This window comes from Lactuca serriola, chromosome 8 (genome assembly GCF_051521515.1).
Source record: "Lactuca serriola cultivar US96UC23 chromosome 8, Lser_US96UC23_V15, whole genome shotgun sequence".
In the NCBI taxonomy this organism is placed as follows: domain Eukaryota; kingdom Viridiplantae; phylum Streptophyta; class Magnoliopsida; order Asterales; family Asteraceae; genus Lactuca; species Lactuca serriola.
The window spans coordinates 170346444-170418532 of NC_136415.1; the positions used below are offsets into that span (position 1 = coordinate 170346444).

The window sequence follows — 72089 nt, forward strand, 5'->3', positions numbered from 1 at the left end:
TGCCAAAACACCTCACGAGATGTGGATAGGGAAGGTTCCCTCATTCGCACATATCAAGTTTTGGGGTTGTTAAGCTTTCGTTAGACGAGAGACTGACGACAAGCTTAAACCTTGAAGTGAGCGATGTATTTTCATCGGCTACCTATAGAATTCCTTTGGATACTTGTTCTACAGACCTAATGAGAATGTGGTCTTCGTAGCATGAAGGGGAGTTTTTCTTGAGAGGGAACTCATGTGCAAAGAGGACAGTGGGAGTATAATTAATCTTGAAGAAATTCAAGAGTCAAGCGATGAGGGAACCTCTAACACTAGTGCTAAACATGAGGAAGAAATTCTTGTTGAACCAATTGACAAGTCGTTACCTCTTAGGCGTTCCACTCGAGTTAGAATGACACCGGAGTTTTATGGTTTTCATATTACTACAGATGGTGATACATTTATCAGTGGTAGTACACTGATAAATTTGGATGAGCCTTTTAGCTACAAGGATGCCATGGCAGGCCCTGAGTCTCCTAAATGGAAAGACGAAATGGACAGCAAGATCCAGTCCATGTATGAAAATCATGTTTGGAACTTGGTTGACAATGTACCGGGTTGTTAGACAGTTGGGCTGTACATTGCTAGTCCGAAACTTTGAAAAATCATAACTTCTTCATACGAAGTCAGATTTGGGTGTTCTTTTTATCGATGTTCTTATTTTAACATATTCTACGACTTTCGTTTAGATCGCTAAGGCTAAATCTTGCTCTATCGTAAATTCACTATTTACGCTTCCCGGTGTCGTGCCGGTTCCGACGCGAAACTTCGACTGGTCATAACTTCTTCGTTATAACTCGGATTTCGGTGTTCTTTATATGTACGGAAACCTTGTTGCATATTCTACAACTTGGTTAAGATTATTTATTCTAAATAATCTTTTGTCGAAAAGTTGTTTTCGACCCCTATTGCCTCTAAATTGACTAGCCCGGATCTACGGGCGTTACAATTATCTCCCCCTTAGGATGATTACGTCCCGGAATCATCAACGAAACAGGGCTCATATAACAACTCCATACGTCATCTCTTCCTCCTAGGTAATAATTATAACTTCTATATTCCTTCAAGTCTATCTCTTAGACTTATTGACTATAAGCAGTACTTGATCGTGCACCTGCTCTCTACCTCAGGTTAGACTCCAAATTATGACCTATCATTGTGTGATGCACGTTTAGACTCAGGTCTCTTAGAGCTAAATTCTAAAAAAGACTATGCCTTCCTTCATGGTCTAATGTGATGTAATCACACGTAGCATTTCTAGCTACCAACTTCTTTAACAACGAGCGCGATACTTTTATTGATCGCTTTGATTTCAATTGTTTGGTTTAAATCGGACGCTACATCAAACATGGTTCTCTAAACCACGTAACCTACTCATCGTAGTCGGACTTGATTCGATATGACCACTAGGTTCGGAATATCAACAATCTTCTTAGTCATTACCGAAACAATGGTAACGACATACTTGAATAAAACGAAATCATTTACTAGCTTCTTGGTAACCTTGTGACTTTCCCTGATCCAAGCGTGAGTCATGTGCTTCCGATAGTATATGCATCTACTACCTTTCACACCTACTCATACTCGTCCCAAGTATTCTCTCGCAGTTTTCCAAGTCACCGTTCAAGAAAATCACATAACAGCTTAACACATCAAATATCAAAACGAAGGTTTTTATTATTCCTTGAAACTATTACATAGGTGTTCAAGTTCACCCTAGACTACGCCTCTAACAGGCTACATCATATGATTCTATGGCTACTTCATAACTCGACCTTCGGATGTCAAGCCTTCACTCCTGAATCCTTGCATTGTCATCTGCTTCATCAAGGATCATTTGAAATGCTCTCGCCTTTGGCTTTGGCAGCACATTTGGCTTTGTAGCCCCCTCTCTCTTTGGGCAGTCTTGCTTGAAGTGCCCTTCCTCATTACATTCGTAACACACCCTTTTGTTGAATTTACACTCGTTGGCATAATGCCCATGCCTCCCACACTTGAAACAAGTCACCTCCTCACCGCATTTTCCAGAGTGTTTCTTTTTGCACTTCTTGCACCATCTTTCTTCACTCCCTCCTCCTTTAAACATTCTTGTATTTGAATTGCTTCTCTCATCGGGCTTCGTAGACCCCTCAAACTTCCTCTTTTCGCCAACCTCGGTCTTGTTGGCGGTTCTTCCCTTGATCGTCTCCTCAACTGACTTGGTAGCCCAGATAGCTGCCTCCAAAGTAAGTGCCTAACGCACTGGCACCGCGTACTCCCATGGAAGTCCTTTTGCATACTTGTCGACTTTCGTCAGCTCATCCGGAACAAGACGTAAGGCGAACTCCATCTTCTCTGTGAAGTTGTTGGTGTATTCATCAATAGACATGCTTCCTTTCTTCAAGGTAAGGAATTGGTTTTCTAGATCGAGCAAATTTTGGGTTGAGCAGTACCTACGTTTGAACTGCACCAGAAATTCTGCCCATGTTAGTTGCAGGGGCTCATTGGGGCCCATAGTCTTTCCCAAGGTATTCCACCAACGTACAGAGCCTCCTCGAAACTGACGCACTGCAAATGTGGTCTGTTGTTTTCCTCTGCAACCGCACGTCATGAAAGCTAACTCCATCTCCGAGATCCAATCCATGACCCCGATCGGATCCTCCTTTCCAGTGAAAGTCGATGGCTTGCAAGTCAGAAAATCCTTGTACTTGCATCCATTCCTCTCGACTTCGTCATCTTGGTTGTTTTGTTGAACTATTGGTGGGTTAACTTGACCACCGATTCCACTGTTGTTCCCCTCCTCAGTCTGCCCTTCGTTCAACTCGGGTTGTTCGATCTGAATAGTCGCTTCCTCTTGATTTTGCTGGAGCAAACGTCTGGTTTCCTCCATTTGACGATCCAACATCGCTTGCATCATCGCTTGCACTCCGGCCATCGTTATTGGCTCAGCAGCGGCTACCACAACCGGTATTTGCTCAATCACTGGGGGTTGATCTCGGTTTCCATTTGCATTCACGTTTCCGCTACGGGTTCTTGCCATCTTGATCTATACACCGAATAAGCTGAATCTAGATCTTTATTTAGGATTGACGTTTAAATCATCCTCATCACTCCAAAACTTTTATATGCTAGTTCTAATATCGTAGTTATACGCTTAGAATCCTAAACACATAAGGTTTCCAGATCCGGTCGGCAATAGACCATAGATCCGAACAAATAACAGCATATCATGCATAAAGCATTTAGCACATAAAAGCATTTTAGGCATAATTCCTATAATAAGCTATTGCTCACACCTCACAATCATCGCTTAGCATTCTAAGTTTAAGTCTAGAAATAAATCCATATTTCTAGTTCGCTTAAACTAATGCTCTGATACCAACTGTAACATCCCCATTTTTACGGCCAGAAAAGACCGATTTTGTTTATGCTTTATAAAAATCAGAGTACTTCATTTCATAAAAATGTTGCGGAATTTGTTCCCAGAAAAACACGATAAATACGTTATTAAAACATTTTCGAAGAAACATATTTTATTCATTTAAAAATGTTTGGGATGTCATCGTTAATACAGAAACATAAGCATAAACATAACTTACATTTATTTACACTAGTGATCTACATCTCTTTAAATCTCTCAGTGTAATGTGACTTCATATCAACACCTGTGATATAAATAAACTGAGTGGGTCAGGTTGGGAAACCTGGTGAGTACATAGGGTTTTCAACCCACAATAATATAATTATTATGTTTAATCATCAAACAGTTAACCCAATAACCCATCCCCATTATCTTCTTTATTCTTAAGGATCTACCCTAAGAATCAGTTATTTCTTGTTCATTCATTCCTAAGGAGTATCCTAAGGAATATGTATGAATTCCATCGTTGTAAATGACACATCTTTCAAGCACAATCTGCTAGTTTTGTCACTAGGGCGCGACTACCAAAATTGTGACATTCTCTATGGGGCGCATCTGTCGAAATAGTCCTTCAGGCGCATCTGCCGAGGTTATGAGGTTCTCTATTAGGCGCTTTTGCCGGGTTTTATTGACAGTATCATTTTCGAGAGTCCACTCGCAATATATATCAATGGGTTTTTAGAGTACACCAGTGAACACGTCGTTCACAACACCTACAGGTTGCGAGCCTGCTAGTGTTCCACTGGACTGTCTAGAATAGTCTGTGGTTGTCATCCATACTCTGCTGAATGACGGGGCCATCATTTGGGAAAAAGGCTTCTCACATCGTCCACCTCTCACCCTCACCTCACGGTCTATTTTACCTTTCAACTCATCATCCAACTCATATTTCATCTATTACATCTACCCATGTCTTACCCAACATTTTCGTAGATATAAAATATATATACATTTTAAATCATTTAAAACATGTATAAAATCGTTCACCGAGCATAGACAACAAGTAAACAGACAATATGCACACATAGCACGTAGTAAATACTTCATATCTATGTGTAAGTTGAAGGGGACCATGCACTCACCTGAAAGGTGATGACTCAGCACTCGGACAGCGCTTCGATACTCTCAAAACGATTTTCCTTCGATAAAACCTAGTACCAATACCACTAGGGTTTAGTCTAACGATAACCGCGACAAATTAATTAGTCTGACTATTATTAAGCGTTAATAACACTCAATATAACTCATAATAATAGCCCAAATAATTATTTTAAGGACCTAATAACATTCCTATAATTATTTGAAAGCTATATTAAAAATTACGTAAGCGTAGCACACTTACAACGAATTTTATCGAAAACCGGAACTTAATTGGAGCAGCGTTTCGAAACCAAAAGGCTCTTTTTCTCGGGACTCCGGAAGCCTCGGGGCTTCCCTCGGGAGCTAAGGGGTTTAACTAGGGCTTAAGGGGGGGGGGGGTTGGAACTCTAGAGAGAGAAAGAAACTAGAGAGAGAGAGAGGTTATTTTTGGTGTGAAAATCTGGCCAACCTCGGCCTCTTTTTATAGCCTGGTCCTCGGACGTACGCTGGGCGTACAGGTCCTCGGACGCGGGGCGTAGTTCGCATCGTACAACACATGGCAAGGTTTCAGTGGTGAAATCGTGGCTTGTCTCGGAACCGTGCAATTGATCAGAACGCTGGGCGTACCGAGCTGCGGACGCTGGGCATATGCGAAGGACGTGTCATCATCTGAAGCGAGGACCGTGGGCCGCAAGCGACGGTCAGGATTAAGCCACGTCATCAGTCTCCCACAGATTTTGCAATTTCCACTCCCGACTTCTAAAATTCATAACTTTCGCATACGACCTCCGTTTTCGACGTTCTTTATATCCACGCGAAGGTGGGAGCGTACTCTACAACTTTCGTTTAGACTTCATTGGCTAATTTTGACTCGATTTTAAATTTTATATTATTAAAAGGCCGGGACAGGATTGGTCCGTTAAATCCTCATAACTTCTTCATCCGACGTCCGTTTTCTTCCATCTTTTTCTCGTTACGCTACTCTTAACGAGATCTTCGATTCTTGTTCAGGCCGTGTTGGCTAAAAACCGCTCGATTTAATATTCGAATTTCGGACTGTACACTGCTAGTCCGAAACTTTGAAAAATCATAACTTCTTCATACGAAGTCAGATTTGGGTGTTCTTTTTATCGATGTTCTTAGTTTAACATATTCTACGACTTTCGTTTAGATCGCTAAGGCTAAATCTCGCTCTATCTTAAATTCACTATTTACGCTTCCCAGTGCCGTGCCGGTTCCGACGCGAAACTTCGACGGGTCATAACTTCTTCGTTATAACTCGGATTTCGGCGTTCTTTATATGTACCGAAACCTTGTGAAATATTCTACAACTTGGTTAAGATTATTTATTCTAAATAATCTTTTGTCAAAAAGCCGTTTTCGACCCCTATTGTCTCTAAATTGACTAGCCCAGATCTACGGGCATTGCATTAGCTTTCTAGTACTGTATGTTGACAACATACTGCTCATAGGAAACGACGATCCAACCTTGTAAGAACTTAAAACCTGGCTTGGAAAGTGTTTCGCTATGAAGGATCTAGGAGAGGCTTCTTATATTCTAGGAATAAGGATTGTGAGAAATAGGATTAGAAAACTAATTGAACTTAGCCAAAGTAATGACTTGGATAAAGTGTTGAATCGTTTTAGCATGGAGAAGTTTAAGAAAATAGAATTACCTATCCAGAGAAACACCAAGATGAGTAAGACTCAAAGTCCGAGTATCGATGACGAGATAACAGAAACGAGTCGAGTTCCATATGCTTCCACGGTTGGCTCAATCATGTATGTTATGACATGTACTCGCCCTAATGTGGCTTTTGCTTTGAGCATGGTCAATCGATATCAAGGGAACCCATGTAAAGCTCACTGGATAGCGGTTAAGAACATTCTTAAGTATCTGCGAAGAACCAAGGACTGGGTCCTTGTACTTGGAGGCAGTGATGACTTGAGAGTTACTAGTTATAGTGATGCCAGTTTTCAGACAGATCGAGACAACTTCCCTTCTCAGTCTGGTTGGGTGTTAATATTCAATGGCTGAGCAGTGACTTGGAAAAGTTCCAAGCAAGAAACGTGGCTAATTCAACATGTGAGTCAGAATATATAGTTATGAGCGAAGCGTCAAAGGAGGCTATATGGTTGAAGAACTTCATTGGAGACCTTGGAGTTGTACCAGCCATAAAGGAAGCCATGGAGATTTTCTACGATAATGAAAGCAGATGCCTTGACCAAGGAACCAATGGATCATGGCAGATCCAGGCATATCGATAGAAAATATCATTTCATCAGACATCGGGTAGAAGAAGGACTCCTCGTGGTCAAGAGGTATTGTCAGAAGAGAATCTTGTAGATCCCCTCACAAAGGGTCTAAGTAGGATTAAGCACGTTCAACATGCGAGGAGCATTGGTCAGAAGGATGATATTAATTTTAGTGATTAGATAGACATTTAGAAACTTGTAACAATATAAATGTAATTGACTTTTGAGGATTAAGTAATGGAGATTTATTTATGAGTATTGTTTACTATCTTTTTTCAATAGTTTATCTTGTGTTTCAACTTTGCATGTTTTACTTCCAGAATAATTGGATTATTCAGGTTATCCACAATCGATCATACTTTGGAAGTAAGTAGTGAATTAAGACAGTCATGAATTAGCTTATAGATTGTCTAAGTGTTTAGACATAGAAATGGTTTGTTGTAACGTTCATGAGTACTGCTGAAAATGGGGATTTGAGTATTGGATTAAACCCACGCTCATAAAATTACTTCACTGAATTTATCACGAGTAATTATGAGATGATAATATCGATAGTCATTGAACTAAGATATATGAGTTGTTGTTTACGAGTTGGTTGTGCATTGATAATGCGTAAATGCATCAGTAACTTGATGTTATAAAACGGATTGTTGTGTATGATTTGATAAGTAAATAGTACAAGCATATAAGTCAAAGTTTATTTTTTCCTTTTACCCTAAAAGGATAAAAGCGATATCTTGGGCCCCTCGATAATTTTGTGTTGACTTATATGTCGGGCCCAATCAGGACTGAATTGATGTGTTCAATTAAGTTGTTTGTCATACAAATAAAAAATCAAAAAACAAACTGTTGGACAATGAGAATGATTCTGTTTCATGTCTTTGTATACATGATATCTTGCAGAACGGAGGATTATATGATCCCTTATCTTAAGACTTGTAACTGAATAGGTCAGATTTCAACAGTGACTTTTGAAAGCTACGATTGCTGGTCAAATTTTGAAGTCATACTTGCAATTATAGTTATTAGACTTATCCAAGTAGGAGACTGTTGGATTAGGTGTCTAAGCCCATAACTATAATTTGTATATATTTGATTTTATAGTAGCATGGTCCTTTTAGGTTGCCTTCACCCTAGCAACTTGAAAAGATGACTTTTGGAGAAAGAGGTTGAATTTGTTATTTGGAATAATAAATTGATTTATTAATGTATTATGAAAATAATATATTAATTAGAAATCAAGTTATTTAATTAGTTTTTAATTAGAAATTAATTTGGAATTAATTTTAGGATTAAAGGATCTAATTAAAAGAACAGGGGCTGTTTTGCAAATCATTGATAGTTATGAAACTAGGCTACTAGACTCCTTAGAATGGAGGGGACGAAAACTATAGGGAAGCCCTATAGAATTCTTCTAAGGCTCATTATAAGGGTACATGGGTTGCTTAAGCCTTAAGCAGGAAATTAGGATTTCCTCCAGCAAACCCTAGCAGCCTACAACTATATAAAGACCCCATCACTCAGGGATTTCAGCCAATGCTTGCATCAATAGAACCCTAGCCAAAATCCTAAATGTATTCCTCCTCTCTCCTCTCATCCTTTTGCTAGTGGTGTTTGTGAACCATTAGAGGTGCAACATTTGAGTCACTAAGCTTTCAAGAGTCAAAGGATCTACAAGGAATGCTTGTTATTACTACATAACAAGCAAGGTAAACATCAAAACCCTTTTATTATGTGATTTTCAAATTATATATGCCAGATCTAGGGTTTTGCTTTGGTATTGTAACGCCCTATTTTGAATTGACTCCTAGTCTGAGGCTGTGACCCAAAGGCCGGTCGTCATAAGGATTATGGCTTTTGAAAGGGTTAGATTTAGACCATTTTGGGTGCGAGTGATGTATTAGAAGCGATCCGAATGTTCGATTTGTGTTTTGGAGCCTAGGGGTATTTCGGTAAAGTTTCAGTTTGTGCTTTTGTGGAAAATGAACTTTTGTTCGGAAGGTCTTAAGGAAGATATGAGTTGATAGAAGCGTAGGGCTTCTCGTTACCTTTTCGTGGATATAAGGATCGTCGAAAACGGATTTATAACGAAGAAGTTATAGCCTTCGGAAATTTAGTAGTTTCAGGCTTAGCCGAGTACACTGGGCGTACTCAAGGAGTACATTGGGCGTACTAGTAAAGAAGGTAGTACGATGGGCATACTTTTGGAGTATGTTGGGCGTACTGACCAGGAGGATCGTGAATGTTCCCTGGAGTACGATGGGCGTACTCCAGTCAGATCAGAACCCTATTTTAGGGTCTTGGACCCTATTTAAACTCCTTATCTCATAACCTAACCCTAACATCTTCAGCCTCCACCCCTCTAAACCCTAGAAATTGTCATATATCATCCATGATGGCATTTTAATCTTATGGAGTCCATTTTTGGGGTGTTTGAACCATTTTCAAGAAGATGAAGTTTGATGCAAAGATGGGAATCAAGAAGGAGCTTATGGATCTGGCTTTTAGGACTCATTCTCAGCTTGATGAAGGTATAAAGCTTTGAACTTGACCATTGAATGCTTAGATTTATTCTGTTGAGTTTTTGAATCTTTTGGTCCCAAGAATGGAGCTTTACGTTAAGTATAGCTCAGATCTGTGATTTGGACTTACTGGATCAAGTATTAAGCACTTAATGGATGTTGTGCATGATCCGTTTGTATGTTGGGCATACAATGTTGTACGCTGCGCGTACAACCCTTTTTCCAAGTACGCTAAGCGTACAGAAGAGGTACGATGGGTGTACGCTCTCAGGAGGTCTTGGGCTTTAGTGAACTTCAGACCTTTTGGGCCCTAATGGTTTTGGGCCTAGACTTACGGTATGTCGAATGTTGGATTGGACTAAATGGTTGGGCCTTATGGTAAGACCTTATAAAGTTTTGGGCCAAATTTAGGAAATTGGGCCATGTGTTGGGCTTTGATTTCCTAGTTAACTTTGGGCCTATGGACTGGGCCTTGGGCTTGCATAAAGCCAAGTTTGGGGTAATGTAGTAATTATCCAAAGTAGGTACTCATGGTTATGTAGTGGAACCCAATTATTAATTGGGTGTTATTTTGGTGTTGAAAGTTCAGGAATCTGTCATCCAGCAGCTGGGGTTGAGTATGCGGGACTTCAGCAGTGTGGGATTGAGTATGCGGGACTTCAACAATGTGAGGTGAGTTACCTTCTAGTAGCGGTGGGTCTAAGGCCATAATTTCGGCCCACCAGTAGGAGTTGTACGTTAGATGATTGTCTTTGTGATATTCATCTAGGTGTGATGCTACCTGAAATGTTTATGTGCTACTTTGGTATGCTTTATGCGGTAGTAGTAGTAAGAGGGGAATAGTCCCCAAGTTCGGTTGTTAGGGCCGAGAGGTAGGTTAGACACCCCGGTATGTCTGACAGGGGTAGGTTAAGCACCCAAGTATGCTTAGCGGGGTTAGGTCGGACACCCCAGTATGTCTGACAGGGGTAGGTTGAGCACCCCGGGCTCAGTGTGGTAGGTCGGGCACCCTAGTTTGCCTGGCATGGGGTAGGTCAGGCACCCCGGTATGCCTAATAATATGTGTGGTATGATGGGGGAACTCACTAAGCTTCGTGCTTACGGTTTTCAGTTTTGGTTTTAGGTACCTTGTTTTCAAAGGAAAGGAGGCGACTCGATCGCAGCGCATCACACTATGTTTTCCGCACGCGAGATCCTTGGGATTAAACTCTGATATGGTTTTATGATATTATATTTTGATTAATAACACTTTGGTTTTGACATGACATGATATTATGGATGTTTTATTATATTGTTGGTTTTGTAATAACTTAATTACAACGAAATTTTTGGCTTGTATTTTTGGGATGTTACAGGTATTCAATTTACATATTCAACTAGTGAAAAACTTAGATCCAAATAAATTAGGGTTGCATGATCACATAGGATGTAGTTATGCTCAAAACCCATCAGGATCTACCCTAGAGAATACACTTTCTTGCACCAAATCCTCATTCTTTAATAGGAACTTCAAACTCACTCAAGAACACTCACAAGGGTTAGGGTTTTCATTTTTGGGGAAATGGAGTCTGTGAAATAACGAACCCTAGGGGTTAGTGTCTATATATGAGTCCCAAGGCTCGAGATTAAGGTTTAGGATGATTGCCGCCACATGTCCGTGGCCAATAGATAATCGCATCGCGACACAATGATGTGACACGAGCCACAATAACCAAGTTGTTGCAATGCGATCCTCCCAGAACCCTTCTAAATGTAACTTAAGGGAGAACGACTTGATAAACAACATATTGGAAAACAGGTGTTACATGATTTCATGGATGTAATCCCTAATTCTATTCCATGGATTCTAATGAATTAAGCTCCATGAATTAATTAAGCACATACGAATGATTTTTTGATGGATTTATGGATTTAATAAGAGTGTAGATAATTCATTTTTTGTGATTTGATCATTAGGAATTAATAAGACCCTTGTTGGTATTATTAATGTTCATATAAGCATCCCTAAAGCTTGTGTGACCTCAAAAGGTCTTAATGATCAAGCCACGATAAGGAGAGGACTTGATTGAGTTTATATGATATCAATGACCCTTGTTTAGTCCATATGAGTCATTTGGTGAAGTTTGAAAACCATCCTAGGCCATTTATATAAAGTACAATGCCTAAATGAGAAAAACAACATAATTTTAATATATATATATAGATTCCAAATGCCCCGTGTGGAATCCCAAGGCAATTTCACATGCCCCCTTGTGAAATCTTTACTGAAGATTTTGCAACTTTTTGAGAAATGATGCATTCGACCTCCGATTGCTTTCAAATTTTAGATATAAGCTTATAGGATGGAAATAATCTATTGGAAGGTGTTTAATGTTTCAATAGCCCTCTATGGGTATTTTATTCATTTTATAATAATTTGTTATTAATGACAATAAGTAGTGTTTACGAAGTGTATGAAGCTTACGAAGAAAATAATGGTTTGGATTTCATCAAAGGTGCATAATATCGAATACATGTTACATATCAATAAAAAATTTGATGCTTCTATATTAAGATTGAGTTAAAGAGTTTTCACGATTACCTGTTATGTGTTGTGTGCTTATTTACTTGTACATTGCATGACGTGATATTTTTAAAAGAGTTTGATGAAGAGAAAAGAGTTAAAATGTTTTGAAAAGAGCTTTGGCATGAATACTTGCATTCATGTGAGATGAGAAATGAATTGTGTGTTCATGCAAAGTCCATGACAAAATATGACTTAAGACCACCAAAGATGTAGTGTGGTATTCTAGATGTAGTATGATATTCTAGATATTTCCAATTGTACTAGACACTAGCTACCTCTTGTACATGATTGGAGAATTGATAGCTCACTCATACCTATTAAGAGACTAAGACGAAAGATTAGAAGCTCTGATATATGGTGCTATGTGCTAAACACGTCAGACTGTAATGCTATGATTTTCACACAAAAAAAATCTTTATTTTTAGAACATCATTTAACGGAAATTAAAAAAGAAGAATTTAAAAAAACATTTTAAAAACAATCACCAACATTACATTTAAATACTAACACAGCCCAACCAAAAACCATTTAAGTATGATAATTCAAAACACTGTATCAACATAACTAAAATCATAACTACCCAATATGAAGTTCCCCAACTCACCAAGTCACACTCTTAAACATCCTTAATCAACGCAAGTCAATCACAACAAACAAAAAACAAGTTTCCGCAACCATTAACCCAATCATAAATACAATGTTAAAAAAAAACATACAAGGGATCAACCATTGACATTATGTTCATAAAAGATGGTTTCTACATCACACATTATATTCCTTTTGACATTGTGATCATAAAACATGGTTTCTACATCACACATTATATTCCTTTACACACAAACACATATCATCACTATAATGTATTGTATATATTCATCTTGGCTTAAATATCGCTTTTTTGTTCTCATTTTCAGTAATTACCTTATATTATTTTTCGCTGTATTCATCAGACTTATTAATCGCTAATGATAGATAAAGATGCATAAATCGAAAGCATATTATTTTTTCCTTTAAAAAAAATTCATTTTCTATTTCAAAATATTATTTATTAGTCTATTCATAATTAATGAAATACTCCTAGGGAGGCCTAGGTTGTATAACATGTAGGGTTTAGAATTGTAAATCTAAGTGTATTACTTTCGTTTATTTTAATATTCTAACAAATTATTTTATATATATAATCAATTTATAAATAGTACATCGATTGGCATAGAATATAGTTTTGGTATGAAAGTAGTAATAATTAAATTTAAAGTGACTTTAAAACATTACCAATTTTTATGGAGGAAAGCGAATAGACATATAATTATCAATCACTATACATTTTAATTTTTCCTTTGCTTTTCAAGAGGGGGAGGGTCTGTGTGTGTGTGTAACAACTTACAACCCCTCTGTTCTCTTCCTCCTCGCCGGAGTTTGAACACAACAATGGTGAAGGATAAAGATGCAATTGAAAACCCTAATCTTAAAGACAAGAAGATGTTCATCGGAGTTGTATGGAACTGTGCGCCGGAGCTCAAACTTGTGCTCTCAGCCCTCCTATTCTTCTGCTCCCTCGTCACCCTTTTCCAATTCTTCCCTTCACATCTATCCTTTTCTGTACAAGATCTCCGCAACTGCGCCTCCCTCCCACCACCGTCTTCCGCCCTCAAACTCGTCACCGCTTCCTCACCTCCACCGGTGGAAATCCAAATCCAACACCGACATGTTAAGCAGGAGGATGTTGTGCTTCAGAATGGTGTCGTTAAGAGAAATTTCAACACCTATGGAACCGCCGCCTACAATTTCATCCTCATGTCGGCTTACAGAGGCGGAGTCGACACCTTCGCCGTCATTGGCCTTTCCTCGAAACCCCTTCATGTTTTCTCTAAACCCACTTATCTCTGCCAGTGGCTTCCTCACAACGCCACCCAAAATCAAAACCAGAACATCACCGTTCCCGGCTCTAAGATCCTCCCTGACTGGGGTTACGGCCGTGTATACACCGTCGTCGTTGTCAACTGCACTTTTCCGTTCCCTGTAGGTGCGGATGGAGGCGGTGGACAGTTGCTAATCCACGCCTCCACTGGAGGCGGTGGCGACTCCAACTTCAACCTCACCGACACCATTGAAGCTTTGTCCGAAACCCCAGGAAGCTTAAACCCGTTGCAATTCACAGCTCCTCCGAAGTACGACTACTTATACTGTGGCTCCTCGCTCTACGGAAACCTAAGCCCTCAGAGGATTCGTGAATGGATAGCTTACCATGTGAAAATGTTCGGAGAGAAGTCACATTTCGTGATACACGACGCCGGCGGAGTACATCCGGAAGTTATGGAGGTTTTACGGCCGTGGGTCGAGAAGGGTTACGTGACTGTTCAGGACATACGGGAGCAAGAGAGATTCGATGGGTATTATCATAATCAGTTCTTAATCGTGAACGATTGCTTGCATCGATACAGATTCACAACGAAATGGATGTTTTTCTTCGATGTGGACGAATTCATCTTCGTTCCAAAGAAAAGCACCATTAACACAGTTATGGATTCGCTTTCGGACTACACCCAGTTCACCATTGAACAAAGAACAATGTCTAACAAGCTCTGTTACCTCGATGATCACGCTGGTAAAATCTACAGGTATTGTTTCTTAATTCAAAATTAGATACTGAATCTACTGATTCATTGACATCAAATTACAACCCTAGATCTGATTTTAATTGAATTTGCATAAACATTTAGCTGTAAAAATTTGTCGTCTTTTTCATAATCAAATCACACCAACAGTTCCATGCGCCCATGCCATTGATGATTGAACATGACAAATGAGTTGTTTCATTTGTTCTTGGATCCCATTGGTGGGTGAATGTGACCGTTTGGGATGGGTGGGTGTTGAAAGTGTCGAGCTTGTGGACCTGACTTTTTTTAATCATTTGGCCTTTTCTTTTGGGTTAAATGTAACGAATAGCAACATTTTTATTTATTGATTTGTTAATTTAGGATCTTATCTTCATTTTCTTACTATTATGGCAAATATTTCGAATAATGTTTGCAATTATAACAATTTTACGTAAATACAAAGCGAAATTTTGTAATTATAACAATGTTTGGTGTTAAACTCCATTTTTGGTGCAAAGTTACTCCATCCACAAAATACCATTTCTTATTCCAAATATGGTGTTGTGAATAGTTGTCATACTAGATGTGGGGTGTGATACTATTTATTAACAATAAATTTGCTGTAAAAGTTACATGTGTGCAAATTTATCTAGTTAATTTACGATTATAGTCATAACTCATAATTTAAATGTAATAATTGTTTCCAAATTATTTAAAGAAATTGAATATCTTTTTATTACTTTATAACATGATAACATATTTAATAATTTTATTGTGTACTCATAATCTGTTTTGTTTTTACTATCACAATTATTTTGAAATGATTATATACGAATAATTTATTTGGTTATATTTGTTAATAATATAGTTTATAAAGTAAATGTAATAAAAAGATTTAGGGCAAATTTGTAAAAACTAATAAAAATAAGGGGTATTTTTGAAAATATAAGTCAGAAACCATTTTGGATATAGAAAATGATAGTGGGTGGAGATGGTCTAAGAAAAAAATATAAAGTGCACTGTTATAATTGGATAAAATTAAAATTACAATGTTATTTTTGAGCAAAATTTTCAAAGTGTAATGCTTTAATAAAAGAAAAATAGAAAGTACAATAGGACAATAGAAAGAGATAAGTAAAAGTACTTTCCTGTAGTGTTCGTTACTTACTCTTTTGTCTTTTTTATTAAAACATTATATTTTAATTAATCTTCCCATTTGTTTACTATTGTATGTTACATTGTTACATTCATTTCTTCATAAGTATATTATAATAACTCTATCCAATAGTAGCAATACCATTGGAATACAAATACGAAATACGAAATAGTTGAAGTAACAATACTATAATTTAATAAAAAGGATTAGAAGTGAAATTACAATTAGATGTTGTAAAGCATAAATTAATAAATGTATGTTGCTATTTCTTGTTGTCAGGAAATGGGGGATTGAGAAATTGGTGTATCGTGACACGGTGAAAGGGATAAGAAGAGACCGAAAATACGCAGTGCAACCACGAAATGTGTTTGCAACGGGTGTACACATGTCTGAAAACACCATAGGGAAGACAACACATAAAACGGAGGGGAAAATAATGTATTATCATTACCATGGGACAATATCCGAGAGAAGAGAGCCATGTAGACAATTGGTCAACAAAACCGAGATGAAAGTCGGAGGAACGCCGTACATTGTGGACAAGACGATGCGTGAAGCTGCATTGGCGGTTAAGCGGTTTGAGCTACGGATGATTGGGTCGGTCCTGATAAGAACGCGTCAATAACAGTGACAATGATAGTGACAGTGAAGACTGTATCGTGTCTAGTTGTTTGGTTTAATGTATAGATGGATCTCAAGTGCATTTGTTTTTGGTATTTAACAAGTTATAAGTGAAATTTGTTTGTAAACTATTTGTCCTCCCACTTCATTTGTTTATTTTAATTAGGGTTATATATGAAATATGTATTTTTTTTCTTGTTTATTGTAGAGTTTTATTTTTTGTTTTTATTATTGATGTATCTTATTTTAAAGTTTTTTTACTTAATTAGGTAGATCTTTAAAGTATGCGATGGCCTACTAAAATAAAAGTATGATGAAGTATTATTTTTGAAGTGTAATAATGTTCCGAGAAGAGAAGCTAGGGCTGTAATATCTAATAAAAGAATATAACAATAAAATGTTACAGCAATCAAATAAAAAAAAGTAGATTGTTATTTTTACTTTTAACCTTAAGTCAACTATTGAATATTATGACCACAAGAGTTGTACCCTACCGGCCCACCACTTTCAATTGGATAAAACCAATGATTCTTTTTGGTGAAAAAGATGCAATGACTTCGACATAATCATGATTTACCAACGGTTTACGTGTTCGTTTTTGGATTATTTGTTAAAATGATCACATTCACCCCTTTAAATTACACAACCAATTTAAACCCAAGCTAATTTAGTTAATATCACAAAATAACCACCTGCAAGAAAAAACAAAAACTCATGAACTTGTAGAGTCATTTTTCTGACATCATACATTATCATTTTATTTGGGACCGCCTTTTATTGCATGACAACTAGGATTGTAAACGACACGAACAATGACTTGTTCATGTTCGTTCGTTTAAGTTAGCCGAACACGAACGGATAAACGAATGAGTTTATTGTTCATGTTCATCTGTTTAACAAATTATCTTGTTCATGTTCGTTTGTTTATGTTCGTGAACATGCTAAGCGAACATAAACAAACGAATATAAATAAACACAATTGAACATATATGAACATAAAAGAACATATAATATAGTAATGCAATAAAAAACAATTGAACATAAATAAAATTAAACGAACGAACATAAAAGAACGATCAAGAACATAAATAAACGAACAAGACCATTATTTATGTTAGTTAAAAACGAAATAAACGAACTTCCCGCCGAATAGTTCACAAACGGTTCGTCAAACATTCGGTTCGTCTACAATCCTAATAACAACCCCTCTATTTAGCTCAACCACGATAGATAAATCTCTATCTTGTGAACTACTTTGCTTGTCATTCGAAATCATTTGTTTCATCTTTTTCCTTGGAGTTTAAGGCTTCGTAGACTTCATTCATTGCTACAATATCACAACTATAAAGAACAATGATGTGGAGATTTGAATGACTTCAAATAAAAATGATCAATCCAAGATCTTCATCATCATACTTGATTTCCAAGGAAGTCAAACGAGACACAAGTTCTATAAATTCAAATATGCGGGTAAGCAAATTTCCACCATCATGAAGGATATGTAAGAACAATTTTTTTTTCTTCAAATGTATCTTACTTGTGAGATTCTTATTCATACAAATAGATTTATGCTTTGATCAAAGAGCAACTACATACTTTTCTTTTAGCGCTATTTGATGAATGTTATTGTGTAGGTGAAGTCGGATTTGAACAAGAGCTTTATGGTCCTTTCTTTTATATATATTTTTTTTTCAGACTGTGTAGATTGTTCTTTACATCCAAAAGAATATTATGTACCATCATGTTTATAGTACGAAATATATCTGGAGTGTGGGAAGTCATATATGAAAATTAGTTATTGGTAATCTAATATATGATTGAAATAGTTAGGAGAAATTGATTTTTGAAAACCCTTAGTAGGGTTGTAGCACCTGGTTCTTGGTACATATTCTTTTGTTAAATAATTTGCATTTTGGCCTTGGACTCGGCGAGTTGAAGGTCCAACTTACCGAGTAGAATCCAGAAGGGACACAAGACTTAAGCGATGGACTCGGCGAGTCGGGTCCCGGACTTGGCGAGTAGACCTTGTTTGGACAAAAACCCTAATCCGAGGGTTTGCACCCTATTTAAACACCTTAACTCGGCCTCCTTAGTCCCGTTTGCTCCCAGAAGACCCCCATAGCAAACCCTAGCCGTTATTGAAGCAATCTAAGGCATTTGGAGTGACTTTGGTTCTTTTGTGATCCAAGGAGGGAAGGAAAAACTTGAAGGAACAAGATAAGGCTAAAGGGATCTGAGTTTGTGCACCATTTTCAGCTCATTGAAGGTAAAAAGCCTGTACCTTGCTCTTCCATTTGCTAGATCCCATTTTGTGAAGTTTTAGGGCTTTTCTAAGCCATTTTGGTCACCAACCATGATTGCAATTGGTTTGGAGTTGATGTTTCGGATCTATGCCCTTAGAGGGGTTACAAGGCAGAAAGGAGTGGCTCTTGCACTCAAGAAGGCTCCATGCTTTGAGAGGGATTATTTAAGGACCTTTTAAGCTCAAAGTCCCATGCAAGCACGTAAAGGTTGTAACTTTATGTGCTAGATCGATTATAGAAGCATAGATCTATCTTTTGATCAAAGGTTGTACGTCAGAAATCGAAGATCCAATGAGTGGTTGTGACCAACTCGACGAGTCCGTTCTTGGACTCGGCGAGTCCAAGGTTCTGTCCCATATCAGTTGAGGGTCATAAGGACCAAGTTGAGTGTGGAAAGGTTTTAAGGGGGTCCCAGGGAGTGACCCAACGTTCTGGACTAAGCAATTGTTCTGGAAATTCATGGGACTCCGCGAGTGCATGAACAGACTCGGTGAGTCCAAGGCAATCTTCTTAAGGATGAAGATGAACTCGACGAGTTGTTCATACAACTCGGCGAGTCAGATGAGGATTCAGTCGATGTTCATTTAGAAGGAAAACTCGTCGAGTCATCGCCTAAATCGACGAGTAGAGACGAGTATGAGGTCTAATGGAAGGATAGGGACTCGGCGAGTTGGCAGGCCAACTCGGCGAGTCAGGTCAACTAGAAGTTGACTTTGACTTTGACTTGGTCAGGGGTAAAATGGTCATTTTACCCTAAGGACAGTTAGTAGTGTATGACTAAGTGTTTTGTGGGAATTTTAGCCGGAGGATTTCCAGAGCAGCAGCGACAGCAGTCAGAGGATTCCTGCACAGTTCAGCAGCTACTACGAGGTGAGTTACCTTCCAGTAGCGGTGGGTCTACGACCACAATGCCGGCCCGCCAGTAGGGATCGTATGTTAGATGTTTGTCTTTGTGATATTCATCTGTGTTGCTACTACCTGATATGTAATATGCTAGCGTGATATGATATGTGATAGCGATAGAGTTCGGTTGTTAGGACCGAAGGGTAGGTTAGGCGCCCCAGATATGCCTAATAGTATGTTATGATATGTTTAGCTGCTAGCATGATATGTTACATGAGATAGAGGTAGTAAGAGGGGGAAAAGTCCCCGAGATTCGGTTGTTAGGACCAAAGGGTAGGTCGGACACCCCAGATATGTCTGACAATAGATTATGCTATGATATATGTGATAGTAGTAGTAGAGGGTGAAATAGTCCCCCGAGGTTCGGTTGTTAGGACCGAAGGGTAGTCAGCACCCCAAAATGGCTCGACATGGGTAGGTCAGCGCCCTAGAATGGCTTGACACGGGTAGGACGGCACCCCAGAATGGCCGTACGGGTAGGTCGGCACCCCAGAAATGTTTGGCAGTATGTATGTGATGTGATTGTATGTTACGTGGTACGATGGGGGGACTCACTAAGCTTCGTGCTTACGGTTTTCAGTTTTGGTTTCAGGTACCTCTTCGTCGAAGGGGAAGGAACTGGCGCGGTAGCGGCACATCATACACACGCAGTGTTTTCCGCATTTATGAGATTGTTCTGTAATTTATACTCTGACCTTTTGATTGATTTCATGTTTTGGTTTTCAAACACTACATATGTTTATGAAATGAATTGATCAGAAAATGTTTAATTACAAATGTTCTTACAAAGTATTGATTTAAAAATAAATTTTTTGGACGTGAAAAATGGGTCGTTACAAGTTGGTATCAGAGCCCTGGTTTGAGGGATTCGGACACACCTTCGGGGGCGTCTGGACTCAAACCGAGGGATTAAAAGATTTTATAAGAAAGTGGTTTTCTAAAGAATAAAACAGAAGAGTTTTTGAGAAAGAACAAGTGTGTGATGTGCGCGACCGGCCGAGCTCAAGTAAGTATTCCCCAAAGTACCCATACAATGTTATATTATGTTTATCAGATTCAGTAGAACAACATGCTAGAATAGGACTAAGGATCTAGGAATGATGCCTTATGTGTCTGCTTTACGTGCTTCAGCTTATGAGAATTACATGCTAGTATTGAGTAGACAGTAGTAGGATAGCCTATTTAGGTTATGCCTGGTAGTATGAGCTTAGCATTATATGCTAGTTCAGCTTCTCATTATGAGGACATATTTGCCTGAGTAGTTTTCCTACGTTCGAATGTTGCTTGCTTTGTGCTTTGTGGGACTCTGAGTGATGGGAGTTAGTCATTAGGTGAATACGTCACATTACATGTGATCAGGGTTGAATAATCTCAGAGTGTTGGATTTGGCCCTATTGTGCAACTCTCGTTGAGTCTAACCGTTGTAGGGACGAGTATGTTACTCGAAGGATTATCTGAGCCTCATCACATGTGATGGTATTCAGGTAATGGCTAACTGGCATTACAAGGAGGCCTTAAGCGGTTGACGACCGGTTTGGGTGGAGTCAGAGATTTTCCCTAGGGAAAGCCTAGAATGGGAATAGCAGAGGATCAGTAGTGGTGAAAGGGATCTGGTGGAGTCAAAGCTATTCTTGAGAAAGGTACGGATAGATGTGGAAGGTAGTATGGGCCCGTACTAATGAAAGTAGAGGATCCGTACCCTAATTAAGGAGGGTTGAGGCAAGACCAGGGAACTTGTAATAGACGTGATCCCTTTAGTGGTATCAGTATCACTAATGGTTTCCTGTATGTATTGCAGAATGGTGGTACTACGTCCGAGGCCAGCGGTTGGCAGTTCAGGAGAGGGATCAGTTTCGGGATCAGGTTCCGAGCCAGTAGATGAGAGACTACGCGAGTTCATCGCGTTAGAGATCACCAGAGGCATCCTTGAGTCGACCCCCATCATTTTCGGGTCGATCAAGGAAGGGATAGTTGAGCTGATGAAGGACTGCCTCAGGGCGTTCAGGAGTGACATGGCATATGGCCAGTCAGGATCTCGCACACTGTCCTTTAAGGACTTCAGGGGCAGTAGTGCGCCGGATTTCCATGGGGCGAAGGACCCCATTGCTGCCAGATGATGGATTGCGGACATTGAGTCCGCACAGCTGACCAGCTTCTGCCCCGAGGGGTCGAAGGTGGGATATGCACCAGGGTGTTTGAGAGACAGAGTTGGAGACTGGTGGGAGTCTGTTGGTGACTCATTGGGAGCCTCGGATATTGAGGCTATGACATGGTCGAATTTTGTGACCCGATTCCAAGCTGAGTTTGCGCCAGCGGTAGAGCTTCAGCAGCTGGCCAAAGAGTTTTTGGACATGAGACAGACTACGGAGACTATGGCGGAGATCACCGCCAAGTTCCAGGAGAGGACATTGCTGGTGCCCCAGTATGCAGGAGATGAGGATATGAGGAGGACCTGCTATCATGACATGCTGCGAGCCAACATTCGGGAGCATGTTAGTTTTTCAGCTTGCCCTACCCTGGAGTCCATGATTGCTAGGGCAAGGGAGAGGGAGATCGATCTGGAGCATGTCCGGAAGAGGAAAGTAGAGGAGGGGAAGTTGATTGGGGCTTCGGAGAAGAAGCCCAAGGGATCAGATGGTAGGCCGAAAGGCCAGTCAGGACCGAGCCGATGTAGGAAATGCGGCAGGCCACATGAGGGGGCATGTAGACTGGGATCGTCGGGCTGCTACAAGTGTGGCAAGACGGGGCATTTCAGCAGGGATTGTACTACCCCTGCACCGGTTATTCAGACGTCTGAGTTGATGTGTTTCCACTACAGCCAGAGGGGCCACAAGAAGGCCAATTGCCCCCAGTTGACAGCAACATCAATGCCACTGAAGGCGCCAGCTCCAGCGACCCTGCAGATCACTGATGGCCGGCAGGGCAAGGCGGAGGCTCCAGTGGTGAGGAGCCGGTCATTCCAGTTGACTACCGAGGAGGCACGCGCTGCACCCGATGTGGTGACGGGTATGACTTCTTATTTATGCTGTTATGATATGCTGCTGTGATTTTGATATGTTATGTATGTGCTCTGTTTAGGATCGTTCCATGTGAACGGTATCCCAATTCAGGTACTATTTGATTCGGGTGCTACCCGATCATTTGTCTCTCTTGCGCTTAGCAAGAAGTTTCCTGAGTCTTCAGGCATGCTGGATTTCCCTTTAGAGGTAGAGATTGCTGATGACCGATCGGTGCGAGCATTGACGGTATTCTGAGACTATGTATTGAGATTATTCGAGGAGCGTTATCTGGTGGACCTGGTTCCTATTCCGTTGAGAGGGAACAAGGTGATTATAGGCATGGATTGGTTGAGCCCCAATGGGGCAGCGATAGATTACGCATAGTAGCTGGTTCGGATCATGACCCCAAGTGGGGGAGAGTTGGTAGTTTAGGGCGAGAGGCCACAACAAGGACCAGCCTTATGTTCAGCAGTGAGAGCTAGGTGTTACCTTCAGCAGGGTTGCGAAAGATATGTCGCTTATGTTATGGATACCCGGGAGGCGGGGAAGGCGACAGTGGGCGATGTGCCAGTGGTGAGAGAGTTTATGGATACATTCCCATAGGAGTTGCCAAGGATACCTCCGGAGAGGCAGGTGGAGTTCAGGATCGACCTAGTCCCTTATGCGGCTTCGATAGCCAAGGCACCGTATCGGTTGGCTCCTCCTGAGATGCAGGAGTTGTCTACACAGCTGCAGGAGCTGTTAGACAAGGGATTCATTAGATCGAGTAGTTCACCATGGGGAGCCCCGATTCTGTTTGTGAGGAAGAAGGACGGGTCGCACCGGATGTGTATAGACTATCAGGAGCTGAATAAGGTAACGGTGAAGAACCGTTACCCACTCTCGAGGATCAATGTGATGGGTTTTAGCCAAAAAAACATCCTATATGCTCATGCAAACCCTAAAGCTTGGATCTAGGTTTCTCTATTGTACATGCTTTTAATCTAAGACTTAAAACCCTAGATCTAATCAATATAACATATGAATTAGGTTTTAGATCATACCTTGATTGTTATATAGCAATAACAATCTCAATCCCTTCTTGTATTGACTTTAGAAAGCTTACAGTCACAAATGTCACTCCTCTAATGGCTCACAAACACCAAGAGCAAGAGGATGAAGAGGAGAAGAGAAGGAGGCTGCCCAAAACGTGTGTAAACCCTAGAGAACAAGTTCACCACGTTTTTGGGGCATAAGGGTTCCTTAAATAGTGAGGCTATTAGGGTTATCTAACAAGGAAACCCTAATTTGGATGCTTAGGCCCTAAGCAACCCATGAACCCCTTTCTTAAAGGCCTTTGGACGATTTCTAATGTGTTTCCCCATAGAATTCGTCCACTCCTTTATTATGGAGTCTATTAGCCCAATATTCAACTATCATACAATTGACAGTTCTAGTCCCTTAAGTTTAATTAATGTCTTTTAGCCACAAACTTAATTCTTATTAATTCTTGACTAATATTAATTAAACAATATGATTTCTCCCTTAATATATTATTCTCATAATATATTAATAAATCATATTTAATCCTTTCTCTCCATAATTCATCCTATCAAGTTGCTTTGGTGAAGGCAACCCAAAAGGACCATGCACCATCGGGTCAAGTACATACCAAAATAGTTATGGACTTAGACACTAATCCAACAATCTACCACTTGGATAAGTCTAATAACTATTCTGCATATGACTTCAGATCCTGATATGCAATCGTAGCTTTCTAATGCCGCTGTCAACTCTGATCTTATCAGATACGCGTGTCCTTCAGATAAGGAATCATATATTCCTCCATTCTAGATATCGTATAGACTGAGACATGGATCTAACTCATTCTCTCTGTCTATGTGCTGTTTCCCTAATTCAGATTTATGACGACTGACAACAGACTACAATTGAACACATCAATTTAGTCCCGGCTTGGCCAAGCGCTTAGGTGCCATCACTAAATCATCGAGGGGCCCACAGATATCGCTTTTATCCTACTTTGGATAAAAGGAACGGATAAACTTTGACTCAATGCTCGCTTGCACTCACTCATCAAATCACACACAACAATATGTTTTATAACACCAAGTTACTGGTGCGTTTACATATTATCAATGTGCAACCGACTCGCAAGATACAACTCACACATCTCGGTTTCAAGAATATAAGATGTTATCGTCTCACCAATCACTCGTGATAACAATCCATGAAGTGATCCAAGTGAGCGTGGGTTTAATCCAATGCTCAAATCATATTCATAAGCAATCATGAACGTTGCAACAAACATTTGCTTATGTCTAATGCTATTTAGACAATCCACACACCAATTCACGACAGTCTTCATTCATATCTACTTCCAACATATGAACGACTGTGGCCCGTTTGAATAATTTGACTGTTCTTAAACCAATTAAATTATTCAGGAAGTCAAAACATGCAAATTGAAACACAAGAATAATACTAATCCCATATGGCCCCAAACCTTTGAGTATAAATAAAACACCTTTTTATTTATCACCATATCGATTACTCATTATTTGTTGTTTCGGGTAATCAACTTCTTACTTGAATTATTACTACACTTGTCCCATGCTCTTAGCATGCACACAATGTTTACCTATGATTCTTACTTTGTGAAATAGATCAAATGAACACATTTCCAATCATACTCATTTCACAACTCCCAATCCTTTTCATAAGTATAAGAATATCAAATTCTTGCCACTTATAGAAAATGCTAGATCCTAACATTTTATGTAATGATCCATTCGTAATATCACTGCACTAAAGTCACAAGGACTATTGCCAATGAAATTACAAAGTCCTCTATTGAAGATTGTTACAAGACAATTCCATAGATGTGATGTCTCTTACTCAAGGTACATTCCTTTGAAGATCCTTTTGCATAAAAGTTTCTAATCTAGACATAGATTCTTAATATCTGACTCCCAATATGGAAACCTTTCCATACTTACCATATGACAAGTCATTCTTAATAGAATCTTATCTATTCATAATAATTTCGATATGATCCATCCAATATCATACTTCCAACTACTCACAAGCGACCAATCCTTAGCAAGCTTTGGATCGTTCTTTGATAGTTGTTTAATTATCTTAGTCAAAACCGATTCTTGTCCTTTTTCCCTCTAAATGCGCTAGACATTTGGAAAATTTTAGAATGGTCAAATATTATAGCATTTGCAATCGATCCTATACCCGAAGCGTATTGGACACGATGCATAATGTCTTACATGAAGATTTAATACTTTATCAATCTTCTGCCATAATATTTTATGTGCTACGTTCTCACAATTCGACTTATGAAGAGGAATTCTGTAATCATAATCGAAATTTAAGAATACACTATGTATCCTTGACTAAGTTTATTAACATTCCACAACCTAAGCCTTTAGATTTGAAATGAAGCATAATATTCTCTCCCTTAATTATAGCAAAACAATTTTACAACCCTTACGACTTTGCAAGGTATAACTCTTGTTTTTCTATAATTAATGTTGCTAACTTGCAATACTTGCCTTAATAATCATGCAATCATAACATTTATGCTCCCACTATCACGATGATTATTACAAACATAACACTTATGCTCCTACTAGCTTTGACATGTATTCAGAAAACAGCTTAACTTACAGAAAAACAATGCCTATTGAATTTCTTTAAGTTCATATTTCTAATACCTAATGCTTTGATAATCTTTTGTCAAGGCTTCTTAAACTTATACACCTTTGCCTTAGATAGTTTATATGTGTGTCTTAAACAATTTAGACTAATTTCCAAATCTCACAATTCGAATCATGGAAAGGGATACCGTAACCATAATCGAATTCGAGAATACAATTTTCACAATCACCATCTTTTTAAAATCTTCCTTAGTGAAAGCATTTCCTCACAGTCATTTTCATGAGGAGGGAATCTTATGACACTTAGATTTTAATGGTGTATGTGTTCCTATCCATGTGAATTTGTTTAAACCCAAGTTTATGACAAATTCAAACTCATATGGACCGAACCTTCTCAATCTTGATTTCTTGCCTTATGGTAACACGACTGCCCACCATGTCTTCCAAGTAGTTAAGCAGCTCACCCTTTCCTATCAATGTACTTTCAATTGATCAAGGTCCTTGCCTTTTATGCATTCAAATGAGAACTCATAGGCTCACATGCATAATTAACTCAGTTGGAACGGCACAAAAACAAGATGATGTCAACACGATAGGTTGTAAACCTCAACTCGTGTGCTAGTGATGATCGATAAGGTTTATTTTGATTTATTCTTGAAACCTTTCAAGACCATTAAGACTCCCACTGACTCCTTGACATATAAGATTCTCTTATTAATAAGCATTTCTTGACAAACAAATATTCAAGAGTTAGTGTAGCTTTTATCAAGACAAAACACTTCATAAATTGGTCCTAGTTGGTCTTTGTCTTATCCAAGACATCACAACTTTCCAATTTCAAATGTGCAAGAATAAGAAAACCTTTTTCCAAATTCTACATTTGATGAATGTTATAAACCTTCTTAAGACATGTCACTCAATGTCACAATCTTAACTTTAAGACTTGTTTAGGAACGAATTATGATTGGCTTCTTGATTTAACCATTTCTTCAATTCTCGATTCCTCTTCTTAGACATACAATTTCACTAAGACTCACTTAGAGGATCAATTGAGATATGGTTCTTAATCATTAAGACCTATCATAATAAAAGGTACTCTCCCTTCTTCTTAGAATAGAGAAATTTTTATCTTTCTGCCTACTTGATTCTTCTTATTTGTTCTGATATTGATTTAAACTCTTTTCAATCAACTAAGAATCACACTTAATCTCATAAGTGTAATCATATTTATTTAACCTTAGTAAATCATGACGAATATCTTTATTACTCTTGTGGTGGACTTGATCAACACACAACCTTGTGTACTCGATCTCCTAGTCCTTCACTTGACACTTTGTCAATGAATTAGTCTGATTTTCCCAAATGTGAAAGTTTTTTATTCATCGTGCAACCAAGTTGCATGATTCCAAGTTTCTGTCCAATTGAAACTTGGGCGATGAGAAACTCTCCCTATTTGGTAAATTCTCGACATTTCCCCAATTAAAATAATTAAGAATCACATCCATTCATTGTAGAAATATGCAAACATCAATATTTTCATAAAGATTTCATTGCAAGGAAATAAATAATAAAAAAAATGAGTCAAATCAAAATTTATTTTATTCATAAAAGCAGCGGAAAACATTTTGTCCTTACAATGCAAAATCAATTGAAAAACTATGTAATAAATATTCCTAACAATTCTATCATAAATTTCTAAGCTCAAAATCAAATCTTCAAGTCCATGCGATCGAGATCCATTTCTTTGTGATTAGACTCATCTTGCTTTTTCCATCAAGCCTCCTCTCTTTTCACTGATCCTGTAAAACATTCAAATGCAATCTTATCACATTATGTATTAAGAATCAATGAATAGGAACTTAATGGAGTTAGATAGTGGATTTTACCTGAAGCACAACCATACTCTTTGGCTCTCCCATCTTCTGGACTCTTCAGGCTTTTAGGGCAGACTTGTATCCAACGCCCTTTCTTTTGGCAGCAAACGCAGGTCGGTTCTCCTAGAACGTCCTCGGAAGCATGGTTGGTTGACTTTCCCAACAAATATGCTCCATTGCTTTGCCATATCATTTCTGATTCAGCAGCAATAAGCATGTAAGTTAGGTCAATGAGGTTTGCATGATGATCCATCATATAATACTTTCTTTTGAACTCATTATATGATTCAGGGAGTGACTGTAGAACCCAGTTCACAGCCAACTTATCTGGGAATGACGCACCCAACATTATCAACCTATCGATGTGTGATTTCATTCCTAGAATGTGGGCACACACATGTTTACCATCTTCATGTTTCATTTCCAATAGGGCTTTAGTGACATTGAACCTTTCAATTCTTCGATCTTGTGGGTTAGGGAGAACAACGGGAGGAGGAGGAGGAAGCGAAGCATGATTTCTTGTTCCTCGATCGAATCTTGGAATATCATCTTCATGTGGAAAGCTTGTTCCATGGGATTTGGGAAGACCATAATTGTCGTACTTTGACATCTACAAAACGGGAGAAAACAAATTCAAGTTAGTTGATTGATTGAGTCCTTAGTAAATCACCCAAATGATATACTAAGGCTAGGACCCAACACAATATTATACAACTTGGGAGAGGGATGCCGTAACCCTAATTGCAGAACATTTGAAGGTAAGTGAATGACAATTCACTAATTTTCCACCATGAAAAACGAAAAAGAAAATTAAGTCTTAAATCTTTGAAAACTCCTAGATCCTTTGAGATTCATTGAACATTTCAACGACATGTTTAAATCTCGATATGCCCCTCTAGTTTGTGACTGGGATGTCGAGGATCACAAAGCGGGTGTGAATAACCATGCAAATCTACATGGTGCCCCCACATGTTACAGTCACCTATTCGATGTGCCGGTTAACCACACACGCTCCACCAAACTATGACAAACATTGAGTCACCCTTTGCTACCTTTTCTTAGAACCATTTAGTGTGCCGGTTAACCACACACGCTCCACTAACGTCTTCGCAAGGGCACAAAGTGTAATTTCATGGAATTGCATCAATTCACTTTTGCCTAAAGTAACTAAGATTGGGAATTTTATGAAAACATTTAGTTACTTTTATACTTCATTATACTTATAATGGAAGGTTTGGTCCTATCCTACCCGTTTGGCTAACGACCCTCCACTATTCAAGAGTGAGGTGGGTAAGAGTGGATACCCATTCAATCGCCATTTTATAGGCAATTTCCTTAAACACCCCTTATAGACCAGCTTCGTGAATGAGGCCTACTAACGGTAAGACTGACTTTTACTTATACATATATATAATGTTAGACTTTTAATGTTATATATAGTATAGGGTGTATTTTATACTTTTAAAATACTAGGTGGTCAAATTTAATAATTATACCTTTAATTCAATTAAATTGTAAACCAAAATTTTATGAATTTATTAAACCTCTTTTAATTATACACCTTAATTAATTAATAAAACCATAAGGGTGTGATTTGAACTTTTCAAAACTATACTAGGGTTTTAGAATTTAACATTCCTAAATTAAACTTTTAATCAACTTTTAAATTCCAAAACTTGAGGGCAAGTTTTGAAACATTTCAAAACATTAGGGTTTAGAATTTAAATATTTCAAAATCAAACTTTTCAATCAAAATTTAAATTCCAAAACTTGAGGGCAAGTTTTGAAACTTTTCAAAACATTAGGGTTTTAACTATTTAAATTTCAAAACAACACTATTAAGTTCAAATTTAAACTATAAAACCTATAGGGGAAAAACTGAAACTTTTCATAAGATAATTCAAATCTAAATTACAAATAATCAAATTTTATCTAATAAAACAAGTGATTATCTAAAATTTGACAATTATCTTCTATTTAGGTAAGGATATTCACCAATAATTGATAAAATTCGGATTTTATAACAAAAACATATTTAAGGTAATTATCCAAACCCAAAACAGGAAGAAAATCGCGAAAATTAGCTATCAGACGTTTCGACTCGTCGAGTCTGGACTTGGACTCGTCGAGTACACCTGACTCGGCGAGTGCACCAAGTGACTCGGCGAGTCAAAAACTCAGAACCCAACAATTTCGATTTTCAGTGCTGATTTCGATCAAATATGCATCAATACAGTAGAAACCAATCTAGGCTCTGATACCACTGATGGGTTTTAGCAAAAAAAACATCCTATGTGCTCATGCAAACCCTAAAGCTTGGATCTAGGTTTCTCTATTGTACATGCTTTTAATCCAAGACTTAAAACCCTAGATCTAATCAATATAACATATGAATTAGGGTTTAGATCATACCTTGATTGTTATATAGCAATAACAATCTCAATTCCTTCTTGTATTGACTTTAGAAAGCTTAGAGTCACAAATGTCACTCCTCTAATGGCTCACAAGCACCAAGAGCAAGAGGATGAAGAGGAGAAGAGAAGGAGGCTGCCCAAAATGTGTGGAAACCCTAGAGAACAAGTTCACCACGTTTTTGGGGCATAAGGGTTCCTTAAATAGTGAGGCTATTAGGGTTATCTAACAAGGAAACCCTAATTTGGATGCTTAGGCCCTAAGCAACCCATGAACCCCTTTCTTAAAGGCCTTTGGAGGATTTCTAATGGGTTTCCCCATAGAATTCATCCACTCCTTTATTATGGAGTCTATTAGCCCAATATTCAACTATCACACAATTGACAGTTCTAATCCCTTAAGTTTAATTAATGTCTTTTAGCCACAAACTTAATTCTTATTAATTCTTGACTAATATTAATTAAACAATATGATTTCTCCCTTAATATATTATTCTCATAATATATTAATAAATCATATTTAATCCTTTCTCTCCATAATTCATCCTATCAAGTTGCTTTGGTGAAGGCAACCCAAAATGACCATGCACCATCGGGTCAAGTACATACCAAAATAGTTATGGACTTAGACACTAATCCAACACAATGACCTCTTCGACCAGCTTCAGGGAGCATCTTGGTTCTCCAAGATTGATTTGCGATCAGGGTATCATCAGATGAGGGTCAGAGAGGAGGATGTGCAGAAGACTGCTCTTTCGGACAGGCTATGGTCATTACGAGTTTGTGGTGATGCCTTTCGGGCTCACCAATGCTCCTGCCGTATTCATAGACCTCATGAACCACGTGTGTAGACCGATGTTAGACTGGTCTATGATAGTGTTTATTGACGATATATTGGTTTATTCCAAGACACGAGAGCAGCATGAGGAGCACTTGCGTGAAGTTCTGAGTACTTTGAGGAGGGAGAGCTTATATGCTAAGTTCTCCAAGTGTGAGTTCTAGTTGCGCGAGGTGCAGTTTCTGGGGCACCTTGTCAACCAGGATGGGATATCAGTGGATCCGGCCAAGGTAGAGGCCGTGATGAGATGGGAGGTCCCGAGGTCTCCATCCGAGATTTGGAGCTTCCTAGGATTGGCAGGCTACTATCAAAGATTCATTCAGGACTTCTCCAAGATAGCCGTACCGCTGACCAGGCTAATGAGGAAGGTTGTGGTCTTTCGTTGGGGGCCTGAGTAGCATGCCGCATTCGAGACACTGAGACAGAGATTGTGCGAGGCGCCAATCTTAGCCCTGCCAGAGGGCATGGAGTATTTTGTTTTCTACTTCGATGCGTCCATCTTAGGTTTGGGCGCAGTATTGATGCAGAGAGGGCATGTCATCGCCTACGCGTCGAGGCAGCTGAAGCCTCACAAGGCGAACTACTCGATGCATGATTTAGAGCTGGGGGTTGTCGTGTTCGCCTTCAAGATTTGGCGTCATTACCTATGTGGGGTTCGCTGTACCGTCTACACGGACCATAAGAGTTTGAGGTACCTCATGGATCAGCCGAATCTAAACATGAGGCAACGTCGGTGGATAGACGTGGTAAAGGATTACGATTGCGAGATCCTTTATCACCCGGGTAAGGCCAATGTAGTGGCCGACGCGCTTAGCCGCAAGGCAGCGCCAATCAGGGATATCCGTCTGAGGATGACAGTGGTAACTCCGTTGTTGGATCGGATTCGGGAGGCCCAACATGAGGCCATGAAGGAGGAACATCGGAAGAGCGAGCGGATCGTGGGGCAGGTTTCCTCCTTCGACTATGACAGTCGGGGATTACTGACACTACACCGTAGGGTGTGGGTGCCATACCTCGGGGGTGTGCGCCAGGTTCTGATGGAGGAGGCGCACAAATCTCGGTTTTCCATTCATCCCGGGTCGACGAAGATGTATAGGGATCTTCGTCTGGACTATTGGTGGCCTTACATGAAGCGGGATGTGGCATGGTTTTATGGAGCGGTGCTTAACCTGCAGGAAGGTCAAGGCTGAGCATCAGAGACCTCATGACAAGATTCAACCGTTAGATACTCCGCATTGGAAATGGGAAGACATCACGATGGATTTTATCACAAAGTTTCCCAGGACCGTGCGGGGAGTGGATTCGATTTGGGTCATCGTTGATCGATTGACCAAGAGCGCCCATTTTATCCCGATTCAGGAGAGTATTTCGGCCAAAAGGTTGGCCGATATCTATATCAGGGAGGTAGTGGCGCGACACGGGGTTCCAGTGTCGGTGGTTTCAGACAAGGATGTGTGGTTCATTTCCAGGTTTTGGAAGAAGTTTCATGAAGTATCCAGTAAATGGTTTGGTCTAGGCTTTCAGTATTTTTGGTTTAGAATGAGTCTGCAATTATGTTTAAGGGTTGTTTGTTGTTTGTTGGACATTTTGTGTGTTTACGACCGTAAACTGTGTTTACGGCTGTAAACACGTTTGTGACCGTAAACCCAGTTTATGGTCTGGTCGAGTATATATAGTGGAGGTGTAGGTCATTTAGTGGTTGTTGATGCCATTGCATTTACACAGAGTCCATCAAGTTGTACCTGACGATTTATTGACATATAGTCGTGTGCAAGCTTGGTTTTCTTTTCATCTTATTCTTATTGTTCATGTGTGATTGATTATTGCTTAACTACTGATAAAGATCCATATTTGGACCTTACAATTGGTATCAGAGCAGAAACCAGTGTTAAGGATTTTTCAATCAATTTTTTGGGCTATTTTTGGGCTATTTCAATCGATATCTTTGAAGTTCGAACCTGCTGTTAGTGTTTACGTGGTCAAGGGAATCGTTTCTTCTGAAAAATCGTGTTTATAAGGGCTTTCTGGGAGTTTGCTGTCAACTGTAAACTCCATTTACGGTTGTTGAATCAAGAACATCAAGAACCGTAATCTAAGAATCATCATAAACCGTAAACTATCTTTCAAGGACAGTAAACACATAAACCGGAAACGCACAAACCGTAAACTCATATACCGTAAACCCTGTTTACGGTCGTAATCCCCTGAACCGTAAACCTAGTTTACGGTCGTAAACTCTTTCAACCATAAACCCAAATTTTCAAACTTAATCTGCTTAATTTTCTTGATTTCAAATGGATTCTCATGGTCAAAATCATTTCCATGAACTTGACACTGTTATGGGCACCACCACACGAATTCCAAAATTGATGTCTGCGGATGGTTTCCCCGAATGGAATTATAGAATTGAAAAATACATCAAAATGAAGGACTTTAAGGTATGGAGAAGCATTCTTAGAGGCCCTGTTAGAATCACCACGACAGTCAGAGGTCAAGTGATTGACAAGGAGGTTGAAAACTACACTGATGAGGAGTTTGAGAAAATTGAGGAGCAAGAAAGGGCCTTAGCCACCTTGACTATGGCATTATCTCCCGACATCGCTCAAGGTTTTCGTGAGTACACTTCAGCTAAAGATCTATGGGAAGCCCTAATTGAAGTTTATGAGGGCAATAAGGATATGAAGGAGAGTCGCCAGGACATGTTGAGACAAAAGTTCGATATGTTCAACTACATTCCAGGAGAGACTCTTGAGGCTCAATTGCAGAGTTTCACAACTCTCACAACCGACATGAACATATCTGGGATTTACTTGACCAAGTCAGAAATTAACAAGAAGCTTCTCAATGCTCTTCCCAGATCATGGGATATGAATGTTGCTGTGATTAAGAAGACTAAGGATCTAAACCACCTCACTCTTGCTGAAACCATGGCAATCATCAAAGCTTGTGATATTGATGATAAACAGAGAGAGATCAATCATGTGAGCTCATACTCTACTGCAAATCTTAGGATCACTTCCAACAATGTTGTATCCTCAATCATGTCCTCTTCAGGTCAAGGGTTTGCTGCTAAACCACCTCAGATTCAGACTTTCACTATTACATCACCTATCTCTCATCCTTAGCATCTACCATTTGTCTCCCCACATGTTGTTTCTTCTCCAAATGTGCCTGCTGTAGCCTCTTCCTCAAACCCTAAGGATGCTGATGAAAATATGGCTCTAGCTACTGGGCTTGTTAACTGCTACAATGCTTTTATAGCTGGAGATATTCCACCTCACCTGTCATTTGCCGATTTGGACCAGATTCATCCTGAAGATGTAGAAGAGATGGACATCACGTGGCAGATTGCTATGGCTGTTTTCAGGGCCAAGCAGTTTGCTAAGAAGACTGGAAAGAGAAACTGGGGCATGAATGCTGACAAGAAGGTGGGATTCAACAAGAGCACGCTGAGATGTTTCAACTGCCACGAGTTGGGTCATTTTGCTCGTGATTGTCCAAAGCCATATCGCAGGTTCAACAACAACAGAACGATGGTAGCAGTGGGAAACAACCGTGCAGGTGCTGCAGCTAATGGTGAGACCGCTATGGTTACACAATCTTTTGACTGGGAGGACCAGATTTAGGCTTTGAACATTTCAAGTCTAGAAAATGCTCACCTAGCTCATATCGATGATGCTTCCTTGAAGACTGATGAACATGATCCCGAGGCAGAAATGATAGAGATGCAGTTTGCTTTCATGGCGTCTACCTCTTCCGAGCCCAAGAAAAGCGATGTAACCCTACCATCTTGTTCTTATGCATGTAAAGAATATGTTAAAGTTCTTCGTGATGAAATCCAATTATTGCGTAGAGAAGTAGAGGGCGTTAGATATGAGGGCTACCAACTTAGGAATGGACAAAAGCCCAATTAGAAGCTAAGATAAACGATTTTAGAAGAGTCCAGGCAGAGTACAGTGAGAAATGTGAACTGTACAATTATGTTAAAAGACAAAATGATGCGCTAACTGCTGAGCTTGATACATTGAAGAAAAGATTTGATTCTGCAAACTTTGCATTTCAAAATTTTGATGGATCAAGCGAGGTAGTTACCAACATGATCGATCATTGCATGGACTTTAAACAGAATCAGTCAAAGGGTTTAGGATATGATAGTGTACCACCTCCTTATAATCACACATATCTGTATCAACCCTTGTCTAAAGATGAGATTGCCAACGAACCATTCATGGTTTATGGAAAACCATCTGGTTTCGTCTCAGGAGGGTTTATAAATGTTGAAAGTACTGACGCTTCTACTTCCTCTGCAGATCAACCATTAGATCAGGCGAAGCATGGAGTTGAAGTTTCTGTTCCTGATTCTGATATTTCTGTTTCTGTTTATGATTTGAATGTTAAGACTGATGATGTTTTGTGTGATGTTTCTAGTTCTGATTCTATTGAATTTAATTTCTTTGATATGTTTGATGAATTGTTTAGTAATTCTGATGCCAGTGATAATCATGAAACACCATCAACTCCACAAGCCACAACTACTGAGACACCCTCACTTATATCTCAATTTAGTTCTCATTCATGTTCTTATGAGAAAAGTAAGAGTGTCCATAAAGAAAACAAATCTGAGAAATGTAGTACAAGTTCAACTAATAAACAAATTTGTTTTAATTATGGTGTTGGTGGTCATATAGCTAGGAATTGTCAAAACAGGATCTTTGTAAACTATTTGTCACCAAGAGGAGAGAACGAATCTCGAGGAAGGTCTTTAATTAGAAAATCCTGAAGAAATCGTTCTCGAAATAATGATTGGAAAGATGACTAAAGTAGAAAAGGACTGTTCTTCAAAAGAATAAAAAGGTTTTTATCAACAAAACTCAAAATAGTTTGCCAAAACCGAACAAGGCTCCGCCAAGATCGGTTTCATCAAAAGGCCATTCTGGATCTTCAACCAATTCTGGTAGAACATCCAGAGGCTCAGTGAAAACTAAAAGGAAACCTATTTTAAAACCATCAGAGAATTTGATAAAACCTAAATCTCATTGGGTGCCCAAGTCAATTTCCAATCCATCATTACCATCCTCTGAAGTGATTAGGAATGAGGATCCTTGTTTGAGATCTTTGAATGTTAACTCAGAGAAAGTGAAAAGGAAACCCAGGATAGTGATGACCTGGGTTCCCAAATCTAAATGATTACGCTCATTTTGTAGGGACAGTTGCGGAGGAATGTCGTCTGTCCTTGGTACGTCGACAGCGGCTACTCCCGACATATGACTGGAGACATCTCCCAATTGAGCGAAATTCAATCTTTTAATGGGGGTTATGTCTCCTTTGCGGGCGAAGATGGTGGCAATATCACACAAAGAGGAACTGTCACAAATGGAGTGTTAGGCTTTGAAAATGTCAACTTCGCTCCCGAGTTAAAGCACAGCTTGTTGAGCGTTTCTCAAATTTGTGACAAAGGCTATTCTACCCATTTTACCGACAAAGAATGTATGATTCTCAAGCCAGGCATTGTTATCCCGGAAGAGTGGATTCTTGTTAAATCTAAGCGGGATGGAAATGCTTACATTATTGACATGAACAACAACCTACCTGAACAAGTCACTTGCTTTTTCTCAAAAGTCTCCGAACAAAACGCAATGCTATGGCACCGAAGGCTCGGTCATGCTAACGCGGAAAACTTGAATCGCCTTGCTAAGAATGAGATGGTCCGAGGTCTACCTGTCAGAGACTTTATTACATTTGAGAAGTGTGTTTCCTGTGCTCAAGGCAAACACCATAGGAAACCACATTTGCCCAAGCAAGTCAACTCAATCAGTCATGTGCTCCAAGTATTACATATGGACTTATTTGGTCCAGTCAACGTCCTGAGCATCAACAGAAGCTCGTATTGTCTAGTTGTGATCGATGATTTCTCTCAGTTTACGTGGGTTTTCTTCTTATCCAACAAAGCGGGAGTTGCTGATCTGATTAAGAAGTTCGTTGTGATGATTGAGAAGCAAACCAATAACCAAGTGAGGCGCTTCGTACTGACAATGGAACTGAGTTCAAGAATTCGGTTCTTGACCACTTTTGTGTAGAAAAGGGGATAGTGCGTCAATACAGCTCTGCTCACATGCCTCAACAGAACGGTGTTGCTGATAGAAGAAATAGAACATTGAAAGACGCCGCAAGGACAATGCTTTGTGATTCCAAACTTCCTATTTTCTTTTGGGCCGAGACGATTAACACTGCTTGCTATGTGCAGAATCGTGTTCTAATCAACAAAGCGCAGATAAAGACCCTGTACGAAATTCTCTATGGACACAAGCCTTCTGTTATCCATTTCCGCGTATTTGGCTGTCCTTGCACCCTTCTTCACTTGGATTCCAACCCTAAATTCAACGCCAAAGCCGATGATTGTTACTTTGTAGGGTATGCTGTGCGCACCGCGTATAGGGTTTACAACAAGAAGACTACGCAGATAGTCGAATCCTATGACGTGCGCTGGATGGAAGAGAATGAAACAGACGCTCAAGTAGGTCCCGGCTGGTTATTTGATTACACTTCACTTTTCAAATCTCTCAATGTGTCTTTAGATGGTTCAAGTGGATCCTCTTCTGGTTCGAAGATCGTGTATGAAGACGAAGACGAAGAAGTTGTCTACAGACCTCCAACGGTTGAGGGGGAGTTCTCTACTCCACGTGAGGGGGAGTCCTCTACTACACCTGAGGGGGAGTCATCTGATCAACCATCTAGTCCAGAGTCTAAAGTTCAAGATGGAACTCCTGATGCTGATGCTACACTTCTTACCCCTATTAAAAGAGAGTTCATGTCTAGAGATGCTTCCGCTACCACTTCAACTTTTATGGAACTACTCTTTCCTGAAGAAATCGCTAATGAGTTTGTAGCAGATCAATCTAATGTGAATCAATCAGTAAATGATGGAGGTTTCAATATTCACACTCTTCTTGTTTCTATCAATGATATCAGCCAAGACATACCCTCAAGAATTCAACGCGATTATCTGATAGATAACGTCATTGGCCAGCTGGGAGATGGAGTTAAAACTAGAAGTCAGAGTGGAGACATTAATGCATGTCTCTATTCTTGCTTTATATCTCAAATAGAGCCAAAGAATGTAGAAATGGCTTTGAATGATCCCAGCTGGGTGGATGCAATGCATGAGGAGCTTAATGAGTTTGAAAAGCTCGGGGTTTGGAAATTGGTTGACTTACCAAAGGGAAAAAGGGCTCTTGACACGCGTTGGGTCTATCGTAATAAGCAGGATGATTCGGGTGTAATCGTGCGAAATAAAGCAAGGCTGGTGGTTCGCGGGTTTCGACAAATTGAGGGTCTTGACTATACTGAGGTATTTGCTCCCGTGGCTCGGTTGGAGGCAATTCGCATCTTTCTCGCATATGCTTCCTATATGAATTTCAAGGTCTACCAAATGGATGTCAAGACTGCCTTCTTGTATGGCAAGGTGAAGGAAGAAATTTATGTTGATCAACCCCCTGGGTTTGATGACTCAAAGTTCCCAAATCGTGTCTACAAGTTGGACAAAGCTTTATATGGGTTACATCAAGCTCCTCAAGCATGGTATGCGACTCTAATGAAGCATTTGCTCGAGCATGGATACTCTCACGACACCATTGATCAAACTTTGTTTATCAAGCATGTGGGTAATGATCAGATACTAGTTCAAATCTATGTTGACGACATTATCTTCGGGTCAACCTGTCCACAGCTTTGCAAGGAATTTGAAGGCGTGATGAAGAAAAGGTTTGAGATGAGTTCTCTAGGAGAGATGACCATGTTTCTGGGGCTTCAGGTCAAACAATCTTCTACCGGAATCCTAATTCATCAAGCAAAGTATGTGGATGATATGCTGGAGAAGTTCAGGTTCCAAGACGCGAAACCTGCCCTTACACCCATGGCGGAGAGACCTTTACTGGCTCCTGATCTTGAAGGCGAATCCGTAGATCAGACGTATTATCGATCAATGATCGAATCCCTCATGTATCTGACTGCTAGTCGCCCAGATATAATGTTTGCGGTCTGTCAATGAGCACGCTTCCAGGCCAATCCTAAACTTTCTCATCTTATTGCTGTTAAACGGATTTTTCGATATCTCAAAGGTTGCCCAAAACTGGGCCTTTGGTATCCGAAAAATCCCGAATTTGACCTTTATGCTTTTGCAGACAACAACTATGGCGGGTGTGAGCTTGATAGAAAATCGACTTCAGGAGGATGCCAATTTCTTGGAGATAGACTGGTCTCATGGCAGTGCAAGAAGCAGCATACGGTCTCAACCTCAACAGTAGAAGCGGAATATGTCGCTGCGTCCGCCTGTTGTTCTCAAGTCATATGGATCCAACATCAGCTGTTGGACTATGGTTTGAATTATCTTGAAACCCCAATTCATTGTGATAATGAGACTGCAATACAAATCGCTAAAAATCCAGTCCAACATTCCAAAACCAAGCACATTAACATCAAAATTCATTTTATCAGAGATTGTTATGTGCGCTCACTCATTAGGCTAGAACATGTTCACACTGACAATAATGTGGCGGATCTGTTCACAAAGCCTTTTCACAAAGCTCGATTTGAGGATTAAACTTTTTGGTTAGCATTAGGTTAAATTTGTGCATTTTAGTCAATTCATTCTCTCCCATGCACAAATTTAGGGGGAGAAATAACCAAAAATCCAAAAAAAAAATTGTTTCTGTTTTATTTTTTTTCAGAAAAACATTCAAAAATCCATAAACATAAAAAATTCAGAAAAATAAAAATATTGTCGCTTATAGTTCTGCTTGTGTTTATTTTATTGGGAAGTGATATTATCAAGTGATAACAGGCAATCTAAGTCTGCGTAACGTACCCAAAGTTGAAGGGTCTATGCTCTGGTTTGATGCGTCGGTAGGCACAAAAAATTCTAAATGGACTTGACTAGGCAGAGTTGAACTTAAGAAATTCATAGTCTTGACAAATCTTGACCTAGTTAGATTCGTTCAGCCTGACAATACGACACTCGGATAGGTTGAGTAGGGAGATATATATGGGAATCCACTCATCACATTAAATGAACCCGTACTTCAAACCGTGGTTTAACTTTTCCTCGATGTGTAGATTCTGTCCTTAATTCCGGTATTGATGGGGCGACTGGTAAATTCCGATGAATTAGGTCTGTACAAAATTATTTTCTTTCTTTCTATCTGTCAGTCATATGTTGCACCCTTTGCGTGATTGGAAGAGATCCGACCTGGATTGCAACATATGCAAATCTATTTCTCTGCATATTAAATCTATGAAATTCTTCTTATCTGCTAGCCATATGTTGTCTCCTTTGCGTGACTAACAATCCGACCTGGTACACAGCATATGCATCCTTCTACTTCTCAATCCCTCTAAAACTATAAGTGATAATAATATGAATCTATCTTCTCTCCCAATGATTGTCTGCTCACCCGATGTAAGGAGTACTCTGGAAGTTCTTGATTACTAGGGCATATCAGGAAGCGGGAAACATATTCCAGTAAAATTAAAATTGAACACTCAAAGATTGTCTACAGATCTCATTGCTCAATTTAGGTGGACAACAATATCCCTGGTCGTCGTCAGATGAATGGTCCTTAAGATATAGTATCTAAGAACTTAGGATCAGATATAATGTCTAGGATCTTAGGATCTCTTTGTCTTACAATTATTAGTATGTCCTAATTTTGTCAAAAATTTTCGTGTTTAAGTGGACAACAATACCTGCGATCGACCCGACATAGATGTGAATATGAAAGGTACCGACAAGTGGATTAAGGCTGTCTAACAACTTTGATCCCAGCATCACAAGAAAATTTTAGTAAATCTTGAGATAAATCTTTGTCTGCGTTTACTTTTTTTTTTTTAAATTTTTTTTTAATTTTAATTTTTAATTTTACTTTATAATTGTCAAAATTTAATTTTTTAAATATTTTAATTCTTAAATTTTAGGAATTAGTTTATTTTATTTTAGGTTTATTTTATTTTTATGTTTATTTTTGTTTTTATTTTTATTATTATTATTTTTATGTCCTCAAAATGTTTTATTTTTTGAAAAAACTTTAACCGAAATGTGGACTGGGTTTTTACACTGCGTGGGAGACAGGTAAAAGTTAAGGGAGTACAAAAGGAGGAGTTTACTGCTGTAAACCCTTTCCTCTCCCATTTCTCCTCTTTTACTACCGCAAACACCCTCTCTCTACTCTCTCTCATCTGAAAAAATTTGTCGAGATTTTGTGAAATCAAGTAGTCCACCTCGAAGGTATGACAAAACCGACCAAGGATCTGTGTTTTATTCACCATTCCGACCAAAATCGACGGAGTAATCGACGTTTAAAAGGACTGTCGGCGTTTACTGTTCATGAGAAGTTTACGGTTCAAGAACATTCAAGAACCGTAAACTCCATCTGGCCTGACGACCGTAAACCCGGGTTTGGTCTTACGACCGTAAACCCAGTTTTGGTCTTACGACCGTAAACTCAGCTTTTGGTCTTACGCCCATAAACCCAGTTTACGATCAGTTGACAAACGTTGACCGTAAACCTTATTTTGACTACCTTTAACCGTAAACTCAAGTGTTTGACTATTTTGACCATAAACTCTAATCATTTTGCAGTCAAAATTATGATTTGATTTAAATTGTTAAAATTATGTGTTTTCTTACTTGGCTTGTTTAGTGCAGTTAAATGGCGAATCTTAAGTTTGCGGACATGCACAACTTGGCGATCGTGTTGGATGATCCTCCAACTGCTCATCCAGAATTCAAGTCGATGATTTACAGGCTGAGAGAGTGTTGCTTATCCTGTGCTATCACCGTAAATCCCATCATATATCAGAATATCATCTGGGAGTTTTGGCAGACAGCTAAAATGGAAAATGTGAATGGAGAAATAACAATTGACGCCGTAGTCAAAGGTCGGAAGATCAAGATTACAGAGCAGTACATCAGAGATACCTTGCTGATTAACGATGAATCCACTTTCCCTATTGAAATTGGAATTGATGATGTTCAACGGATCCTTCAAAGGATGGGATATGAGGGTGTCTACCCTCCCATAGTGAAGAAGCTCCTGCCTCCTTACTGGAGATTTCTGGCACACGTGTTCGTGAGCTGCATTTCTGGCAGGAGATCAGGAGCCGATGAGATCTCCCTTAGGAACACAGGGGAAATCGTCTCCTTGGCTGCTGGTATAAAGTTCAATTTCTCCAAGTTCATTCTCGATGAATTCCTGGTGAACATAAACTGATGGATTTTAGCCATAAGAACTTTCCTATGTGCGCATGCAAAACCCTAATGCTTGGATCTAGGCTTTCTAATTAAACATGCTTTGAATCCAAGACTTCTAATGACTAATTAAGTATAAGAACAATAAAAAACCAGATCTAGAATCATACCTTTGAATCTCTTGTTTGATCTTGTTGTCTTGGAGCTCTAGAGTCACAATTGTCACTCCTCTAATGGCTTACAAACACCAAATAGCAAGGAGGATGATTTGAGAGAGAGGAGAAGGGAGGGAATTTGGCCAGGGTTTCTCTAATTTTGATGAAGTGCCGATTTCCCTTTGCCATAGGGTCTATTTATACTTGTAGACTCCTTAAGGGTTACAACTTAAACCCTATTTGGATAATCTTCTCTTAAAGCAATCCAAATCCATTCCTTAGATAGCCTTGGACGATTTTAAGCTATCCTTTAGCTTCTAGAATCCGTCCACCCCTATCCAATATGGTTTTACAGTCTAAAGTTTAACTATCAAACAATTGACAGTTTATACCCTCTTATTTAATTAATCTCTTTAAGTCACCAAATTAATACCAATTAATTTATGACTTATATTAATCAAATAAAAATATTATTATTCTTTATATTATTCTCATAATATATTAATAATATTTATTCTCTCTTAATAAATCATCCTATCAAGTTGCTATGGTGAAGGCAACCCAAAAGGACCATGCACAATCGGGTCAAATACTTGCCTAATATAGTTGCAGCCTTAGACACTATTCCAACAGTCTCCCACTTGGATAAGTCTAGTAACTATATGCACAAGTACAATCCGATTTGCAATCATAGCTCTCAAAGACGCTTTCAAACTCTGATCTAATCAATCTTGTCCTTTAGATAAGGGATCGTACAGTCCTCTGTTAGATATCATGCTGACAATTCTATGGAATGATCAGTCAAGCATTTAGGTTTCTCGATCTTTGATTTATTTGACATAGAACTTAATCGAACACATCAATTCAGTTCTGATCGGGCCTGGCACATATGTCAAATCAAATCATCGAGCGGCCGAGATATCGCTTTTACCTACTTAGGATAAAAGTTACAGATAAACTTCGACTTATATGCATTTACTTATTCATTAACCAACTATACACAACAATGCGTTTTATAACACCGAGTTACTGATGCGTTTTCGCATTATCAATGTATAATCAATTAACAAATAACAAACCATATATCTAGGTTTTAAGACTATATGATATTATCGTCTTGCGATCACCCTTTTATATCATATTCCATAAGGTGATTCCAGCAAGCGCGGGTTTGTTCCAATGCTCAAAACCAGTTCATAAGCACTCATGAACGTCGCAACAACCCTTTGCTATGTCTAATACCATTTAGACAATCTACGCACCAATTCACGACAATCTTCTCTCATATCTACTTCCAACATATGAACGATTGTGGACAATTTGAATAATTCGATTATTCTTAATAAACTCAATTATTCTGGAAGTCAAAACATGCAAAAATGAAACAATAGTTAAACAATTAACATAAGATAGTAACATTACACATAAATAAAACTCCTTTATTTAATCATCAAATGTTAATAACATTTATCTATTACAAGTTTCGACTACTATCTAATCTATGCTAATATCATCCTTCAGCCCAATACTCCTAGCATGCTGCAAGTGCTTAACCCTACTCAATCCCTTCGTAAGCGGATCCGTTGGGTTATCTTCTGATGATATCCTCTTCACTACGAGTTGTCCTTCTTCTACACGATGTCTAATAAAGTGATATTTTCTGTCGATATGTCTTGATCTACCATGATCCCTCGGTTCCTTGGTCAAGGCAACCGCTCCTTCATTATCACAGAAAATCTCCATGGGCTCCTTTATGGTGGGTACAACTCCAAGATCACCGATGAAGCTCTTCAACCATATTGCCTCCTTTGACGCTTCGCTCGCTGCAATGTACTCTGATTCGCACGTTGAATCAGCTACGGTTTCCTGCTTGGAACTTTTCCAAGTCACTGCTCCTCCATTTAGGGTAAAGACCCAGCCCGACTGCGAATGGTAGTTGTCCCTGTCGGTCTAAAAGCTTGCGTCACTATACCCTCGCACCTTCAATTCATCACTCCCTCCGAGGACTAAGAACCATTCTTTCGTCCTCCGAAGGTACTTAAGGATGTTCTTCACCGCAATCTAATGGGCTCTGCCAGGGTTCCCTTGATATCTACTAACCATGCTCAAAGCAAAGGCTACATCAAGGCGAGTACAAGTCATAGCGTACATGATTGAGCCAACTACGGAAGCGTATGGTACACGGCTCATTTCTGCTATTTCAGCTTCGGTACTCGGACTTTGAGTCTTACTCAACTTGGCATTACTTTGTATCGGTAATTCTCCCTTCTTCGAGTTTTCCATACTAAAACGTTTTAGTACCTTCTCTAAGTAAGTGTTCTGACTAAGTCCAATTAGTCTCTTACTTCTCTCTCTTACTATCCTGATTCCCAAAATGTAAGAAGCCTCTCCGAGGTCATTCATCGCGAAGCACTTCCCGAGCCAGGACTTAACTTCCTGCAGAGTCGGGATGTCGTTTCCTATGAGCAATATGTCATCGACATATAGAACGAGGAAGCTTATTATACTCCCACTGGCTTTGACATATACACATGATTCATCTTCGCTTCGTACAAATCCAAACTCTTTGACTTTCTCATCGAAGCAAAGATTCCATCTGCAAGACGCTTGCTTAAGTCCATAAATGGACTTATCAAGCTTACACACTCTATTCGGATGCTTCGGATCCACAAACCCCTCTGGCTGAGCCATGTAAACATCCTCAGCCAACTTTCCGTTAAGAAAAGCGGTCTTGACATCCATTTGCCATATCTCATAATCATGAAATGCGGCAATCGCTAGCATCACTCTAATAGATTTTATCTTCGCAACTGGTGAGAAGGTCTCATCATAGTCAACTCCGGGAGTTTGAGTAAAGCCCTTCGCGACCAATCGCGCTTTATATGTGTGTACGTTTCCATCCACGCCGGTCTTCTTCTTGAAGATCCACTTGCACCCAACGGTCTTACGTCCGGGCACATTATCGACCAAATTCCAAACTTGGTTATCATACATGGATTGGATCTCGCTATCCATTGCCTTTTTCCACTTTTCAGACTCCGGGCCTTCCATGGCTTCCTTATAGCTATTAGGTTCATCAAGATTTATTAGTGTACCATCACTAATATACGTTTCCCCTTCGGTAGGAATATGAAAACCATAAAACTGGGGTTGAACTCTAACTCTATCGGAACGTCTAAGAGGTAAGGATTCGTCAATCAGTTCAACCGGAGTTTCCTCCTCGGGTTGAGTGCCAGCGTTAGAGGTTCCTTCATCTATCGACTCTTGAATCTCTTCAAGTTCGATATGCCTCGCACTGTCTCCTTGGCTTATCAGTTCTCGCTCTTGGAAAACTCCTCTCCTCGCAACGAAGACAACATTGTCCTTCGGTCTATAGAAGAGATATCCAAAGGATTTCTGCGGGCAGCCGATGAAAATACATCGCTCACTACGAGGTTCGAGCTTGTCGTGAGTCTCTCATCTTACGAAAGCCTCGCATCCCCAAACCTAGATATGTGCTAACGAGGGAGCTTTCCCTATCCACATCTTGTGAGGTGTTTTGGCAACCTTCTTAGTAGGGGCTCGGTTAAGGATATGGGCGGCAGTCTCTAAGGCATACCCCCAAAAAGAGATAGGTCGTGAAGCACGACTCATCATAGAGCGAATCATGTCCAACAAGGTTCGATTACGCCTTTCTGCCACACCATTCAACTGCGGTGTCCTAGGAGGCGTCAATTGTGAAACTATTCCACACTCCTTGAGATAATCGTGGAATTCAAGACATTGGTACTCTCCTCCTCGATCGGATCAAAGCATCTTGACTTTCCTGCCCAATTGATTCTCCACTTCATTCTTGAACTCTTTGAACTTTTCAAAGGTTTCTGACTTTTGCTTGATTAAACGGATATACCCATATCTACTATAGTCATCGGTAAAAGTCATGTAGAAGCGGTTCCCATCCTTCGTGGTTGATCTAAATGGTCCATTTACATCGGTATGTATTAGGTACAATAGACCCTCACCCCTTTCACACGTGCTCGTGAAGGGTGATTTAGTCATCTTTCCAAGTAAACAAGACTCACACGTGTCATCTTCCTTAAGGTCGAATGACTCTAACACTCCATCCTTTTGGAGTTGGGCTATGCGTTTCTTGTTGACATGTCCAAGAAGACAATGCCACAAGGATGCTCTATCCATACTATTGGAAGAATCTATGTTCAAAACATCATTTCCTAAGTTATCAACAATCATAACAGTTTCATATATTCCATTACATGGTATAGCTTCAAAATAAAAAACACCATTTAGATAAGCTAAAATAGAACCATTCTCATTATTAAAAGAAAATGTAAAACCTTGTCTAAACAAACCATGAAATGAAATGACGTTTCTATCCATTTCTGGCGAATAGCAACAATTGTTCAAATCTAAACATAAATTATTCGTAAGCACTAAAGAATACACTCCAATCTTGGTCACAGGCGACGATCTTCTGTTCCCCATGATTAGATTGATCCTTCCTTGCTCCACATCCCTACTTCTTCTTAGTCCCTGCACATTAGAACAAATGTGGCAACCACAACCGGTATCAAGAACCCAAGAAATAGCATGATTAGAATCGTTAGATTTAATTGTGTATATACCTACGAAAGATGGCTTGATCTTTTCTTCCTTGATGGCTTGTAGGTACTCTGGGCAGCTTCTCTTCCAATGTCCTATCTTGTGGCAGTGGTGACACTCTGCCTCCTTTGGGTTAAGGCAGGGCTTAGCAGGATCAACTTTGGTCCCACTAGAAGAGGCACCATCTCGGGCTTTCACCTTGTGATAGTTCTTAGACGAAGACTTCCTCTTCTTTCCCTTCCCTTGATCAATAGCCAAGACAGGAGCAACGGGTGGATTAGGAGTTGGTGCAACAGACTTGTCTTTGAAATTACTCTCAGCGACCCTCAAGAGACCTTGGAGTTTGCTTAGGGTGACCTCCTCTTTGTTCATGTGGTAGGTCATCCTAAATTGATTGTAGCTCGGAGGCAAAGAGTGAAGCACCATATCGATCGTCAAGTCTTCCCCAAATTCAACATTCAACTTGCGAAGGCGGTCGACATACCTTTGCATCTTTTGCAAGTGCACGGTAAGAGATCCTCCATGACCCATCTTAGCGGAAATCATGTTAGTGAAAATCTCATCACGCTCTTGTCTCGCGTTTTGTTGGTATCTCTCCAATAAGTCTTGATGCATCTCGTACGGGTACATGTCCTCATAGGACTTTTGGAATTCGGAGTTCATGGTGGCTATCATGATGCAATGTACCTTCGTTGCATCGCGCTCATGAGTTTCAAAAGTGTTCATTTCAATCGGAGTAGCGATTTTAGGGTTGATTTTCTCAAGCTTCTCATCGAGGACATACTCCTTATCCTCATAGCGAGCAATGGTGCGAATGTATCTTATCCATTCGCTAAAGTTCGTCCCATCGAAAGTAACCTTTTGACAACGGCTCATCAATGTGAATGAACTAGCAGCAGCGTTGTTTGCGTTCGACATCTACAAATAGAAAGGACAAAGATAGATTAGAATATGAATCCCTAATTATCACCCAATAAGAAAAAATTAGGGCTAGGATCCAACAACAATATTTACATATTAGAAAAGGGATGCCGTAATCTAACATGCAAATAATATGAAGGTAAGTGAATGATGATTCACTAATTCTCCACCATTTAAAACTAACTATAAGTCCTAAATGTATTGAGAATTCCTAGGTTCGGATGAGATTCATTGAAACTATTCAATGGCATGTTTAAATCTCGATATGCCCCTCTGTTTTGTGACTGGGATACCGAGGATCACAAAGCGGGTGTGAATTACCATGCAAATTCACACGGTGCCTTCATTGTAACGATCACCTATTCGATGTGCCGGTAAACCACACACGCTCCATCGAACTATGATAAACAATGAATCACCCTTTGCCACCTTTGCTTAGAACCAATTAGTATGCCGGTAAACCACACACGCTCCACTAACTTCTTAGCAAGGGTGCAAAGTGTAATTTCATGGGATTGCATCAATTCACTTTTCCTAAAGTAACTAAGATTGGGAAATTTAAAATATGTGTAGTTACTTTGTATTTCCTATTATACTTTTAATGAGAGGATGAGGTTGCCCTATTCTACCCGTTCGTCTAACGACCCTCCACCGATCAAGCAAGCGGTGGGTGTGAGTGTACACCCATTAAGCGCCATTTTATAGGCCGCAACCTTATACCCACCTTATAGATCGGCTTCGTGAATGAGACCTACTAACGGTAAGACTATATATATATATATATATATATATATATATATATATATTAATCTTGTAATATTATATTAGTATAGGGTTGTATTTTAAACATTTAAAAAACTTAGGGTTTGAAATTTAAATTGTCTAAATTAAAACTTTTAATCACAATACATAAATTTCAAAACTTGAGGACAAGTTTTAAACATTTAAAAACATGGAGGATCAAATAACAAATAATTCTAATTAACAATTAATTTCCTAATTATCTATATTTGATTTATTCAAGATTTCTTGCAAGATAATTACCAATTTAATCAAAATAATTAATTAATTATCATATAAGGAAATTAAATATTTTATTAGTTGATAAATATCTTTAACTAGATCAAGATTATAGTCATATATATCAAACAATCGGATTAGGGTTGATCTAATATGATTAAGGTAAGTTTCCATAAGATAATCATGAAGAAATCCCGAATCTGGCCATTCCTGACGCTTGGACTCGCCGAGTGCACCAAGGGACTCGCCGAGTCCATGACTCAGAAACACAAAAATCGAATTTTGCAGTTAAGTTTCAAAGAAACAAGCAACAATTTATTAGAAACCAAGCTAGGCTCTGAGACCACTAATGGGTTTTAGCCATAAGAACTTTCCTATGTGCAGATGCAAAACCCTAATGCTTGGATCTAGGGTTTCTAATTAAACATGCTTTGAATCCAAGACTTCTAATGACTAATTAAGTATAAGAACAATACAAAACCAGATCTAGAATCATACCTTTGAATCTCTTGTTTGATCTTGTTGTCTTGGAGCTCTAGAGTCACAATTGTCACTCCTCTAATGGCTTACAAACACCAAATAGCAAGGAGGATGATTTGAGAGAGAGGAGAAGGGAGGGAATTTGGCCAGGGTTTCTCTAATTTTGATGAAGTGCCGATTTCCCTTTGCCATAGGGTCTATTTATACTTGTAGACTCCTTAAGGGTTACAACTTAAACCCTATTTGGATAATCTTCTCTTAAAGCAATCCAAATCCATTCCTTAGATAGCCTTGGACGATTTTAAGCTATCCTTTAGCTTCTAGAATCCGTCCACCCCTATCCAATATGGTTTTACAGTCTAAAGTTTAACTATCAAACAATTGACAGTTTATACCCTCTTATTTAATTAATCTCTTTAAGTCACCAAATTAATACCAATTAATTTATGACTTATATTAATCAAATAAAAATATTATTATTCTTTATATTATTCTCATAATATATTAATAATATTTATTCTCTCTTAATAAATCATCCTATCAAGTTGCTATGGTGAAGGCAACCCAAAAGGACCATGCACAATCGGGTCAAATACTTGCCTAATATAGTTGCAGCCTTAAACACTATTCCAACATAAACGCCATGACCCGAGGGACCAGAGATGTATTTCTACTTTATCCGAGGTTCATTCAAGTTTTCGTCGATGATTAGTTTCCAGAAACGATCATGGATGGTGACAAATTAGATATAAAATCCTTGGGCCCTCACACAGTTGGTCTCATCAAGCAAAATAGAAAGGGCAAGGTCGTCTTTCAGGGTTTGCATCCCCTGGTGAAGTTTGGGAACTTTGTTGAGATTAACGAGTCATCTGAGTCTCATGGAACGTCCGAAAAGACTTTGTCCGAGCCAACTTCTTCTAAAGAAGTTATTTCTGAAGATGTCATCACGGTCTGATATCAAAATGATGACGAAGCTCAAGCCACTATTGCTCAAGTCGCCGAGGAACATGAGCTGCACTCTGTACACGTTCAGAGTGATTATAATGAGGGATCGGGGAACGAGAAAGAAGTATTCGAGAATGTCGACCTCACGGGATTTGATAATGATGGTATTCCACTAAATCTTAGCAGTAATGATGAATTTATGACTGGAGAAGATCTTGACAACTTGCTTGACGATGTTGATGAAGTTGTTCATACGACAACAGAGACAAGGGAACAAGAAGACGTTCTCATTGCTGCACCTCCTGTTTCTAATCCATCGGCGGAAATAGCAACTCCTATGGTGACAGCGTCAGGGATTCCTCCCCTTGATGAAGTTTTAACTACATCTACGCCAATGGAAAGTGATCTCCACACCACACAAACCTCTTCTCCACCAACCAAAAGACACAGAATCGTTCTGAGATTAGCAAAATGCCTCAGCTCCTCCAACAACAACCCCAGCTATAGTCTCAACTGAACCAATCACTAAAGGCCCTAATACCTACTTTGAAATTGGTGACTCATCTTTTCCATTGGACTTCTCGCCTCCTAGGCCAGAGCTCGATGCCTCTTCTGTTAAATTAGCCACGCTCTTGGCTAGAGAACAACTTTTAACACCTCCCCCACATGGCAAAGGAATTTCAATAGGGGCTGGTAGCACAGGAAAAGGGAGTCCTTCACTCTCTTGAATTCAGAAGCAGATCAATGCTTTGAGTCAGAAAATGCCGAGTTGGATCAGAGGAATATTGAGCTGGACATCAAGGTCGCAGACCTTCAAGCTGAAAACACACAGCTCAGTATTCAAATGGCAGAGCTTACTAAAGAAAATGTTGCAAAGACCAAACAGATTACAGACCTCCAGACTCATTTCAGCCTTTTGACCGCCAGTTACTATGACTTGAAGAAAAAGCTAGAAGATAAATTTGGAGACGAATTCAAGTCATCAATTGAAGAGCCACAAATTTATCTGCCCAATCAAGATGCTCCCATTGCTCCTACAACTATCAGAACCACCACCATCGTAAAACGCTTCGAAAAAGAACCAGAGCAAGCTCCTCGTGGAAAGGCTTTAAAGTGCAAGAAGTCGGCCCAGGAAACTGAAAAGGGTCAACTTCTATTCAAACAGAGCGCAGATCATAAGACACCCTGGGATCAACAACATGTTACTGTTACGTATCTGGGGGTACATCGCTTCAGAGACACTTATGATGACAGGTCTGGAATCATCTCATGGGGATTCCATGACCCAATGAATATGTTCATGGTGAGGAGAAAGAGTGGCAACACTGAACTATACAAAGACGCTCATGACTTCAACTCTTTTACCAAGATTGATCTTATTGAGCTGTCTAAGGCTCCTTTCTCCAATCCTACAAATAATCCCAAGGCGAGCCAGTTTAAATCATTTTTGGAGGATCAAGTTGCTAAAGGTTTTCCTTCAATGAAGACTGCTCAGTCAATTGTCAAGGTCCACTCGAAAGTTTTTGATCCCACGACAAAGCAGCCACTTAAACAAGTGATGTGGCCTACCACAGCTCAAGTGAAACAAGTTCCCGTTCTTCAAAACTGCCCTGATGGTTCTCTTAGATCGATGTTATATTGGGTGTATGATGAAACCACAGATGCTGCGGTCATCAAGCTCAAGGAAGACTGCATCCGTCTCTATGAGAAGAGGGACTTGCTTTAATTTCGCAAATGGGAGATTCATCATCTTGCCACTCAACAGATTAAGGTGGATGAGACTATCTTTGAACCTGCTTCGAAAGAATACACGGCAATGGTGGCTGAAATTATTGAGAAGAAGATGTGGAATGGAGAAATGGGAAAGTCCGACGTTTTTGTGGTCGATAAGGATTGAGTCCAAGCTAGAACCAAACCAAGGGGGAGATTGAAGGATCCAGTAAATGGTTTGGTCTAGGCTTTCAATATTTTTGGTTTATAATGAGTCTGTAATTATGTTTAAGGGTTGTTTGTTGTTTGTTGGACATTTTGTGTGTTTACGACCGTAAACTGTGTTTACGGCCGTAAACATGTTTGCGACCATAAACCCTGTTTACGGTAGCAAACCCAGTTTACGGTCTGGTCGAGTATATATAGTGGGGGTGTAGGTCATTTAGTGGTTGTTGATGCCATTGCATTTACATAGAGTCCATCAAGTTGTACCTGACGATTTATTGAAATATAATCGTGTGTAAGCTTGGTTTTCTTTTCATCTTATTTTTATTCTTCTTGTGTGATTGATTATTGCTTAACTATTGATAAAGATCCATATTTGGACCTTACATTTCACGACGAGCTGGGTACTCGTCTACATTTTAGCACCGCCTTTCACCCGCAGACGGATGGTCAAAACAAGCGAACCATCCAGACCCTGAAGGATATGCTGCGAGCATGCGTATTAGACTTCTGAGGTAGTTGGGATACCTACCTTCCATTGGCAGAGTTCTCCTATAACAATAGTTATCATGCGAGCATTGATCGTCCTCCCTTCGAGATGCTGTATGGGAGGAAGTGCAGGACCCTGATATGTTGGGGCGAAGTTGGCCAGAGGGTGATGGGGAGCACTGAGGTAGTGCTCAAGACTACAGAAAAGATCCAGCAGGTCTGGAATAGGCTTCAGACTGCTCAGAGTCGGCAGAAAAGCTATGCCGATAAGCACCGATCAAACCTGGAGTTCTAGGTCGGGGATATGGTTCTCCTGAAGGTGTCTGCATGGAAAGGCATTATTCGATTAAGGAAATGGGGCAAGTTGGGCCCCAGGTACATTGGGCCGTTCCGGGTTATAGCCCGGGTGGACAAGGTGGCATATAGGCTGGATTTGCCAGCCGAACTCAGTCAGATACACAACACTTTCCATGTTTCTCAACTGTGAAAGTTTCTAGTGGACAACTCAGCAGTGGTACCCTTGGAGGACATTCATGTTGATGGCAGCCTGAATTACATCGAGCGGCCTGTAGCGATCCTTGACCGAAAGTTGAAGGATCTGAGGAACAAAAGAGTGGAACTCGTGAAGGTGCAATGGCAGCACCGGAAGGGGTTGGAGTGGACTTGGGAGTCGGTGGATGAGATGATGGAACATTACCCCGTGCTGTTTCAGGATTGATCAGCGGACTTCGAGGACGAAGTCTAAAATAAGTGGGGGAGAATTGTAGCACCTGGTTCTTGGTACGTATTATTTTTTTAAATACTTTGCATTTTGGCCTTGGACTCGGCGAGTTGAAGGTCCAACTCGCCGAGTAGAAGCGAGAAGGGATACGAGACTTAAGCGATGGACTCGGCGATTCGGGTCCCGGACTCAGCGAGTAGACCCTGTTTGGACAAAAACCCTAATCCGAGGGTTTGCACCCTATTTAAACACCTTAACTTGGCCTCCTTAGTCCCATTTGCTCCCAGAAGACCCCATAGCAAACCCTAGCCGTTATTGAAGCAATCTAAGGCATTTGGAGTGACTTTGGTGCTTTTGTGATCCAAGGAGGGAAGGAAAAACTTGAAGGAACATGAGGAGGCTAAAGGGATCCGAGTTTGTGCACCATTTTCAGCTCATTGAAGGTAAAAAGCCTGTACCTTGTTCTTCCATTTGCTAGATCCTATTTTGTGAAGTTTTAGGGCTTTTCTAAGCCATTTTGGTCACCAACCATGATTGCAAGCATGGTTTGGAGTTGATGTTTTGGATCTAGGCCCTTAGAGGGGTTACAAGGCAGAAAGGAGTGGCTCTTGCACTCAAAGAAGGCCCCATGCTTTGAGAGGGCTTGTTTAAGGACCTTTTAAGCTCAAAGTCCCATGCAAGCACGTAAAGGTTGTAACTTTACATGCTAGATCGATTATAGAAGCATAAATCTATCTTTTGATCAAAGGTTGTACGTCACAAATCGAAGATCCAGTGAGTGGTTGTGACCAACTCGACGAGTCCGTTCTTGGACTCGGTGAGTCCAAGGTTCTGTCCCATATCAGTTGAGGGTCATAAGGACCTATTTGTGTGTGGAAACGTTTTAAGGGGGTCCCAGGGAGTGACCCAGCGTTCTGGACTAAGCCATTGTTCTGGAAATTCATGGGACTCGGCGAGTGCATGAACAAACTCGGGGAGTCAAAGGTAATCTTCTTAAGGATGAAGATGAACTCGACGAGTTGTTCATACAACTCGGCGAGTCAAGGACAGGACCTGTGTATCAGTTGATGATGAACTCGACGAGTTGTTCATACAATTCGGCGAGTCGGATGAGGATTCAGTCGATGTTCATTTAGAAGGAAAAGTCGTCGAGTCATCGCCTAACTCGACGAGTAGAGACGGGTATGAGGTCTAATGGAAGGATAGGGACTCGGCGAGTTGGCGAGTCAACTTGGCGAATCAGGTCAAGTAGAAGTTGATTTTGACTTTGACTTGGTCAGGGGTAAAATGGTCATTTTACCCTAAGGACAGTTAGCAGTGTATGACTAAGTGTTTTGTGGGAATTTTACCCGGAGGATTTTCGGAGCAGCAGCGGCAGCAGTCAGAGGATTCCCGCACAGTTCAGCAGCTACTACGAGGTAAGTTACCTTCCAGTAGCGGTTGGTCTACGGCCACAATGCCGGCCCACCAGTAGGGATCGTATGTTAGATGTTTATCTTTGTGATATTCATATGTGTTGCTACTACCTGATATGTTATATGCTAGCGTGATATGATTTGTGATAGCGATAGAGTTCGGTTGTTAGGACGGAAGGGTAGGTTAGGCGCCCCAGATATGCCTAACAGTATGTTATGATATGTTTAGCTGCTATCATGATATGTTACATGAGATAGAGGTAGTAGGAGGGGGAAATGTCCCCGAGATTCGGTTGTTAGGACCGAAGGGTAGGTCGGACACCCCAGATATGTATGACAATAGATTATGCTATGATATATGTGATAGTAGTAGTAGGGGGTGAAATAGTCCCTGAGGTTCGGTTGTTAGGACCGAAGGGTAGTCAGCACCCCAGAATGGCTTGACATGGGTAGGTTAGTGCCCCAGAATGGCTTGACACGGGTAGGATGGCACTCCAGAATGGCCGCATGGGTAGCTAGGCACCCCAGAATGGCTGTACGAGTAGCTCGGCACCCCAGAATGGCCGTATCGGGTAGGTCGGGCACCCCAGTAATGCCTAGCAGTATGTATGTGATGTGATTGTATGGTATGTGGTACGATGGGGGAACTCACTAAGCTTCGTGCTTACGGTTTTTCAGTTTTGGTTTCAGGTACCTCTTCGTCGAAGGGGAAGGAGCTGGCGCGGTAGCGGAACATCATACACACCCAGTGTTTTCCGCATTTATGAGATTGTTCTGGGATTTATACTCTGACCTTTTGATTGATTTCATGTTTTGGTTTTTGGACACTACATATGTTTATGAAATGAATTCATCAGACAATGTTTAATTACAAATGTTCTTACAAAGTATTGATTTAAAAATGAAATTTTTGGACGTGAAGAATGGGTCGTTACAAGGGTATACCAAAATCGACAATAGGGTAAGGAAAAAATCGGTCGATGCCGTGCCTCCTAGTCACGTTAGAAAAACTAACGGACCCAATGCCAAACCTTCTCATCATTTGGCAACACAACAACCATGCTGACCACCCATGACTCCGACGCACCTTAGACCAACCCTGTTGTCCGACGACCAACCTAGAATGCTCGCGCTTAAGTTGCTAGGCGACAAAAGAGAACCTGCAGACTTCGATGATGGTACACGCACCACTATGACTGCTAAGCCAATCACAACTTAGACAGAAGACAAAGATACAATCCATTAATCAATGTCACTGTCTTCATCTGGGTCTGACACTCCTAACCTCAGAGCGGGATCTGTGCTGAGCAACTTACTATAAAATGTCATATGCCTTCAACGGTAAAGGGATCAAACATTTACTATCTATTCTTAGAATATACACATACACCGATCTCCCCTGCAGGCTAAATTGACCGTCGAAGTGTTCTCCCAGGACATCCTCTTGAAGCACGGCTAACAGTTTATCTGTTCATTGCAATACATGCCTCCACCATAGTCCCCCTCCCCCCTGAAGATTAACATGATATTGTTGGGTATCATCCGTTTTTTAGAGAACTGAAACAATAATTCAGAAGAACATTTCCAGGTCATGGAAAATGAAAGAGAGGATAATACCAACAGCTCCACTAAAAGCCCAATTCGACCCTTGTCTTCACCGAACCAGTAATCATGGAGACACCACAATTCGTTACACCATCTATTGCTACCCCGCCCCATGAATTTCATGCAACATGAAGGGGAATCCATCAAGGATTACTTTAAACGATTCAATGAGGCTACAATATACATACCATGACAAAGCGACCACCTCGTAACCAGAGCCTTCCCGTATGGCCTCCACCCAAGACCATTATCTTGGAAATTTCTGGGGAAGATTCCTACCACTAGAAAAGAAATAAAAGAAAGGGTAGGACCCTACTTGCGATAGGAGGAAGGCACAATGGCCAAAGAAGCTTATCTAAAACCCGTAGCAACACAAAAAGCATAACATAAATAATCTCATAGCAACTATTAGCCATACCGAGGTACACCAACAAGAGAGGACGACACCAAAGATCATTCTGGCCGTATCTAAGAGAGGAAAACAGATATAGACGGCCAGGAGTTATAGCGATATCCAAAAAATCATGCAACACACAAGGGCTCACGGACAAGCCATGAGACAAAACAAAATATTATGAGTTCCATAAACGATGCACACACGACACAACATAATGCATATTACTAAAGAAAGAGTTAGGTGACTGCATCCAACAAGGCAGCCTCAAACAGATTTCCAGAAGCTTAAAAGACGAATGAACAGTTTGTATCAAAACTCGATCATGTACCGACACCGTACCGAATTTAAAAATATGGGATGGTACTTGGTTCTCCAAAATCACAAAATTTGGGATTCGGCACCATCGGTACCGGTACTAGTACCGAAAACCGGTATCATTCTAGGTACCAGTATCAGTAACGTTAATTTGGCACGATACATGGGATTTAGTTTCGATCAAATTTGGTATTCGGGAAATCGGGAATGGTACCGGTTCCGTCCCACGCTCATCGGTAATGCCTAGTTCCTGGTACATATTTAATTTACTAATTATTCAATATATAAGAATAACTCGACGAGTTGGAAGCCCTAAACTCGTCGAGTATATACCATATGGGCCGCGTGATTTATGTAACCTACTCGACGAGTTGAGAGGCCTCAACTCAACGACTAGGCTGGCAGAGGTGAAACCCTAATTTTCAGGGTTTGCACCCTATTTAAGCATCTTAAACCCTCCATGTTGGCCTCATTTCCAGCCTCCAAATCCCAAACCCGAAATCAAGAAACCCTAATATTATTGTGAGTATTTGTGAGCCATTCTAAGTGTTTTAGTGGGTGTTTTTAAGCCATTGGAAGAAGGAAAAGCTTGAGGGCACAAGAGGGAGTTGTAGATCCAGAATCATAGTTTCATTCTCGACATTTTTCTGGTATCAAGTCTAAACCTTTTCTTGTGGTTTTTTAGATCTTCTTTTGGGGCTATTTTGAGTGGTTTTGATCCAAGTTCCATGGTGCTTGGGTGTTGGACGTCCCAAATGAGTTTATACTTCAGATCTGAGGTCTAGAAGGATTTCTATGGCATAAAGGTGCCAAATTTATGGCCATGAAAGTCCCATGCAATCTCTAGACCATCATTTTGGTCCTTTGAAGCCTTTATAGCCATGCATGTGGGTAAAGTTCAAGGATTTACGTGGTTATTTAGTCTTTAGGGTCCAGATCTACGATCTTAGGGTCTTGGTCTTAGTTTTGATGGTGTTTGGATTAAGACCTTGACCTTTTTAGATAAGGGTTTGAGCTTAATCCTTTTAGAAGGGGGTATCAAGGGGGTAAAGTTGGAAACTTTACCATTCTAGAGACTTTTTCAGTTGAGATCTAAAGTTTAGGGTTCAGATCTAAAGGACAATGACTTAATGAGTTAAGAAAGGGTTAACAGACTGAGGAACTCGAGGAGTTGAAATGAAGTATCACGATTTGTAATAGGGAAGGACTCAATGAGTTCATGGAAGAACTCGACGACTTGGAATGCGAAATCACGATTCTGTGATGTATAGCAACTCGCCGAGTTGGAGGATAACTCGACGAGTTGAGTCAACCCGGAGTGTTGACTTTGACTTTGACTTGACTAGGACTTTGACCACAGTTAACCCTAAGTGGTTATGAGCATGAGATGGTATCTAAGGGGATTGTTTTGATTCAGGTAGTGTGTAGCGCTTATTCCGGGACAGAGACGTTTCAGCTATCATTTGACATTGGTGGTGAGTTTCCTCCTGTATGAACGGGTCCAAGGCACCAATGTTGGCCTGTATAAGTATGCTAATATGTTCCGGACCAAGGTCTGATGTCGGGCAGTACCCGATGTAGGTTTATATGTTTCGAGATTCCGATCTGATGTCGGATAGGGCCTGAGGAATGTTTGTATGCATTATGTCTTCGTGGTTCTTGCATGTGTCTTTTTATTATGTTTTTGGACCACGGTCTGATGTCGGGGAATGCCAAATGAATGTTTGTATGCTTCCGGATTTCGGTCTGATGTCGTGCGGGGCCCGAGGAATATTTATATGTTTATGTGATGTAATTATTCATGTGTATTTGTTGATATGTTTATATGTATACCGAGATTTGCTCGATGCCAGGCGGGGCCCGATGAAGTGGGCAAGGCCCATGTTCTTTTATTATGTGATTATATGATTATGTGTATGGTATGTGGTAGTTTGGGGAGACTCAATAAGCTTTGTGCTTACAGTTTTCTGTTTTGTTTTCAGGTACTTCCGGTAGCAAGGGGAAGAGCTCGGGATGACGGTAATGGACATACCATGATTTTAGCCTGGGTTGTTTTTATTCAGATATATTTGACAAATGTTTACGATATTTTAAGATACAATGGCTTATGATTTTACGTGATGGTTTGATAAATATGGTTTTATTAGTACTTTAAAACGAAATTTTTTGACTGTAATTTTGGGATGTTACATCATCCCTAGCTAAAAAGCATGAAACGACGTCGAAGATCCATAGTCATGACACATAAGACATGGAAACAAGAGCAAGGAGAAAGGTCCAAAAATCATAACCATGAAAACTCACCATCAAACAGAAAACCAAGGCACACTCTGGAAAGACACAAAGCAATTTCTAACAAGGAAATAGCTACTGTTGTTAACCAATGACCCCATCCCACCTAATTGGGGAGGTCACGATCACCTGATAATTAAAGCTCAAATAAAGGACACAAAAATCCATAGGGTTTACATGGACTATGGAAGTGCCCCCAAAATCATGTTCAAAGAATGCTTTAGACAGCTACCTCGTCAATGGAAGGAAGAGCTTCGACCTTCTACTGAAAGACTAACTAGCATAACGGACCATACCATAACACCCTTCGGGGCAATCTTCCTATAGATGACACTTGAAGATGGACAAAAGAAGAGGAAGAAGACAGTATTACTAGAATTCATGATCGTTTTAAGCTCCATTAAAATAGAACATCATCCTTGGGCAAACAACCATGCTATGCTTCGAAGCAGTTACATCCATAATCCACACTCTGATTAAATTCCCCACTAAAGACAGGCACAATAATAAGAACACTTGAATTCAACAATATGATGACCCAAAAGGGAATCACTAGATGCAAAAAGCAACCAAGATAAGAAGAACCAAGAACAAAAGAAATAATCTACACCAGATATCCAAACCAATAGATCAAGATTGGCTCTACATAACCCATTTCAATAGGGAAAATTTACTCAGCCTCCTCAAAAAATAAAAGCATTTCTTTGCATGGGAACCCACATATTTAGTGGGAGTAAGCCGCAAAATCATAGACCACAACCTAAACATCCAGCCTGGCAGCAACATAGTCAAACAAAAAAGAAGATGGAAAGTTGGAGACAAAAACAAGGCAATCAATGCAGAAGTAACTAAGTTAGTTGAAGTCAGGATCCTATGAGGGTTGTCTTTCCAACATAGATCGCCAACTCGGTCATGGTATGAGATCCAATAAACCCCTCACCTCTTTCACAAGAACCAGTGAAGGGTGACTTGGTCATCTTTCCAAGTAAACAAGACCCGCACACGTCATCGTCCCTAAGGTCGAATGACTCCAACACTCCATCCTTTTGGAGTTGGGATATGCGTTTCTTGTTGACATGTCCAACAATGCCAAAAGCATGCTTTGTCCAAATTATTGGAAGATTTGATATGCAATATATCATTTCCTAAGTTGTGTACAACCGTCATAGTTTAATATATTACATTACAAGACAATGCTTAAAAATAGAAAACACCATTAAGATAAGCATAAATTGAACCCTATTCATTATCAAATGAATATCTAAATCCTTGTCTACAAAAACCATGAAAAGAAATGATGTTTCTTGCCATTTCTGGAAAATAGCAACAATTATTCAAATCTAGTCCTAATCCATTACTAGGCAATAAAGAGTAAACTCCAATCTTGGTGACAAGAGACGCTCTTCTGTTCCCCATGATCAAGTTTATCTTCCCATGCTCCACATCCCTATTTCTTCTTAGGCCCTACAAATCAGAACAAATGTGAAAACCACATCCTGTATGAAGTACCCAAGAAATAGCATGTGATGAATCATTAGATTCAATAGTATAAATACTTGCGTAGGAAGGCTTGATCTTTCCATCCTTGATATCTTACAGATATTTTGGGCAACTTTGTTTCTAATGCCCTTTGTCGTGGCAGTGATAGCACTCAGCATCCTTTGGGTTTGAGGTGGGTGCAGCGGGACCGACCTTGGTTCCACTAGAAGAGGTGTCATCATGGGACTTTCCCTTATGGTGGCTCTTTGAGGGAGCCTTCCTCTTCTTACCCTTTCCTTGTCCAATAGCCAAGACTGGGGCAGCAGTAGGAGTAGGAGTTTGTGCAATGGACTTGTCCTTGAGGTTGCTCTCAGTAGTCCTCAACAGGCCTTGAAGCTTGCTCAATGTGACCTCCTCTTTGTTCATGTGGTAGGTCATGTGAAACCGGCTGAAGCAGGGTGGTAGTGAATGAAGAATGATGACAATTGCTAGCTCTTCATCGAAGTTAACATTTAACTTCAGCATACAGTCAACATATCTTTGCACCTTCTGCAGATGAGCAGTGATAGACTCTCCGTCTTTTATCTTGGTCATGACCATTGAAGTGATGATCTCGTACCTCTCCTACTTTGCACTTTGGTGGTACCTTTCAAGAAGATCCTGATGCATTTCGTAGGGATAGAAGTCCTCGTAGGACTTTTGGAATTCAGCAGTCATGGTCGCTAGCATGATGCAATGGAATTTTGTGGCATCATGCTCATGGGCCTCAAAGGCAACGATCTCCTCGGGAGTAGCAGTGTTGATGTTCACTTCTTTTAGGTCCTTGTCGAGGACATACTCCTTGTCCTCATAACGGGTGACCATCCTTATGTTGTGGATCCGATTGTTAGAATTTTTTCCGTCGAAGATCACCCTCCCACACAAGTCCATGAGTGAGAATGAGCCGGAGGTGTTTGAGCCTGAAGAGTTGTTGTTTGAGTTCGACATCTGAAAAGGAAAATAGATAATTGATTAGATAAGAATCCCCAATTAAACACCCAAATGAGACATTAGGGCTAGGATCCAACAACATTATTTGCAATTTAGAAGAGGGATGCCATAATCTAAACAAAAATAATATGAAGGTAAGTGAATGACGATTCACTAATTTCCACCATGAGAAACAAAACAAAAAAGATAAGTTTTAAATGTATTGAAACTCCTAGATCTTTTGAGATTCATTGAACTTTTCAATGACATGTTTAAATCTTGATATGCCCCTCAAGTTTGCGACTGGGATACTGAGGATCACAAACAGGGTGTGAATAACCATGCAAATGTACATAGTGCCCCCAATGTTACAATCACCTAATCAATGTGTCAGTTAACCACACACGCTCCATTGATCTATGAAAAACATTGACTCAACCTTTGCCACATTTTCTTAGAGCCAGATTAGTGTGTCGGTTAACCACACACGCTCCAATAACGTCTTAGCAAGGGTACAAAGTGTAATTTCATGGAATAGCATCAAATTCACATTTTTTTCTAAAGTAACTAAGATTGGGAATTTTATAAAAAAACATTTAGTTACTTTATTAATCATTATACTTTTAATGAGGAATAAGTTGCCCTATCCTACCCGTTCGGCTAATAACCCTCCACCAATCAAGGAAGCGGTGGGTGAGAGTGGACACCCATTAAACGACCATTTTATAGGCCATAAGCTTATACCCCCTTATAGATCGGCTTCGTGAATGAGGCCTACTAACAGTAAGACTAGCATTTATGTTATACATATATAATAATTATTCTTATAATATTATAATAGTATAAGGTGGATTTTAAACTAGTAAAATTCGAGGGTTTGGAATTTAACAATTTCAAAATTAAACTTTTAATCCGAAAATTTAAATTCCAAAACTTGTGGGCAAGTTTTGAAACATTTCAAAACAATCTAGATCAAAATTCAAATAAACAATTAAACAATTAATTTGGGTGGTTATCTAATTTTGACCTATCAGTTTTCATGCAAGATAATGATCAAATAATTCAAATAATTAATATTTATCAAATAAGGTAATAATTATCTAATTAAATGACAAAATCTTTTTATTTTGACAAGGATAATCATAAGGAATCAATAAAATTCGTATTATCACCTAGAAACATTTATGGTAATTATCCTAAGTTAAAAACCGCAAAAATCCTGAAAATTCGTCTGTCTGACAGCCAGACTCGCCGAGCCCCTTGCAGGACTCGTCGAGTTCATCCTACTCGTCGAGTACCTCCTTGGGCTCGACGAGTCTGTCAAGCAGATTGCACAAAATTCGATTTTTAGTAATGAACAAATACACTATGCATCAAATACAATAGAAACCAAGCAAGGCTCTGATACCACTGATGAGTTTTGAGCAAAAGAGCATCCTATGTGCACATGCAAAACCTTCAAGCTTTGGATCTAGGTTTCTCTATTGTACATGCCAATTTATCCAAAGCTCATAAACCCTAATCTAGCATACTTAGAAATTGAGATCTATAACAAAACAAGTTTAGATGATACCTTTCAATAGTTGCAAGAATCTTCAATCTTCAAGAAGCTTAGTGTCACAGGTGTAACACCTCTAATGGCTCACACACACCACAAGCAAGAAGAAGATCTAGAAGAGAGAAGGAGAGAGGCACAATTTTGGCTATAGTAACTCTAGGGTTCTTGGTGTAGCTGAAACTGAAGCCCTGGGGTTCCTTATATAGCTGAGCTACTAGGGTTTCAGTCAAAACCCTAATTGGATGACTTAGGCCCTAAGCAGCTTAAGAACCTTCTTGAATAAGGCCCCTTGGACGAAATTAGAGTGGGCTTCCACTCTAATTTTCGCCCCCCTTATATCCATAAGAATTCACAACCCAAAATCAATTATCTTATAATTGACAGTTCCAGTCCCCTTTATTTAATTAATCTCTTTTAGCCATAGAATTAATTCTTAACTAATTCTTGACCAATATTAATTAAACTATATGATTTCTATTTTAATATATTATTCATATAATATATTAATAAAACTTAATAACCCCTCTCTCTCTCTCTCCATAAATCATCCTGTCTAGTTGCTTTGGTGAAGGCAACCCATAAGGACCATGCACAACCGGGCCAAGTATATACCAAATATAGTTACGGGCTTAGACACTAATCCAGCACAACTATCATTCTGTAACAACGTAAATTTTCAAAACAATTTTTTTCATTTCTAAAGTGTATTTTGATCCGTAAATACAAACATAAATCCAATGTATCAATATCGTCATAACAAATGTATCAAATCCGAAGATCAAATCATATCCAAATCCATCGGTGTGTGTACGAGTCAAGCCGACGCCTTCCCGCGATCGTCACTAGTACCTAAAACACATTACACATAACACAGTAAGCATAAAAGCTTAGTGAGTTCCCCAATATACCACTTACACACATACGCCTTTCTAGGCCATACTCTACACGACCTTCTGGTCCATGTGTCTCAGGGGACTTCCGTCCCAGTCCCAGTAGACCTTCCAGTCCTATTCTTATCAACCTTCCGGTCCATAACATAACAACCTTCCGGTCCACGTCATAAAGCCTTCTGGCCCATATCATAGATAGCATACATATCATATACATAACGCATACAGAACATGCAACACATAGCATACAATACATACATCTCATAGCATACAAGACCTTCCGGTCACACATAGGTACCTTTCCTGGTACAGTATAGTGAGAAGACTCACCTCGGATATCTTGATAAATCTCGAACTCGGGAATCCTACTCTAACCTCCTCCTAATCATATAAGGTGGTTTCTCTAATCAGTACAACTTTCAAAATCAGCTTAAATCTCTTCCTAAGATCTCTTAGGAGGGTAAAAGACCATTTACCCCTCCAATGGCCCAAAGGTCCAAACTTTGACTTAAACCCTAAAAGTCAGTAAAAGTCAACCTTCTGGGGTATGCGGCACGTACCAGATCTATACGATGAGCGTACCTGGTGGCTTCACAGAATCGGGGTACGCAGCCCCTTACGCCGCGCGTATTGGGAGTACGCCCAACGTAACTCCCAGCTTTCTCCTCCTTTTCATTATGGTCTTAATCGGTTAAGCCACACCTCCAAATCATAGATCTGACCACTTCTAAGTCTCTTAATGCATAAAGTTGGTGACTTTAAGCCTTTGCATGGCTGAAAGAGTCACCAACACCCAAACCATCCCATAAACAACACTTTTGGGCTCCTACTTCTAGCATGACTCCAAAGTAACGACCAAGATAGGATTTTTATGGATCAACTACCCTCAAAATACTGAAATGGGACAGATCTAGGTCCTTGGAACCCTTTTTGCTCATAAAGTCTCCACCTTTGGGACTTAAACCCTAGAAATGACTCATGAACACCAAATCAATTATCAAGGGAAAGTTTTGATCTTTTTACCTCTAAATGAAACTCCTTTCTCTGTAAGTTCTGATTCCAAGCCTTGATCTCCACAAGCACTTCTCCTTCTTCTTCTCTAACACACAAAAGCAAAATAGCTCAAATCACACACTCACAAGCTTTAGGACATAGGAACACTCTCTTAGGGTTTCCCTATGTGACAATGGAGGCTGGGGATAAGACTATAGCATCCCATTTATAGTGCACAACAATTAATTAGGGTTTTGAGTCTGGTCCGATTATGCCCAGCGTAGCCCAATGTACGCCCAACGTATTTCATCGAGTCCGCATCGAAATAAGGTGCATGAGTATGCGCAGCGTACTCTTCAGTACACCCAACGTACTCATTTGCTTCATTATTCCTTTTAAGGGCTAAATGTGACATCTTGGAAAAGAATAGGGGTTTGAAAGCTTACCTGAAATTTCGGGATGTTACAATTCTCCCCCACTAGAACCAGACTTCGCCCTCGAAGTCTCATGCTGCAAACAACTCCGGATGCTGCTCCCCCATTTCCGACTCCAGATCCTAGGTCAACTCGGACCCTCTCCGATGTTGCCATTGGACCTGCACCAGGGGCACTTCCTTGTTCCTCAGAACCTTGGTCTTTCGATCTATAATCATAACTGATCTCTCCACGTAGTTCAGGCTCGCATCCACCTTAATATCTTCCAGCGGTACCACTGCCGACTCGTCGGCTATACACTTCCTCAACTGTGACACGTGGAAGGTATCATGAATCTTCCCCAACACCGCGTGCAGCTCCAACCGATAATAGCTGGCCAATCCTAGAAAGCCCCTGATCTCGGTGGGCGATCTCGGCACCTCCCACCTCATGACCGCCTCAATCTTGGCCGGATCAACCAAAATCCCATTCTGGTTGACGAGATACCCCAAGAACTGGACCTCTCGTAACCAAAACTCACACTTGGAGAATTTGGCATAAAGCTTCTCCGATCTCAGAACTCCAAGGATCTCCCTCAAATGCTCCTCATGCCGTTCTCTAGATCTCGAATACACCAAAATATCATCAATGAACATGATCACCGACCGATCCAGCATCGGCCTGCACACTCTGTTCATGAGATCCATGAACGCTGCTGGTGCATTGGTGAGCCCAAAAGGCATCACCACGAACTGGTAATGCCCATAACGAGTTCTGAACGCCGTCTGCTAGATATCTTCATCCCGAACCCTCATTTGATGATAACCCGACCTCAAGTCTATCTTAGAGAACCAAGACGCCCCCTGCAATTAATCGAACAGATCATCGATCCTCGGTAACGGATAACGGTTCTTGACCATCAACTTGTTTAACTCCTAGTAATCAATGCACATTTGGTGTGAACCATCCTTTTTCTTGACAAAAAGGATCCGCGCTCCCCAAGGCGAGCTACTTGGTCGAATAAACCCCTTCCCCAGTAGTTCCTGAAGCTGCGAGGATAAGTCCTGCATCACTGGCGGCGTGAGGCAATAAGGCGCTGCTCCCGGAACCAAATCGATACAGATCTCCACTTGCCTCTCGGGAGGCACACCCGTCAATTCCTTGGGAAAAACATCCGGGAACTCGCACACTATCAGAACCTCATCAATCGAACTTGGCCTCCCAACCGCCACTCGCGTGTCCATCACGTAGGCTACGAACCCGCTGCAGCCCTGCTGCAAACTCTGTCTCGCCCTGGCAGCCGAACAAAATGCTGACCCACATCGGGTTCCCTCGCCGTGCACCGTAAGTACTCCCCCACTAGGGTCTCGTATCGTGACCAACTGACGCTCGCAGTCTATAACAACTCCAAATCGGCTCAACCAATCCATGCCCACTATAACACATACGCCCCCCATCGCAATCGGGACCAGATCTATCGGGAATTCCACACTCAAGATCTCAAGAATACATCCTCTAATCACATCCGTAGCATACACCGCTCGCTCGTTAGCTATAGAAACTTGCAGAGGTCGACTCAACGCCCCTTGTCGAATACTAATGTGCTGACTAAACGCCAAGGAAACAAATGACCAACTCGCACCCGAGTCAAATAACACCAAAGCAGGTACAAAATTCACAAGAAAAGTACCTACACATATCATCATATAAGCACAATATCTCAACTCAAAAATAAATAAAGAATACATACCAGCCACAACATCGGGCGCTGCGCGGACCTCCTCCGCTGTCAACTGGAAAGCTCTCCCACGAGCCTTCGGTGCCTTGGACTTCACTGGCCGAACCCCGGTAACCCTAGCAGCAGGCGCAGATCCCTGTGCTGACCCCTGATGCAACTGCGGACACTCGGCCTTCCGATGGCCAGTCTGGTTGCAATGAAAGCAAACCATAAATCCCTTGGGGCAATCCTTGGCGATATGCCCCTCCTTGCCACATTTGTAGCAAGCACCCGATCGACAGACCCCCTCATGTGCCTTGACACACTTCCCATAAGTGCGGCCCTTCTGGTCTCGAGTCCTCGAATCAGCGGACCTGGTCCGCTTCGGTGCCGGCTGAGACTGAGCCGACCGCCGATCCATCCTCTGAGACTCAGCCTCCTCCCTGGCCTGAGTCTCCAACTCAATCTCTCTCTTTCAGGCATTTTCCTGGAGCTCAGCAAATGTCCGGTACGTTGAGTTCAACATGAACCCCCGAATGTCTCCTCAGAACGCCCAAATATCGGCTCATACGTGCCTGCTCAGTAGACACCTGCTCAGGGCAGGACATTGCCCTCTCATGAAACTTCCTTGTAATCACAGTGATCGAATCAGTACCCTGCTTGAGGGTCAAGAACTCCTGAACCAACCGTTCCCCCTCCACCGGGGGAATATACTCATCTCTGAACATGGTGGTGAACCTCTCCCAGGTCACCTCTAAAATCTTTGTAACTGTAAAGCTTGTCGTCACGAACTTCCACCAGTCCTTCACTCCCAAGAGAAGCTAGTTCAACGCGAACCGAACCCTCAGATGATCCGGACATGAACATGTATAGAAGCATCCATCAATATCAGCAATCCATCTCATTGCAGTGATCAGATCCGGCGTCCCATCAAACTCAGGTGGCTTCGTGTTGCTGAACTCCCGAAACAACAACGAGTCACCTCCCTGAGGCCTGACAGCAACCACAACTGCGGTAGCTGCAGTAGCAGCAGCCTCAGTCACCGCGGTGTACCGCTCGTCGAAAGTCTCAATCAGTGTGGTCTTGATAGACCCAAACATCTCCGGAATCTTAGCCCTGATTGCCGCCGCCACCTCATCATGGATCATATGACGATGCTCCTCGTCACTCACACCGCTCGCCTCAGGTCTGTGGCGTGTCCCAACCATGATGTCTCTGAAATATAACATAATAATATCAAAGACTCGCTAGAGCATGCTCGCACTCGATAACTCGACCCTACTTGTTCCTTAGTAGCCAAAGGATTCTTACATAGAGTGCGCACTGCTCCGGTGTCTTCGGTAGTACGGGCCCTTATACTACCCGCATCAGTATTCACCCTAAGTCCTCCTCCTTGGATCCCAGATCACAAGTACTCTATATCTCACTCGCATAGGCTACCCTTCGGTAGACCTCTTATCAGCCCCTCACTGCTACCTACTCGCTCTAAAGCATCACATAGCAGCACAATCCTTCCTAGGCTAAGGAATCACAAAATCAGGCCACTCTAGTCCTAATATGAATACCTAGCCAACTCTAGCATGCATATCATATCATAACATATCTCATAACACATAGTGTAAAGGTATTTTGGGAAACCATCATTCGGGCGCTGGCTGATCGTACACACACTGCTCCGTTCTGTCTTCCTCAAAACCTTTTACTCTTACATAAAAATTGTTTATTTTATGAAAACATTCTCAAAGACTCAGTTTGAGTTCAGATTCATCCAAAGATGCACCCAAATCCCTCAAACCAAGGCTCTGATACCAACTTGTAACAACATAAATTTTGAAAACAATTTTTTTCATTTCTAAAATGTATTTTGATCCGTAAATAAAAACATAAATCCAATGTATCAATATCGTCATAACAAATGTATCAAATCCGAAGATCAAATCATATCCAAATCCAACGGTGTGTGTACGAGTCAAGCAGCCGCCTTCCCGCGATCGTCATTAGTACCTGAAACACATTACACATAACACAGTAAGCATAAAAGCTTAGTGAGTTCCCCAATATACCACTTACACACATACGCCTTTCCAGACCATACTCTACCTGACCTTCTGGTCCATGTGTCTCAGGGGACTTCCGTCCCAGTCCCAGTAGACCTTCCGGTCATACTCTTATCGACCTTCCGGTCGATAACATAACGACCTTCCGGTCCACATCATAATGCTTTCCGGCCTATATAATACATAGCATACATATCACATACATAACGCATACAGAACATGCAACGCATAGCATACAATACATACATATCATAGCATACAAGACCTTCCAGTCACACATAGGTACCTTTCCAGGTACAGTATAGTGAGAAGACTCACCTCAGATATCTCGATAAATCTCGAACTCGGGAATCCTGCTCTAACCTCCTCCTAATCATATAAGGTGGTTTCTCCAATCAGTACAACTTTCAAAATCAGCTTAAATCTCTTCCTAAGATCTCTCAGGAGGGTAAAAGACCATTTTACCCCTCCAATGGCCCAAAGGTCCAAACTTTGACTTAAACCCTAAAAGTCAGCAAAAGTCAACCTTCTGGGGTATGCGGCGCGTACCAGATGTGTATGTTGAGCGTACCTGGTGGCTTCACAGAATCGGGGTACGTAGCCCCTTACGCCGCGCGTACTGGGAGTACACCCAACGTAACTCCCAGCTTTCTCCTCCTTTTCATTCTGGTCTTAATCTGTTAAGCCACACGTCCAAATCATAGATCTGACCACTTCTAAGTCTCTTAATGCATAAAGTTGGCGACTTTAAGCCTTTGCATGGCTGAAAGAGTCACCAACACCCAAACCATTCCATAAACAACACTTTTGGACTCCAAATTAACGACCAAGATAGGATTTTTATGGATCAACTACCCTCAAAATACTGAAATGGGACAGATCTAGGTCCTTGGAACCCTTTTTGCTCATAAAGTCTCCACCTTTGGGACTTAAACCCTAGAAATGACTCATGAACACCAAATCAACTATCAAGGGAAAGTTTTGATCTTTTTACCTCTAAATGAAACTCCTTTCTCTGTAGATCTCAGATCCAAGTCCTGATTCCAAGCCTTGATCTCCACAAGCGTTTCTCCTTCTTCTTCTCTAACACACAAAAGAAAACTAGCTCAAATCACACACTCACAAGCTTTAGGATGTAGGAACACTCTCTTAGGGTTTCTCTCTGTGACAATGGAGGCTGAGGATAAGAATATAGCATCCCATTTATAGTGCACAACAATTAATTAGGGTTTTGAGTCTGGGCCGATTACGCCTAGCGTAGCCCAATGTACGCCCATCGTACTCCATCGAGTCGGCGTCCAAATAAGGCGCATGAGTACGCGCAGCGTACTCTTCAGTACGCCCAGCGTACTCATTTGCTTCATTATTCCTTTTGAGGGCTAAATGCGACAACTTGGAAAAAAAAAATAAGGGTTTGAGAGCTTACCTGAAATTTCAGGATGTAACACATTCGACATTGGATGTGAGTTTCCTCCTGTATGAATGGCTCGAAGGAATCAATGCCGACCCGTATATGTATGCTAGTATGTTCCGGACCAAGGTCCGATGCCGGGCAGTACCCAATGTGGGTTTATATTTTTCTGGATTTCGATCTAATGTCGGTCGGGGCCCGAGGAATGTTTGTATGCTTGATGTCTTCGTGATTCTTGCATGTGTCTATTTAGTATTTTTCCGGACCACGGTCCGATTTCGGGTAATGCCCGAGGAATGTTTGTATGCTTCCATATTTCGGTCTGATGTTGGGCGGGGCCCGAGGAATGTTTATATGTTTATGTTATGTAATTATTCATGTGTATTTGTTGATATGTTTATATATGTATATATATATATATATATATATATATATATATGTATATATATATATATATATATATGTATATATATATATATATATATATATATATATATATATATATATATATATATATATACCGAGCTTTGCTCGATGCCGGGCGGGGACCAATTACGGATTTCGGTCTGATGCCGGGGCGGGCCCGATGTTAGATAATGTTCGATGTCGGACGGGGCCTAATGAAGCGGGCAAGGCCCATGTTTGGTAATTATGTGATTATATTATTATGTGTATGGTATGTGGCAGTTTAGGGAGACTCACTAAGCTTCATACATACAGTTTTCAGTTTTTCTTTCAGGTACTTCCGGTAGCAAGGGGAAGAGCTCTCTGACTCCAGTGCACACACCATGATTTTAGCCTGGGATGTTTTTACTCTGATATATTTGACAGTTGTTTACGATAT

General features: G+C 40.4%; 1 protein-coding gene across 1 annotated transcript; it reads left to right on the forward strand.

Moving 5' to 3' along the window:
- The first annotated feature begins 13176 nt into the window (after window positions 1-13176).
- Window positions 13177-16436, forward strand: LOC145065633 (galactan beta-1,4-galactosyltransferase GALS3-like). Its single transcript, XM_079012666.1, has 2 exons — window positions 13177-14478; window positions 15893-16436. Exons 1-2 carry the CDS (start codon window positions 13289-13291, stop codon window positions 16236-16238), a joined length of 1536 nt encoding a protein of 511 aa, XP_078868792.1. The 5' UTR covers window positions 13177-13288; the 3' UTR covers window positions 16239-16436.
- The last annotated feature ends 55653 nt before the right edge of the window (window positions 16437-72089 follow it).

Bases quoted from the DNA above. Each gene is read 5' to 3' on its own strand.
- LOC145065633 (XM_079012666.1), top strand. From the start codon at position 13,289: ATGGTGAAGGATAAAGATGCAATTGAAAACCCTAATCTTAAAGACAAG. The intron at 14,479-15,892 runs GTATTGTTTCTT...TCTTGTTGTCAG, and splicing joins CACGCTGGTAAAATCTACAG to GAAATGGGGGATTGAGAAAT.